We start from the raw sequence: 60,948 nt of genomic DNA, 5'->3' as shown, positions 1-60,948 counted from the left end.
GCTAAATAGAGCTGATACGAGCCCTAGTGAAGTGTTAATGAAGTGTCCTAGCCAAGCTTTGGGGTCCTGAGAGTGAATGCAGGGCTATGCATACCTTCCTCTGTCCATGGGGAGGAAAAATTCAATTCAGAGATTAATCTGTTGTCCAGTTTAATCTGGTGTTGGGCCAGGTGCACTCATCTATAATGCACGACCAGCACATACAGAGTGTGGAAAGGTTCTGGTTTAGGCTGCTTTAAGGGCTCCTTGTCAGCTGTCAAGGTTTACACTGCTCGCACACCTCGGCTGGATCTCCCTTGCAGTCACTCCGATCTGCTGGAGAAGAAATTGCACCAACCTCGTCGTGACGGTAGATTTATTTAAAAACCAAGAGGATTCGGGGGTATTTCAGGTTACCGACAGCCAGTGGAGGGGAACGCCCCCTGCCCGCCACCGCGCGGTTCTGCCGGCTCTCGCGGGGGAGCAGGGCCGGGGGTGCCCGCGGCTCGGGGCCCCTGGCCGCTCTGCACCTCGGGGCCGCTCCGGCGGTTGCGCCGGGCCCCGCTCCCTTCTCCAGCGTCCGCTGAACCGGCGCTGCCCGCCTAGGCCTTCTGCCGGGGCCGCGCCCCACGCGGCGCCACCAGGGCCACCGTCATCGTCAGCACAGCGGCGGTCCCGCGGCGAGTCGGGCCGGGCCGGGCGGCGGAGGCGGAGCCACGCCCGGGGCGGGGCGGGGCGGTGGCGGTGGCTGCCCCAGCGCGGGGTGGGCGGACGGCGCGGTGCGGGGTGATGGAGTCGCGGGCTCTCGCCGCCCGCGCCCTGCTTCGCGGGGCCCGCTGAGGCCCGGCCGCAGCCGCCGCCGCCGCCGCCGGAGCGCGGCCGCCCCCCGCCCGCCGCCGGCAGCCCCCCACCGCCGGGACATGGCCACGGAGCCCCCGCGGCCGGCGGGGCGCCCCGAGGGCGGGCGCGGGTGCTGCGCGGGCGGCGGGCGCGGCGAGACGGAGGAGGCCGAGGCCGCGGCCCAGCCGGTGCTCGGCGCCTCCCCGGGCCCCGCGGCGGCGGGGGGCGGCCGGCGGCGGGCGCTGAACGGATGCGTGCCGCTGTCGCACCAAGTGGCCGGGCACATGTACGGCAAGGATAAAGGCGGTGAGCGGCGACGGGCGCGGGGAGGGGGCGGCGGGCCTGGCCGGGACACCCGCGGGGGAGAACTTCCCACCCCCACCCTACCCTCCGCTTATCCCAATTCTCCCAGACCGGCTGTGGCGGGCGGGTTCGGCTTCGAGTCTCCTCGCGCCCCGGTGGCGAAGGGGCAGCTCTGTGGCCGGCGGGGCAAGGGTCGGCTCCGGCGGGAGCGGCGCCGGGGGGCGAGCGCGGCACTCGCCGCCGCCCTTGCCGAGCTCCCGCCGCCGGGCTCCGGCCGCACCTGTCCGCCGGAGGTGCCGCAGCAGCGCTGGGGCCTGGGGCAGTGCCGAGCCGGCCGAGCCTCCCCGGGAAGGCCGGAGGGGGGCCGGTCGAGCTCCCCGCTACGCGCAGGCCGTGGGTGGAATCGGTGTAACCGCTGCTGAATTTCATTCTTCTGGTGCTTTTCCTAAATGGCATCAGTCTGTCAGGACGTGATAGTTATCGGGCACCCTTAAACCGAAGGACTTCTGCCGTTCGGCTTCGTCTTATCAGGCACCTTTATAAAGTGGGGATTCAGGTAACAGCATGCTGGTTCTCTCAGAACAGATGTCAGAAACGTGGTTTATCTAACGGGACCACCTGAACCTGTGGCCACCAGAAACTTCAGCAAATTATTTCTAAGCCATAATTATTTGCTTGTTTATTTGACGATAAATCTGAGCCAATGGCTAGGAAATGATCTAATAATACAAAGACATGAGGATACAGTATGCCTCCACCAGCCCTGAATTTCTATTTTAGCTCCCTGTTGAGGAGTAAGGTGTTGGCCCTTCTGATGAAGGGGCCTCTTAGCATAGGCAGTGGCCAGGTTAATGCTGCCAAATGGCATTTCTCGCCTTTCCAGGGCATTGCATTTGGGGTAACTCCTGCCTCTCAGCCAGATGGAAGGTGTGAATCCATTCAGCTTGCAGTGTGCTCTCTGAGAGTAGCTATAATGGGCACCTCCTGGCGTATTGCCTTTGAACCCTGGCTGTAGGAACTGCCCAGGCTGAATAGGCCAGGGGCTGAATTACAGATCCCTGTTCGCTATCAGTGAATGAAATTACAGCACTAATGGCACTGTGAGTTTGTCTTATCTACGGCCTGCATCCATGGTGTGCCTCGCTGCAGATAATCTCAGCAAAAAACATTCTTCTCTTTGCCCCTGCCAAGGGCTGAACTTCAGAACCTTTTAGATCATCAGTGACTGGAATTACAGCACTAAGGGCACTGTGGGTTTGTCTTATCTGCAGGCTGTTTCCATGGCATGTCTTGCTGCTGATAATCTCCACAGAAAAGTAATTCTGGTCCCTTGCCCCAGTTGCAGACACTGTAATAAAATGTAGATGGAGGTGCACTGGGTCCTTGAAGGTGTATGTGTTCATGTTCATACATCATAGCAGGAGGTGGGATCGGGCAAAAAAAGGCTCAGTCAGGGAGAGCTTCACCTTTGGCACATCAGTCTGACTGCAGTTAGATCAAACAGCACAGGTGATCGTCTGTATTTTGGGTGCCACTGCAGTGGGTTAGGTAAAGCTAGCTCCACTACATCTCATGGGCAAGACCAAGACTTTTCTGCAGAGGTACCGCCATGGTTGATGATCTCGTTTTGGAAACTGTTTTATGTTGAAGTGAAGACCAAAGCTGTTCTGGTACTCACAGCTCTCATTTTTGTAACTCGATTTTCCCTTCTATTCCCACATACAAACAGACAGAGGACTTGAAGGTATCCAAAGAATTTTTAACTTTTACTTTTTTTTTAGTAAAAGCACACTGTAAAAATTCTCCTGAATAACTTTCCTTTTCCCCTTTGCTCCCTGTGACTGTTACTGCCTGGCAAAGAAAGGCCTCTCACAGCCTCTCTGCCTGCATGTGTAGACATCAGGCTGCTGTGCATTGTGGCTGCCCTTTTGTTGAATGCTGTGTGCAGTAGTGCTTCCCCAGATAAATGGTGTGTAGTGAGTAAAGTAACGACCTTGGGTTGTGGCTTAATTCCCTAGGTGGGTAGAGAGAGACAGCGCCTGCTGGGATGTGTCACCTCACAGAGCTTCCTGCACCTGCCTGTGGTTTGGTGCCTGGACCTGCAAAAAGCTGGGGTCCCCCAGCCAGTAGTGGGGTTCTGTAGCTAAAGGGGCTGGTCACCTTCAGAGTGACTTGCTTGCTCATTTCAAAATGGGAGCAAGCTTTGCATCCACCGCCAGGGAAAAATGTTTGTGAGATAGTTCAGGTTTTATTTTCAACATAGTTCTGTTTATTCCTCAGAAAGGTTAATTTGCTTTTTCATGTGTTAAAACAGTCCTATTCCCAGTCTGTGCTGAAAAAATCCCAGGAAGCCTACAACAAAGCCGTGGCCAACATCCATGTGTTGGTATGATCTGCAGGTGGTGGTGATCTCTGCTTCTTGTAGACCAGAGGGAAGGTTGTGGAGTTTGCATCTTTGTGGTGAATGTTGAAACGTGGTTCTGGTTTTCAGGCCTGCCCCAGGCACAGTGACAGAGCAGTGCAGTAAGTGTTCTAGTCTGTCAAGAATGCAGAGAATGAGGGAACTTTAGATGTCAGTTTATATTCAACTCTTCGAGTAATGTGTATCAACCCAATAGTGTATGGATTCTGCTTCCAGGAGTCTTTGCCTGGTCTTTGTCCCTTCTAGACTGTCTGCTTATCAAAGGCAAAATGCAGCTTTTTGAGGAGCATGTGTTATAAAACCCATTTTAATGTTTAATCTATTTTATTTTAATGTGATTGATAACAATTCACATATGGAACACGTGCTGTTGAAGTACTTGGTGCACTTTGCAGAGTGGTTTCCAGCACGTGCAAAAGGGTACAGGGAAGGGGAAACACAAGCTGCTGTGTCTTGAAGATGTTGTGGTAGCCTGCATGTGTGTGGCAATATTTTTCTAGTTTTGAAAAGTGTATAAAATCCAACTTTAGGCAAGAAACGTGACTTGAGAGCTGTTTTACACAAATTTTAAAGGCAAATCTTTGGCATAGCAAACTACTGAAGCAGCTATTCTAAGTCTGGTGGTCGCTTTTAAAGTAAATGTCTTGGTCTCTAAAAATTTTGTTTAGTTTCCAAGACTGCACAACGGAGCCATTCATAGATAGTGGTTTTCGGGGGGGTGAAAAACACAATTGCTGTTATAACTGCAAACTCTCTTTGGGATGCAAAGCTCCAGGCTCATTTTTATGTTTTCTCACATGGCAGTTGAAAATAGAACCTATTTTGGATACAGTTGGCATTTTTGCTACCCTTCTAAGCCAAATCAATTGCTGTCTGAAAAGCTAGAAATAAATCCTGTGAGAAATTCTTTTCCAGAAGTGGGTTTTTGGTTTTCTGTTGAAGCTAATGATGCAATACAGGACACATTTCAGAGGGATGCAGTTACTTTTCTCCATTCTTGCCTACATCTATGTCTTGAGCATCCTTGGATACTCAGTTGCATTTCCTCTGCAGTTATTCAGAAATACTGGCGACTCGAGAGTCATGAGGGTGTTTTGGAGGGTGTTTTGTGCAGGTTTGATGGAGGTGTTGCCTGCCTGAGATGAAATTCTGTACTGTAATTATGGGAGATACAAATAGTAGCATCTGATAGCTTGGAGTGCTGTAGGGGTGCTACTTGTTGCAGTAAAGACATACTCTATCTGTGCCACTAGTACAGATGTGCATCCACAGGACATGAATTTCTGTTCCACTAGTGAGAAATGCATTAATTGTGGTACTCCTTTAAAGTCTTGGCATGGTTGGAAAACAATTTCTGAATTATTTAAAAAGGGAGCGTCTGTGTAATCTCTTCTAGTTAATGATGGGGTTTTTGGGGGTGGAAGTTTTAATGTCAAATCCCAGTACTGTGTTGGCCTTGGGCAGAGCTACAGCCAGGACATTATTCAGTGGGTAGAAATAAGAGGAATGCAAGCAAACCTCTCCTAAGGGTTATATGTAGGAGCTGACAGTTTTGTCTCTGCTGTGTGTGCAGCAGAAACAGTACAGCTTTTCAACAGGCTGTCCTTGATGGTGAAGTCACTATTTCTGGGGGAAAAAAAGGCAAAAAGAAAGCTGTACCTCTTAAAACTAAGCCCTGAAGGAAATGCTTCTCTTCTAGGCATACTGCAGCATCCAGATGGAACTGTCCTGAAGCAGTTGCAGCCACCACCTCGTGGTCCCAGGGAGCAGGAGTTCTACAACAAGGTGAGGGTCCCACAGTGTGGAGGAGGCTGGCTTGCTCCAGCTGAAATGAAGGATGTGCTTCCTGTAGAGGTACATCCTTATCATTGCAGTTGGGAAAGTGCATCCTAAATCCCCTGCCATGGTATCTGTGCGCTCTCTAGAACTTTCTGCTCCTTGCATGTCAATCCTCCTGCCAGACCTACTTCACTCATGGGGTTTGAGCTTGCTCATTTGTTCGTAGGACAGCAGACTTTGACAGCATCTAAGATTTTATTGAAAAGCCTTATCTCCTGTCTTTGTTTAAAGGGTTGTATGTTTGATCCCAACTTTCTCACATACCTAAGTCTCTCAAAAGTGCTTACATCTAAATTTAGCGTATTTTATGCTTCTTCCTAGCCTGGTTTACTGCTAGAAGTATTGCTCTGTTCACTGTATTAAAACTCAGCTCCTTTAAAAAGTCAATAAATATCAAATCTCTCAAGTTGTTTTGACTTAAATTGTTGTATTTTTCCTATTGCTTATCTTCAGTTTGCTTTATCAGTAACAAGTGCAGACCAGGAAAGCTGTTGCTTTCCTATGAACAGTTTGTAGAGCCTGCTTTGTCCTGCCTGCCTGTAACAATCTGTCATGTGGTTTTTGTGTGTCAGATCGATATGCCAGGCCTCTCCATGGCTTACTAGGTATAAAGAGCTATTAAAATCTTCATGCTTGGTGTAAGAGGAGTCTTGAGACCCTCTGCTTGCTGTGGTGTTTGACTTGGAGTTTGGTTGGTAGGTTTCTTTTTCCCTAAAAGGGCATTTACTGAAATTACCAAAAGACCTTGCAGATTTTGTGAAAATGTCTCACATAAACAAAGCAAGGTGCTCTAAGTGAGCAGTGTGTTTGCATGCTAGCATTATTTGATAATTCTTGTGATGGGACAGAACAGCAGCGCTTGAGTCACTAGGAGCCAGTTAAATGTAAATATTTTTCTGAGTTTCTCTGTGGCTCTCATTGAGATGAGGTTAAGAAATATGCCATCCAGCCTGACTGGTAACTTGAGTAGAAGGAGGAAGCTTAAACAGACTCCTTTGGGCACCAGGCTGCCTACTGTGCTGTGAAATCCTCAGGCAAAGACAGTAACATGCTGTCCCTGCCTAAAGCCTGCAGGTAAGAGGGGTAGGTTCAGGCGTTGCTTGCACATGAACTCTTCACATGATAATTTTGCCTGCTTTAAGCTTAGACTCATGTGACAAGCTGTGAGCAAGACCCTGGGCCAAGTCTTTAAGAAGAGGGTGTCTGTGGCAGTGTGCTTGTTACTGTGCTGTGGAGAAGCCCGGTCTCAATGCTGGGAACTTGCAAAGTGACCTTCTGTTCTGTCTCCTAAGGACTTGCTGGGTTGCTTGAAACACTGAATTTTTTTGGTTACAAGCCATCTTGGAAAGGGGTTGGGCAACTATTGAAAAATAACAGAGAAAAGGAAAGATGTAGACATGATTGTGTGTGGACTAGAAGGCCTTTTAGTGGGAGAAGGGAAGGAGAGCACGTATATGTGTGTTGTGGTGGTGAAAGTACAGGAGAAAGGTCTTGGAGATTTGTTGTTCTTCAGTGATAACTGCTATCATGTTTACTCTCAGGCAAGAGCTGTGTGATGTGGGCTATAGAAATCTAAGCACTACATATTATCATGTAGGATGATGATTGCTCTGGGTTGGGAGGTTCAACAGTACAGTAGGGTACAGTTTCACCTGCAGCTTGAGCTGATCCAATAGCTCATTGTTGCCAAAAGGGAAATAAATGCCTTTCTTCCCATTCCTGCCATTTACCTTGCACCATGATGGTGCTTTTTGGACATTTATGAACTAATTTGACCTATTGAAAAGGTGGCAAAACTTCCTTGTCTTGGTAGTGTTCTGGCAGTTTAGGGGACTAAGCTGACGAGCAATGGGAACAACAGCAAGGCTGCCCTGCTTTGGTGACTGAGTTCAGCCTGTCTTGTGGGCTGTAATCAAAGAGATATTACCACCTTGGAGAAAGCTGATGAGCCTCCAGAGATGGAGGGAAGGATAATTTTACTGGTCCTTGAGACAGGGAGTGTTTGATAGGTGGCCGTGTACAGGAGATGGTGAGAAACAGTGCAGAAATGAAACAAGTGAAATAAGCTCGATGAGGCCCAAGCTCTCCCTTTGTCAGGGCAAAACAGCAGGTTGGTTGGTAAGATCAAAGCAGGTGGTTGTCCAATAGCATATGTGGATTAATTGTGAGTATTTTTTTTTTAAATTTCTGCTCCTGTTTTTTTCACATGTGCTTAGAACTGTTTTGTCCGTAGGTGTGTGAGTTATTGCTCCCTTTGCATCCCACCTTACACTAGCATGAATGAAAATTAGTGCCTGGGTCAGAAACAAGGGGGGCTTCTTTCCTTCTGGAACAGCACACCTCCTCGTGTGAAGTAAGTGAGAAGCTCTGTAGTTTATGGTAGCAAGATGGGGAGCATGAGTTTCAGCTGCGTGAGTCAGCTGGGAGCAGCTATGGCAGGGCTGAAGCAGAAGTGTCTTCCAAGAAGCAGGAAGTGGTATTGCAGCGTGCAGTCCTTGCACTTGTCAGCTGAAGGCTGCAGGGAATGTGTCGTGATGGATGAACATGAGGCGTTAAGGGACAAGTTTGACTAGAACTCTGATACATTTAATGAGATATCAGGTAGATATTATCTTCTGTTTTGACCCAGGAAGTCTTCTCTTCTGGAACTGTTGGATTTGCTTGCAGCCTGATGCGTGAACATAACAGAGGTAGAAGTCTGTCAGTGAATCAGATGTTTTCTCTCTTGTTATTGATGGCTTATTTTCTGTTGAGCATGATGCTAAGTACTTACCAGTAGAGCCCAAACAAAACGGGCTTCTGTTTTGGAATGGAAATTGAGCAAGACATGTACTGCAAAATACTAGTGAGTGATCCAAAACTTGCTCAGAAGCAGGTGGCAGCTGAAGTTTGGAAGAATTTCACAGGTCTCTGTCAAATCTGGAAAATTGCTGAAGTAATTCCTACTTGGGCTGCTGTCAGGTTGCCCTTCTGTTTTCCTCATACAGTGTTTTACCTTTAGCAGTCAAAAAAAAAAATAGAGGTCTTTTTTTGTAAGAGATGATTTTACCAATTAAACTTTTATCTACTAGAGCACTATGCCTCATTCTCTACTGCTAGGGAAGGGGCTTGCCATGTGTTATGAGGAAGGGGAAAACCAGCATGATAAGATTATCATGAATACCTTCTATGATAAAACATAGTAAAACAATGAGCTGATTGTTAATAGCTTAACTGGTTTGTTAATAGCTTACTGTGCACTGCTTAACTTCTCATTGGAGTGTGGCTTTCTAGCTGTAATGTCCAGTTGCTATTGAGTTCTGTAAATCTGAGTAATTATCTAATCAAAATAATAGCATTTAAATTTTGTTTCTGCCAACTCCCTTGCTGTACCTGAGGGCATGAACTCCTTAAAAACATCGCGTGCACAACCATGGAGTGTTTTACTGGGTATTCTGGTACCCTTATCTGTGTGAGAAAAATACCAGGTATTTTAACCTTGAATAGGTACAAAATACTTTGTTTTCAGTAGGTATGAGCAACAAGGGAATGAAATTAATTGTGGCATAAGGGTTGTGTTTATTTAAGGGCTATCTGCACTGCTGATCAGTTGTTTCTGTGTAATGGCAATGGCTGTGTAGGTGGAGGTACTCCAAAGGACTACTTTTAAAGGGGTTTCAGGAGGGAGCAATATGCAGGAATGTGGGAACAGGGAAACAGTGCTGTTTGAAAATGTAGTCTTTTCAATGATGAGAGAGACTAAATTGGTAAAAGGCAGTGTGAGCTTGTGGTAGGCTGCCTATGCAAGCATGCTAAGAAATGCACAGAAGTGGCCTGCCCCTCAGTGTGTTTTGGGATTTGACTTCAGCCTGATTTATGCCAGGGCTCATTTATCCATGCCGAAATGCTCTGATTTAGTTCAGCAGTGTTGATAGAAGGAGGAAACCTATCAGCACTCTTACAGCGATCTGTCGCGCCAGGTGAGTTGGAAAATGGGAGAATGGTGTCCTTTGAAAAAGTTGGTGCAGCCCCTGTGAGGTAACCCACTGCTCAGCTGGGTGTGGAGCTCCTGCCTCAGCCACCCCAGGCTGAGCTGCAGAGCACTCTGTGCTAGGGTAGCTCTGCCTTTGCATTTCAGCTCTCCAGCACGGGGCTTTCCTTAGTTTCTCATGTCAGGAATGCAGCATTGCACAAACTGTTGTCCTGTAGGAGAGGGAGGATGCTGGAATGTCAAGCCTTAAATAGGGCAGCTGCTTTTGTGGGCACTGAAAGAGGGAGATTGGGCTGCAAGGAGGGGATGCTTTCCAGCTCAGGTGAGACCCCATCTGCAGAGCTGCCTCCTGCTCTGGGGTCCCCAGCACAGGAAGGACATGGAGCTCTTTGAGTCCAGAGGAAGCCTCCAAGGTGATGGGAGGGCTGCAGCACCTCTGCTATGAGAAAAGGCTGGGGAATTGGGGTTGTTCAGCCTGAAGAAGAAAAGGCTCTGGGGAGAGCTTAGAGCCTCTTCTAATACCTAAAAGGGCTCCAGGAGAGCCTGGAGAGGGAATTTGGATGAGGGCCTTGAGGAACAGGACAAGGGGGAATGGCTTCCCACTGCCAGAGGGCAGGGTTAGATGAGATACTGGGAGGAAATTCTTTCCTGTGAGGGTGGTGAGGCACTGGCACAGGTTGTCCAGGGAAGCTGTGGCTGCCTCTGGATGCATGGAAGTATTCAAGGCCAGGTTGGACAGGGCTTGGAGCAACCTGGGATAGTGGAAGGTGTCCCTGCCCATACCAGGGGGATGGAACAAGATGGTCCTTAAGAAGCCTTCCAACCCAAACCATTCTGTGATTCCATGAAAACTGAGGAAGAGAGAATTTACAGTTGTTATCTTTGTGACTGTGGTTTCCTACAGGCTGTGTGTTAAGCATGAAGGGATTGAGTGTTTCTTAATGTTCTGTAGAACCAGAGAAGGTTGCTGAACTGTTTGGAAATGGTACTGATGACTTCTGATCTTGGCTTTTACTCGGTGCTGTTGTAAACCTGTTACTGTGTGTAACTTTTCTCAGCATGGCCTACTGAAGTTTAAAGTTTGCTAGTGGAGCAGCTAATAAACTGGGATTTTATGCTTAACAGATCAATAAATGTTCCTGTAAACTTTTATTAGAATTGCCCTTCAGTTTGCCTGTGGTGACTGTATGATACTTGGGGGATGTGTAGTACACTTTCCCTCCTCCTGCTACCTGCTGAGAACTTCTGGGAAAGCTCCTGCAGCTTGGGCAGCTTCCAGTGGATACCTTTTTCTTTTTCCCTGTTGGCTGTACATCAGAATTGTCATAGCTGGTTCTAGTGGTGTTGCCATGTCATGGCTCCAAATAACATTGCTGCATGGTATAAGGTTTCCAAGGCTATTGTAATGCAAGTCATACCCAAATTCTCAGGTGGTTCTGTCCCAGGTGCAAGGTGATTTTGGGAAGTTGGATTGAAAACGTGGACAGGGTTCTCCCAGTCCCAGCTCAGCTCTGGTAACCTCCTACCTCTGGCCAGTGCTTGTGGACCTAGGGAGATGTTTAACTGCGCAGCATTGTGAAAAGATAATTCAGCTAATCACCTGGCTCTTCTGGTTAACAAATCTTCCACCCAGCCCAGTTAGTGATGACTCTGTTAACTGCTGTAGCAGTTCAGGGTTTGAGTCCTGCTGACATTGAATCTGAATGCAAGGAAGTTGTTACCAGTGGAGATAGCAGAAAATGTTTTTCACTCTTGTTATGTGTCCTAAAAACAAAGCCAGGATATAAGAGACACAAATAGCTCTGAGATGTAAAAGAGATTTACAATGGTTAGGTGAGAGTTAGGCACTTGAAAGCTAGGAAGGAATGGTTTTGTGGTTGCCTGCACAATTGTTCTGAAGTTTCCTTTGGATGTATTGAAATGCAGTTTCCATAGGGCAATGACCTGTATTTGTTTTGCTTTCCCTCAAGAGCTCACTGGCTCACTTTACAGCCTGATACAAGGCAGGATGGATATTGTTTGTGCAACTTTTGCTGTCTTTTTTTAACAGTCAGTCTTTGAGTTTGTAAGCAGGGGGTAATGTGTTAGTGAAACCCAGTTACATTAATATTTCTGAAGCAACAGTTCCTTGTGCTTCTGGGGTTACAGAGAAGAAGTGTTCAGGAATTGTGCCCATTTGGACCATCAGCAGTAGTCTTTTCCTTACCGTTTTATTTATTTTGTTCTCAATAACCTGCTGCAGCTCCTGGGCTATGTTTTTTTCATTCCTGCTCAATGCTTGCTTCTTTTCTTACTAATTTTAATTAGCAGCAGCTTTAGGCAGTGCAGAAGACTTGTGGTGATTTCCCCCCCAACCCAATGGCATAAAATGAAGCCAGCAGTCTGAAAGATGGGTTTTGGCCTGAATTTGCATGGAATTGCAAGAACTGAGTCATAAGGCTCAGCTCCCTTTAAGCCTATATAGCATAAATCATGATAAGGCAGCCTGTGTTCCATAAACTGTTCTCTGCTACTGACAGGAAAGGAAAGGGCTTGGGAGGCAAAGTACGTCTTGTTTCAGGATAAGTTATCCTATTTTGTAAGCTCAGTGAAGTGCTTTTGTACTCTTGATTTAGATGATAATCCTTGGCTGCAAAAGGAGTGGATGATGGCCATCGTGCTGCTGTTGTGTACTAAAATATCCTTATCCTGTGATCACGTCTCTGGCTAAGGTTTTGATTTTCAGGCTTGTATGGACAAAAATACAGGATGGCTGTTTTTTTTAACATCTTATTTTGGAGAAGCACTGCCTTGCCCACGCCTTTCATTACTGCTGCATTTGGAGCTGTAGCTCGAAAGGATCTTTGGCTGTGCCTCATTCTGGTACATCTGGATCTGCCACATTGAGATACTGGTACTGAAGCATCCAAATTACCTGCTGGCAAACATGGTGAGCATGTTTTGATGCAGTTCATTCCTACCCTCAGCATCGCTCCTCTGCTCAGGAATTGTCCAGAAGGGATCCTCTTTTGCTGGGGAAATGAGCAAACCAGCACGTGAAGTTGCCTCTTAACCATGAGCCTGGGCATTGGTAATGAAAGGAAGGACACGTAGTAATTCTTAACTAATGAGAAGAAAATGGTTATTTGATCAAGTTGTGAAATACTGGCAGCTGGTATTCAGATCTTTTTTCACATGAGGCGTTGTCTAAGAGAGATGAAGGATGAAGTGTAGCTGTAAGAATCTTCTGAGTTCCTACTACTGCTCTATAAATAATTGTTTTGTACTTTACTATTAAAGGACTGGACAGTAGGACTTGGAAAATATGGCAGATTTTTTGTGGTTCTTGCACTCTGCAGCAAAAACCATTTTGGAAGAAGCACACCACACAGTAGAAAGTTAACCTAGAAGGATCTGGTGAGTGTCTGTTCCCCATACTCTTTGAGGATTGTGTATCACAGAATAAACTACAACCCACTTTAATAAATCTAGGAAACCCTTTAAAAAGGGAGACAGTAAAAGGCCATTATTGCAATTTGATGCAATTATGGAACTACTGGGTGGAGTTGGGAACAGACTGAGTAGTCTGTAGTCTATGCAAATAAGCAGGAAAAAGAAATCCAGTTCTCTTAGCAACCTGATTTTGAGGAATATTCCTTACCAAGAGTAGATCTGGTTGGAAATAAAGTTAAAATGCATAGTTACAAAGTGCACAGTATGTAAAATTGAATTAAGACCCAGCAAAGTGCTTCTCCACTGCTGGAGGGTCATGCAAGTACTTTTTCAGCCTGGATCAAATACTGTTTAGACTTCAGTTATGAATGTTTTAGAATATGGATCAACTTACTAGTACATGTTAGTGTTATGCAGAAAATACTTTCTCATTATAAGTTCATTTAAAAGTAAGATGTGGTTGGTGAGCTGACAGAATGAGATTGAGGAAAGTGTAGGTTGCCTACTTGAAAGAAAAACAAAATAAATTCAGTCTCCAAAAAGAATTCTGGTTTCCAGATTTAAAAAAAAAAAAACCCAGACAGGCTTGTAATGTTGTCGCTGATGATGTGCTTGAGGGAAGGGATGCTGTCCTGGGGAACCTCAACAGGCTTGAGAAGTGGGCCAATGGAGCCTCAGGAGCTCAGCAAAGAAGTGCAGGGTCCTGCCCTGCAATTCCAGACACACCAACAGCTTGGAAGGAGAAGGGATTGAGAGCAGCCCTGGGAGAAGGACTTGGGGATGATGGTTGTTGAAAAACTCACCATGAGCCGGCAGGGAGTGCTCCCTGTGGATTTCCAGTGAAAATTATTGCAATCTCATTAATATGGCTGCATATTAGATAGTAAATTAAGCAATTTGCTATAATAGCATTTCATGTAACAACATTCACAAATACTTAACTTCTGAAGTTATTGTGGTATGAGATTTTGAATATAAGCAGAGCTGGCTCAATTCCAGTCATTTTTGTGGAAACAGGTTCTGTGGACACAGCTCAAACCATGATGGTACCACTTCAGGAAAAACCCAGGGCTGTCTGAGTTGTAGAACCAAGCAGATATGAATTGCTAAAATCACAGCTGCTGTTTCAACCTCAATTTTTGACCCTTGTACTTGCCTGGTGTAACTGGCTGATGCAGGAGTCTGGAGGGAAATGCAGTGTGTGCTCAGGTAATTAAAGTCTGTCATATAATACATACCCAATGGAAGAGGGAATTAAGGTTGCCCTAGCATCTGTAAATCTTGCATTTGCTAATTTAAGTGCCTGACATAGCTGCATTAGCTGCTCAAAAAAATCTCAGATCCCACGGTGGACAGTGAATTCTCTGCCTGATGTTGGCAGCTGGCTGTGTAATCTGAGACTCTGTCGGCTGTAGTGCTGCTGCCTTTAGGGACAGTTTATGATAGCTGGCAACAAAGAGGTGATGCTTCAGACTGATATGCCTACTCTGACACTTAAAGTTTCCTACTCAAATAGCTTTAAAATACATGTTCTTTTAAATTAACTCTTGAATGTACTTTAGAAGGATCTCTATAGATTATTTTTCTGTCAAATTGGTATTTTTTTCATCAGGACATTTGAAGACACGTCTGTACTGCTAGAACTAGTTTCCTGATGAAATTTAAACAGTTCTTTTATCCTCCCTCTATCATTTAGGTCATTAGCTACTCTTTAGGAAAAAAAACCCTCTGAATGTTGTGTTTTAAATAAGGAAAAGAACATTCCCATTGTCCTGAGCAGTCCCTCTTTGCATTAGAAGCAGATGAATCTGTTACAGGAAACCCCAGAGCATACTTCGGATTAAAAACTTAGGGATGGTAAATAGGCCTCAGAATTAAAAAGTCCTGCATGACTGGAAATGATGACTTCATGGTGTCTGTTAGACTGTCTGAAGCTGCCACAGAACATATCTGGAGCATGTTCCTCCTATGAGTTAGTGGCTGTAATTTGTAATGGTCGTGCTGTGAGCCCTTCAAATGTCAGCATCTTATGTACTTGCTTTTCTGGAGACATTTTATGTCTCCAGTCTGTGCTATTGGAAGAATGTAGCCTGTGATATGTAGAAGGGATAACTCCCCAGGCTGAGCTGGCATAGAGTTGTTTTGCATTTCTTGATTTACTGGATAATGATGTTATATATGCTAACACAGAAATTGCTTGTATTTGTCAGTGTTTGCTGGAGAGATGGACCCCTGCTGTTACATTTTAAAAAAGCACTGTATCTTGAAGTAAAATTGGAATATTGCTGATGTAAGTAAAAATCTAATGGTTTATTTATTAAGGTTTTCCTGAGGTGAGTGATAACCTGCATTTTTCAGGAATCTTCCAGCAGTATTGGTAGCAATACCTTTTGGGGCAGGAAGGGCATGGTATATTCCCTATGTAGTTTTAGGGATGGTTTTGTCATGTTTCCATTTATATTTGGTATTCTGTTGCTTGCTGCCAGGTTGTATGAAATGAGAAGAAGTGCCCGTGACATGTGCACTGCTGATGAGGCCCAGTTCTAATGAACAGAAGTGGTTCTGTCCTGCATAGGAATGAGCAGAATTCCCGAAATGTCTGCTTTTGTTGCTTTGCCCCACACCAAGTGACTGCCTCTGATCTTTATTAATTGAGTGCTTATTCTAGTTTGACATGTGAATACGTTACAGGCTAAGATTGAGGTCTGCATTAAGGTCAAATAAGTGCTTTGTAAATGTTATGTCAGAATTATGAGGGGAGTTTCTTATTGGTTCTGGGAGCAAGATAAGTTCTTGAGGGACTGAAGTAATGCAGTTAGTTCTGCTTTGTCAAAGTAGTGATACTGAAAAATGCATTATTGGGAGTTCTGTCTCCATTTAAAATGTTTTATATCAGATTATTGAGGAATAGACTACTTGGAAGTTACTACTTCTGGAGCTCTTTTCCCCATTTGGTCTCAACTTTGGACTGTTACATCCCAATATAAATTATCCGAGTATCTTTGTTGTATCCTGCTATTTGAAGTACACAGGAGCATACTCCTAATTACTTCCTAAGTTGCAAAGTTTAATGGCCTGGTGTTGACTTACTTTAAAAAGTAAAAAGTCTCTCTTAAAAAAAAAAAGGAAGTGGTCTCCTGACATTACACTTTCTCAAAATCTTTTGCTAATAAATTCAGTAAATGAGTGATTGTGTTTGCCTAATTTTTTCAGTTGCATTCAGTGTTTCTTCTTGTTGTCTGTTGCACTTTTGGTTTCCTTTACTCTCTTCTTGGTCCTGACCTATTTATATGCACTTGCTCCCATGTAAAGGTATGGTAATTTCTGCCTCTCAGATCTCAAACTCATCTGGGAAAAGATCATTAGTGCTCTTTTAGTGCAGTGGAGTGCCCTGCCTTGGATGTAAGGTGCTGTGATCATCAGCTACCACAGTAAACAAAAATTGGGTTTGTACTGCTTGTATACAGCATGAAGTAATGGCACCAGTCAGTGCTTGGAGTGCTGGCCCAGAAACTGCTGTCTGAGCAGCTGTCTGAGCTGTTAGCAAAGAGAGCAGTGATCAAGTCTGTGCCTGATCAAGTCTGTGCCTCAGCATCTGCCTGCTGCAAATCTTCCCCTTTCTTCCCCCCTTAGCTTCTTCTTTTCTTCCTTAAATGAGTAAGATCAAGCTACATTGCAGTCTTCTGGAGAAAGCACTGTCCTCTGCTGGCAACCCTTGAGGCTCAGTGAGGAAATGTTGCATAAATACACTGATCACAGGGGCGAGCAAGGTTTTTTATCGTAGAGCACAATGTACCAGCATAGCAGCTTATGCTAAAATGGTGGGAAACTGGACTTAGACATACAATTATGTGTCATCCTCAGTGGTCATGCCAGCTTGTCAGACCTTGACATGTGAAGAGAGATCAGTGCCCTGGATGTGACACTGTGACTTAAAAGGTACACACCCAGCAACTTCTCTATACTTAAGATAGCAACAGTAGTGGCAGAGGGTGTGGCGTTGGGCGTACCCCAGAGTTTTGCAATACACTGTGCACATATTTGTCCAGTTTGAGCTTTCAGGATTCAGCCCTTTGCCCTTAGTATCTTTTAAATGGGGCCTGTACCATGAGTTGGTTAAAGGAATGGGTCAAATTCAATACCTTAGCGTACAGTCAGCATGGGTGTATCATGCTCTTGATCACTGCCCACTAACAGTGAGGGTGTCAGAACTGTGCCTGGTGCAAGCCCAGGAGAGCCCTGCATTAGCTGTGGAGAAGTCCCTCTGTTAGAAGCACACTGGTGAATTGATTTCACCTAGTTTGAGATTTTTGCAGTGAAGCCTACATTTAGGACAAACTCCCCCATTAACTAATTTTAACGCTGCTGCTGCATGAGGTGTCGAGTTACTGGCACTGGTGAGCATAGCCAAGGCTTGCCTCCGTGCTCTAAAATAGCCTGTGGACTTCAGGTCCATTTTTTTCTCCCTAGCTGTATTAACATAACACTACAGGTTTTTATTTTGCATTATTTCTCCTTCGTAGCTGCTATTGCCAGGTATCCCCCAGTGTGGTTAAATGTGGCCTGACACAGTGAGCTGAGCCAAATCTGCAGAGCTGTTAACACCTGACATTTTTTTTTGCGTGGCTGCCAACTTTGTGGTGGGCTCTGGCTGCAGTGCAGGGGCAGCAGAACCCTGAGCGTGCCAGGTCACCGTGCAGCATCCGTGGCTATTGCTGTGTGGCCACGGTAGGGCTGTGGGGAAGGACATCACTCTGATGGCAGCACAACTGGGACGTCTCTATGGGGAGTGGGATGGGATGGCTTCTAAATGCAATGACAATCATTGTAACCTGGTGTGGATATAGATCTTTCAGTCTGCAAAGCTTGTGGAAGCATGATGCAGGTAATCCCCTATGTCTGCAGCCACATCACTGGGTGGGATGGGGGGAATCTGGGCAAGGGAATGGTTTTGAAACCCTCGTAGCAGTGCTGCACACTGGTAACAGTCATGCAATTCCATAACAAATAGTATCCAAAGCTTCATTTTAACTGCAGAGTTGTTCCTTCAGGAATATAAGCCAGCTGCTGTTTCCAGAGTGTTACTGTTTTTCCGACAGAAGTTGAAAAAAATGTTGAAAGTGTTAAAAACAAATGAAAAGAAATATATTTGAAGTTTGCGTAGTCTGTGTGATGTAGCTACAGCATGAATTGTCTTGAGGAAGATGAGAAAATGCTATCTAGTCTGAGCTTCTATACTTTACCTGATAAAAATTAAAAAGATTTGGATATATAATACAATGCAATAATCCTATACAGTCTTGAGTGTAAATGTGAGAACACCTTTTTCAATAGCTAGACTTTGAAGTTAACAATTGCAGTTTGGATTTTTATTCAAGTTAAGCCATAAATTGTGCCTAGGGTTGATGCATCGTTGCCACTTTAAAATCTGAAAGGATGCCACTCATTTATGTTGGACTGTGATAATTATTATCTTCGTCTTGTATGTGTTTTTAAGTGTAAGGTAAATATCTTAGGCTTATGAAAACAAATACTGTAAGAAAGTATAATTATGGGACAATTGGAAATTGCCATGGTCTGGTCCCAGCCAGCTGCCGAGTACCATGCAGCTACTTGTTCACTCCCCCACCAGCAAAAATGAATGTTTAAAATGATGATCTCTCCAAGCCTCCCTATTTTATTTCAGGTTTATGACTCCGACTGTCGCGACAGCATTCTTCTGGAGCTGCGGGAATATCTGCCAAAATACTTCGGTGTCTGGTCACCACCTACTGCACCAAATGGTACTGTTCTAATTTTAGCTCTTAATCCAAACCTCCTGGAAAAATTTTCTGGAGACTATTTTTTGGCAGTTGTGAGCTCTGTAGGGTTTTTTTGGACTTGTTCTGGAAGCCACTGACATTCCCTCTAACAACTGGTTCCAGTTTGCAGTCTTGTGGCTGGATTAGATCTTTGGAGTCTTCCTTCCAGGGAAGATGGGGTGTGGCTGTTTGTACAGCAGAGGTTTCCTGAGTAGCTGGGCCTGATGAACATTGCCCCAGAGCTCCTGCTCTGGGTGAGGTCGTGGTGGTGGAGGAGTGGGCTGGTTCCATGGTCATGTGCAGCCAGGCGATCAAAGGAAGGAGCACTTTGTGGGTGTGGAAGAAAGGAAAGATGGATACTCTGGGGCTGAGGACTGGAATGTGCTGCTGTTTCTGCAGAGATTGGATCCCATCACTGTGCCTTAACCACCCGAAGTACTTACTTTAGCCGGTGTCATGGTGGGGGATTCTGCTTGTCATCCTCTGTTACTGGTTTGGATGAAACAAAGATCTAGTTCTCGAAATTTGTGTTTGTATAACGTTAGGAGTCAGGAAGAGAAGGGTGTTTTTGGTAGAACGATTGGAAGATTGTCTCTTCAAGAGAAAATAGATACTGGTGTATTAGAAACTAGATTTTCTTCTGGGAGCTTTTCTAATTCACACTGGGGAAATGGAGCTTCTGGAACACACAGAAACAAAGGGATGCCATGGAATCTATTTGCATACGAGGGCACCAAACTAGATGTCGTGCTCCTTTAAAATAACTCTCTCTTCTTCTGCTTATGCTATCACTTGATAGAGTTGTTTTTCAAAGAAGTAGTAAGACAGTATCCAAAGACATGGTGTAATATCTACAGGAAAAAATGAAAGGAAGATTGTGGTAGTACAGTAGCAGTTTCTTAGCTCAGATTCAGCTTCATGCTTTCCTGTTTGGCACTAACTCAAATAGCTCTACAAGAGCTATCTTTTTCCTTCCCTCACAATTTAATGTGTCATGGAGTTCACTTAATATTCCCTCTCAATTGCAAATAATTTTTTTTCTATTTGCGATATGATCGTAAGATGTGAAACTATGTGGTCTAACCAAGAGACAATAATTCAACACGTTGCTCATTTGCTTTGGGGATTCAAAAGCACTGTGCACCATGGGGCTGGATTTTGGAAGGTCCTCCGCAGTCATTCAGACATAGGCAGTAGGAATAACTGTTTAAAGGAGGAGAAACTTTTTGGTTTTGTTTGTTTTGCTTCTTGGAAAGGCTGTGCAGTATCATGAGTCCTCTTCATAGAAAGCTGTGGCAACAGTTCAACCAAAACACTGCACTTCCAACTGTTATCTGTAGTATTAATGAGCTTTGTGTAGTCCTGATAGAAATCAGCGTTGCTGCAGATGATGGAGCTTAGCAGAGTGTATGTGTACCTTGTTCTTAAATGCAGATTGAAGATATGTTTGTAGGTTTGCTGCAGTCATGATATTGGAAGCTTGACCTTTGCCTTGGCAGTCACTGCTCTGCAGGCTCGGGGATCACAGCTCTGTACAATCCAGTAGTAGTGAACCCAGTAATTTCCTAATGTTACTAAATTGGTCATAGGTGACTTCTGAAAAAACAAAACTTAGTCTACTCTCAGCTTGATTTGTGACCCTCTCTGAGTTTCCATGTGACAGGTAAGCAGGAGCTGCAGTTTGTAAGGTGAAGAATGTAATTTATTTTCTTAGAGAAATATTTAGGGAGAAGCATCAGCATTCTATATTGAAAAAATAGGTGAGTGGATGAAATTGCTAGCTAAAAGGGGTGAAATGTATGAAGTGTAAATGAGAATGTAGGAAGTGTGACAGAAAAAATGGACTCCCAGTACAAATTTTACAATTTGTAAAATAACTCCCATTCTGCTGAAATCACATACCCAGTGCTACTGCAAAGGAAATGGAGGTAGAGGTGGCATGCAGTTTCCCTAAGCTCATCTAAAATGGATTTGATTTGAAATTCAGCTTCCCTGGCATTGTGGGTATTTGGAGTTTATTCACAAAGCAGTGGAAAAGTTGTTGCAAAGATGTAAGAGCCATCTGCTGCTGAGTTTTCTGAGTGTGGCTGCCTAGTTGTTGCCCCTCCTTTTTTTTTTCTTTTTTTTTTTTTTTAAGTAACTTCCCTGCTGCTCATTTTATACTGTTACCTAGTTTTGTTGCCTAACCTGTGAACAGGATAGATATATATAACCCAGCTTCAAACCTTTCTTTTCTTCCTTTGTTGCTGTGGGCAATTGAGGCTTTTCCCTGCTTATTCCTGTGTTTTGAGAAGTGTCTCCTGAGTTATGAAAAGGAATCAGATGCCTCAAGTGATTTTGTCTCTTCAGTCCCCAGTGAGGATGGAATGCACTAGCATGTCTGTGCTGAAGTCTGCAGTGGTTCATGCCATGGATACTTGCTGAATTTTAGTGGTCTTTTGTTTTGTTTCCTTTGGGACTGTAAAAATGTGTAAATAATATGTCAAGCCACACCTTCCTGCCATTGGTAAATAGAAAAAGGGCAGGGCAAGCCTCTGATGAATGATTTATTTAAATCCTTGAAATGTATGGTCAAGACTATCTAGCAATGCAAGTTTTAATGTAAAAATCTTTATGAATTTCTCTCTCCATGGGGGTTTTTAATTTAATCTAGTTTGAGATAGCAAACACATCATTTCCCGAAGCACACTGGGTTAGCAGGGCACTATATAATTTAGAAAGTCTGAATTGCTTAAAAAATCTGCAGGTTTTTGTTTAACCAAGCAAGGGGAAGGGAGGAGAGCCCTCTAATAACCTGGGCTGAGGTGCAGACTCATTGATGCCCTTGAGAAGGACACTCGTGGTCAGAGCTTCAGAGGTTTACAGTAACTGACTTGAAAATGAAGAGCAGTTGATCCATATCTGAGGCTTAACTTTGTTTGCCTTAGTGCTTGGAGGTATCATAGGGGTACCTGCTGGAAGTGGAAGTCGTGTGTGTACCACTGTTGTGGGTTTGGGAGCTGTTTCACTGGACTGTTGAATGCTGTGCAAATAAGCACCAAACAGTGCCAAGAAAGGTGGAGTGTCAACAATCGATCCACTTGTTTGAAGCAATCATGAGAGAAAGTAACTTGCTTTATCTGGGTGGCATTGCTCTGCCAGCAAGGCCAGACAGCTTTGTGAGAGCTGAGGGGTGTGTTAACAGATACAACAGGCCCAATTCTGAACTAGCAGTTAGCTATCAAGAAAGATTTCATTCCAGAAAGAGTGAGAGAGAGATGGGAAATTTCTGGATAATTTACAAGCTTTGCCAAATAATTAGTGCTTCCCAGGGTTGGTGTTATCTACAAAGGTAATTTAATGCTTAATTAAAAAAAAAAAAAAGTTCTGTTTTTGGGAGGTCGGTAAAATAGTTTAAAAAATCTAGTTTAAGAAATCTGGAAAGGATGGGGAGCAACGAAGTGACAGATATTTAGGACTTTAAAGTGTTTGGAAGGTGCTGAATGGTGGTGCTGTATGGTTAAAAAGCAGGAATTAGACTGGTGCAGTAGAGGACAGCAGATGCCCATGAGTACCTATAGAAATACATGTTTTATACTCCTTTTTGTATGGTTTTATTTTAGGGTTGATGAAAACATTGCAGCTAAACAATTTGTATTTTTTATTTCTAACAGTTTGATTCTGGAGCGCTTGCCGCTTGCTCCAAAGCATTTTGGAATTGCTGGTGAAGGACTGCAACTCTTTTCTGAGATTTTTTGCATTTACTGTCTTTCCTCACCTCCCACGTAAACCTGTGGCTCTTTGCTTTTGAGAGCTATATACTGAAAACGTTGACTTTTATTAGTTATTTTCTGCATTGTTTTAGAGTGATGACACAAATGTGTTGATTGCAGTGATTTCTGTAATACGCAAAAAGAGTCAGAAGGATGACACTTACATTTTTAACAAATTTTGGTTTAATGAAAGATAGCTACAAGATTTTATGGACTCTCCAGGTACTGGTAGTGGTTTCTTGAAGTCCTGCAAAAGCTATGCTAATATCTGACTGAATTAGACATCTGTATAACAACCTTGAAGAGTAGAAGTAGCACCTGCAGTTCAGGTGATACAGAATACACTGCCTGGTAGGGAGGGTACTTGTCCTGCCTCTCCTTTGGGGATATGCAGTGAGCAAATATCTAGTATATATATCAAATAAATATAAATATATATCAATATATTTGATATAAATGTCAAATATCAGTATGTTGGCTGCCTGGGGCTCCTCAACGTTAACCACAAGTTATTTCAGCTTGGATGTATTCCTGCAGTTGTAGTTAGTGGGTGAGCTAGCCTATAACAAAACTTTTTGCTGGGGCTAGATAAATCCTGTAGCCCAAAGGACACTGAAAGCTGGGCAGGCGAGTTAGTGGAAGACTAGGTGTGTTTTTTGTTTTGTTTTGTTTTGTTTTTTTTTAAATTAGTGTATTGGTTTGACATGTTTTCCTGAAAATGACTACAAGATGCCTAGCTCCATTGATACAGAAAGCAGGCATCTGAGGATTAAATAGTTTGTGAGAAATTAGGACAAATTAGGATCATGATGGTGTAAAACTGAAGCTCTAGTAGGACTTAAAGTAGTAGAAGTCCCTTTCATTTCTTTTTCTTAAGAAAGTGTTTCTACTTGCTAAGTGTAAATGAAATGTTGCTTGTTCCCTGTATCTTGACTGGGTTTGTTACCTGTCTGTACAGCTTTCAAACAAGGCACTTTGTGCCTCTTTTTTAACTTGAACTAGTTTTGCTTTCTCTCACAATCCCATTTTAGATCATACTGCAGGAATGGGGGTATAATACAGTGGTGGTTTTTTTGTGTTCATACTGCATTAAAGCCAAAGAAATACATTTATGGAGTAGGCTGTACTGGAAAGAAAACCAGACGTGCTGTTTGTGCCTGGTGACAGGTGGATTTACAAAGCACATGTGGAGAATGAGACCAGTGTTGAGGCTGTGTTGGTTATGCCCTGTCCTAGCAAGGGCTGGAGGTGCGTGCAGCTCTCTCCCAGGCAGAGTTGTCTGAGAGCTGGCTGGGTACTGACTCCATTTCCTTGCTGTGTTCCGATAGGGAGTGTGGGGGTCATGCTGGTAATGATCATTTTCATCAGGGTTTAGATACTCCTTTATATTTTCAGACACTCCAAGTACTTTTGGCATTTCTTAGTCCAGCCACTCTCCCAAAGAACTGTTAGAAATGGATGAAAGGCAGCCTAGGATTCCAAGAGCATTTTCTCCAAAAGGTGTGCCATGAGAAACAAGTGTAGATGGGAGTGGGATAAAAGGAATCAAAATAAACTGCACTTCAGCCCCTGAAGGCTAGGACTGAAATGTTCTCTTCATTTTTAAAATGACACAGGAGATGAACTGAATTGCAAAACTAGCCACACAGCTGCAAAACCTGCATTTGTATGTGGTTAGTAATGCTCTCTGTGATATGTTAATGACTTAATAAAAGCTACTCAGGGAATTTATCTGGGCAATAATTTGAATTTGAATGCTAGGTTAATGCATGTTAATTGTATACAATTTTCTAAACAAGAAAGCGTTTAGATTTTCATAGCAATAGAATTTGTGGGTGTCAGTGACCATGATTTAGCCTGCATTCAGAGACAAATTTGACTTTTGAATTCATGTGATACTAAGCCTTAAACTCTTCACATTCCTCCACAGGTGCTCAGCAGAAGCTGTGTAATTATTTTGCTATGACCCGCTGTTAACAAAAGTTTTGGTTTTTTGACAGATACATATCTAAAACTGGAAGATGTGACCCGTAAGTTTAATAAGCCCTGCATAATGGATGTAAAAATAGGTCAGAAAAGTTATGATCCCTATGCTTCAGCAGAGAAGATACAGCAGCAGGTCAGCAAGTACCCGCTGATGGAAGAGATTGGCTTTTTGGTTCTTGGAATGAGGGTAAGAACTTCTTTTGTCTCCACTTTCAGTATATGCTCAGGCCTCTTGTCCCACACCAGGTACAGCAGCTGGTTTTCCTAGCAAACAGCAGTGCTCTTGAGTTGTACATAAATACAGTGTTACCTGAGTGTCTTGGGAGAGCTGGTACCAGCTGTCATGTGAAATCAGTGCCACAGCACTGCCCTGGTTCAAAACAATGATTTAACTTGGCTGTGTCCATTAGGGCAAGCTATTTCCAACCTGGGCACTGAGTATGTGTACCAGAGATGGGCTGGGTATTTAAAACTGAATATAGTTGCAATTAATTCTTCACCACCACAACAAATACTTAAAATTATTAAATGGATTTTTGTGTTTTCTTTCAGGCTTATATCAGAGATTTACATACTGAACCAGTCTTTCTAATAATTCAATAATGAGTTCTATCCTCTACATTTTTTGTCTTTATACTCTGCTTTTAAATAAAAATAATTTTAGATTTTTTTTCTATTTAGGGAAGAGTAAGTAAGCTCTCAGAGGTGATGCATATAGGCATGAACAGCTGCTGATGTTTTACATTTTAAAAGGTTTTCCATCAGAAGGAAACTTCTTTTGATGTTTACACACTCAAGGAACAGCTGTCAGGGGAAGGTTAGTTGGGCATGCAGACGTCCCTATTAACTCTTAATATTCTTAGAAATACTAAGAGTCAATAGGTGTGCATTGGCTACTTTAAAACCTCAATGGAAAAAAAAGCTGTACAGAACATTTGTGGCTCAGTAAGAAAAATGTGTTGATGTCACTGAGCTCCTGATGGAATTCAAAAGTAGTTTTCTCTGCAATGATAGGTGCAGGAATAGTTTTCTTTTTGATGTGGGATTTTTTTTCTTCTTATACACAAAGCCAGGGCTTTTCAAGCTTTGCAGCATAAATGGCTGGAGACTTCAATAAGCTTCTCCTTTGCTGTTCAATAGCAACAGCAGCCAGATTGCACCATTGTTCAAGACAATTCTGATATCTCTGTAATGTTTTGTGCAGAGCTGCCCAGCCTCCCAGCCCTTAGCTCTGCCTTCAGATAAGCTGCTATATAAATTATAGTGCTCATGAGTAGTAATTACGTAAGCCTATGAGCAAGAATGTGGGAGTTGAGTCAAAAAACAGCCAAACGGTTTGGATGGAGAAGGAAGGTTAGAGATTATAGCTTTGGATATGGTTGATGTCTTTATGTAACCTTTCTTATCTCGTTTGTAAAACAATGTGCTTCATGTCCTGTGTTTCATGACAGTGCAAAAGGAGTGATTGACTGCTTCTGTGGTATGCTTGTGACTATTGTTTCTAACATTGTCACTCATTTGTGCCTTTGTCCTGCTGCAGAATTATTTTCAATCCCCTAATTCAGACTGGATGTACAATGATGATTCTCCCAAGTAGTGCAGTTTTCTATCCAGTGTTTAACTGCATGAGATTTGGATTTTTGCCTTTGGCACCCAGTTACATGTTGGCAGTTATTTTCCAAAGAGAATTGCGAGGGTTCCTCCTGCCCTCACGCAGCACTTGGCAAAGTGAATTCACAAGGCATGCTTTCTGCCTCTTGGTTATGGGGTGTTCTCTGTGCTTACTTTATTTTTGCAACATTCTGGCCACAGTATAAAACACTCCTGCATGGATATGGACTGCCCAGAACAGCTCATATGCTAAATGAAGGTTGTTCCTGTTCACTGGACAAAACATGATGTAACAAAGAAGTACAGGAGTTTGGTTTTAATCTCTCCATTCAGTGGTTTTTTACCAGGGAGGTGGGCTTGTGTGGTAAATTTTTACAAGGCCAAGAAGGAGAGGGCCAGGAAAAACAGAGAATGTAGCTCTGCTTTTTCTAAAGCAGCCATTGTATAAGTTGTCATGAAGACATGCAAGCAAAAAAGTGTTATAGGTGGGAGTTTTAGCCCAAAATCTATTTACAGTGTATTTTTACCCAAAAAGCTGTTGAAACAGCTTTTTCTTATGCATTGGTAAACAAGCAGTCATCTGTTCATATATAAAATGTGTGGTGTGTCCTTAAAAATAGGAGTCTCTTGTCTAGCCCAGCATTAATTTATGTACACAGTTCTGGCATTTGATCTGTATTTAGGTTAACACACTGAATAGACAGAATAAAAGCATGGAAATACATTTAGGAAGCACAGTTATTTTCATAACATTGATTGAAACCACAATTCTGTACTTAGTGAAGAAGTTCCTTTCTTTAACAGATGCTCCTGGATCTCTGGAGTGTCTAAGGCCAGGTTGGACAGGACATGGAGCAGCCTGGTTTAGTGAAACATGTCCCTGCCCATGGCAGGGCATTGCAACTGGCTCCCTTTGAAACCAGATCATTCTGGCATTCTGTCAGAGGGGACGGGATTTGTTATGAAATTAGAGTTTGCATAGAAGTTGGAAGTCTCAGGTACTGTTGCAATAGCAAAAATACCAATTTTAATACAGTTTCAGTAGCAGACATGCAAGCAGGTGAGAAATCTCTTCACAGCACAGGCGATGTTAAATGCAGAGCATTCTGCATGCTGCTGAGTGAAAGCACAATGTGTGGGCTGTGCTCTCATTTCAGATTCACAATCCTTTTGGAATCCACAGTTCCCAGATTCTGCAGATTTTCTTTTGTTTCCAGAGCATTGATTGCAATCTCACTTACTCCAAGAGTATTTCTGAAATGCTTTTTTAAAGCACAAACTGGTGATTATGTGATTTTAACATTATAATCCATCATTGACTTCTATTGTTTGTGCCTATGAACATGCAGGCAGTAATGTATAATAATCAAAGCTGGTTTTACAAGTGAATTTTCTAATCTGTAGCAAATGATTCTGCAGGAGATTTTCAAATTGACTGTAACTGACTCTATTTTATGAGGTTTTTATGAACTCTTTCTAGTATTGTGGTGTAATTTTCACAAGCTCTGATCTGCTAGTAACAAGATTTAGGAGGGAAGTCATAAAAGTATTAAATTTTGCATCTACTCTTCAGATTCTACTAGACTGAAAAATTACCAGAACTGGGGTTTTTACATTTACAAGTCTAATTCAGGCTTTGATATTTAAGGAAACAGGAAGACAAAGCAAAACAAAACCTAAAAAAAACCAAACAAAAAATCCATGAAACAATAAATAAATAAATAAAACCCTAAGCCAAAAAAAACCAACCCAAAGCCCTGAAAAAAAAATCTTCTAAGCTGGAGCAGGTGGTCTTTTATTACATAAAAGAAATTTATTCTAATGAGATGCTTCATGGAAGTTCTGGGAGTCTAAAATTACTGTATTAAGCTATTTTAAAGATGGTTCATTATTTAATTGCAGTGTTGTAGTTTCTTTCATTTAGCAGATTAGTCGTCTGCTTTTTCACTGGATAAATTTCAGCATAATTTCATTCTACAACTTATTTGTGTAAGGACTTGACTGAAACTGTATATTGACTGTCAGAGCTTTGGGGCTGCAATTAGTCATATGAAGCACTCAGTCAAAGTAGTCCAGAGGAACAAAGAAGCAAAATGGGCAGAGTAATATCAAAGTATAGTCTCAGAAATGAGGGAGCAGGGATGTATCCTTCTTGTGCTGGATTTTAAAGGCAGCAGGAAGCAGAGATGTGTGTACTTTCATCACCTATGGTCTAGGTCTAGCTACATATAGAATACTAGGTCTAGCTAAAATAAGTTAAAAAAATTTAAAATTAGGGAATGAGATGTTTAGATAGATGGATTTGGATAACTGGGCATGCTGTCAGCAGCAGTGGTAATGTGAGAGCATTACTATAAAGCAGAGATACCAAATAAGAGAATGTTTTTAAACAAAATTTCTCCCTTTGTTATTTTTTCTTCAAATCCTTGGGCTTGTTGAAACTCTTTAAGTCTTGCACCATGGCAGGATGAAGGGCCTGCAGAGAAACCTGGGTCACTTGAGCATGAAGCAAACATGTATTTATACTGGGACAGTGGTGGGGTGCAGGCAGAAGGTGCCCAGGCATGGGTGTGAGTCTTGACCTGGCACCAGCAGGGGCCCTGCAGAGCTGGGGGGGATAGATGGTGCTGTTGGACGTGCCTAGATGAGTTGGGGTGCCACCTGCTTACCCCCAGTTTCAGCTTGTGGCTCCAGCTTTGGTAGCAGCTGGGTACTGACAACAGTAAGATTATAGAAAAATGACTGATGAAGCAGGAGGTTTCTTGAAGGCAGGGTTTTGCAGCTTATAGAAAGAGTTTTCTTTGTCTTGCACTCTGCAGGAGACCTGCCAGTGGATACAGAGCAGGCACATAACAAGCTGTGGCAGGTGGACAAGAAATGAGATTTTCCTGTGTAATAATTCCTTGGCTGCCGTTAAGGTTACAGATCTGGCTTGACTTGTTGTTCTGACAGAAATGGGCTAGTACAGACAGCTGCAACAACAGGGATGCAGAAAAAGCTTGGCTCAGAGGCAGAATGTCATTTTGGGAAGGGTTAATAGCAGATGATTGGTGGTGGCCCTGTGAACAAAAGCATGGTAGAGCAAGAGGTCTGTCAAATAGGAAGTTGATTTTAGCCTCCTGCTCCTCCAGCACAGCCTCCCCTGTGTTTGGCTGGGTGAGGATGGAGCAGGGGCTGGTGAGAGATTGTTTCTGTTTGAGCTTGGCTCTCAGCTCCCTTGCTTTGGGAATGGGCTGTAATGTATATGTATTTGAGTGAGGTTTTCCAGGAATGTTCAGCTAGTCTCTTTCTGCAGTTGTGCAAAGTCTCAAGGTGGTGGTCAGAGACGGTTTTTGTGATTATGCAGATCTGCTGTCCTTTAATGCCACTGGCTGCAGACAAGCCTCTTGGTGACCCAGGGCCTTCTGAGTGCACAAGGCAGTTAAACACATACATGACACTCATCCTGTGGCTCTGGGACTTGGTGCTTTGTCACTGACTGTTTTGTATAGTTAAAAATGTGCTGTTAATGCAGCATGCACATCTGCCTCGGTGTCTGTAAGCTATACAGAAAGACATTTGGGGAATGGTTTTGTTCAAATGATGAGAAGAGGTGGGGTGGCTTCTTGGGAAGCCCAGCTCAGAAGCGCAGGGTCTGATGTGCTGCTCCAGCATTTCTTTGGAAAACAAAATGAGCTTGCAGATCTTAATCAGCATGTTTGAGCTAGTGCCCATGTCAGAAAAACTGCAGCTCCTACGGGAAGAGATAAGGAAGGTTCTGGTAAACAAGATTTGGTCAGGTACTGCTGCAGTGCTGATGTCTGCAGAAAGCTGCCCCTTGTCCAACTACATGAGAACACTAAATATCATTAAAATGAAGGCACAGTTAGTGAAAACTTAGATGTAGTCCTCAGACTCTCGATTCTCTTTCTAAGCAATATTATTGTTTAACTGCCTTTGACTTGTAGCTCTTTAAAGTTTTGAAACTTCTGGTATGTTTTTGAAGGTTACTTTGGTACCTGAAGTGTTTACATAAGTAATCTTTGAGTTTCTGTGTCGAATGCTGGTAGTTCTTTCATGTGCTTTGGAAAAAAAACCCAGCAAAAACTAAGTGGAGAAAAAATTATTGTTCTTGTGAACCCAAAATCACAGTTGTCAGATGCAGTTTTAGAATAACTCTTCTCTGCTATGGCCTTCTTCATTTCATAGGCATGGAGGCCTCGGTTTCTCCAAGTATCATAGCAGTGTGAAGTGTCTCTGCTACTGAGCAAGTTCAAACATTTAGACTTGCAGCTCTTTATTTTTTTAGAATAATGAGAACTATTTACTTCAGTAAATGGTTGGAGACTTAAAAATCAGTCTTTTTGTCAAAATAAAAGCTATTTGAGACTGTTCTTCCCAGCTGCTTTGCAAAACAGGAGGTGGGGATCTGTGTAATCATACTGCATTTTTTGTTGTTTGTATGGGGGAAGGACATTTCGGGGTGGTGGGCTGAAATGAAAACAGGGATTTCCCTTTTTTTATTTAATGCTCCTGTAATATTTCTTTTTATTGCTGCTGTTTTGCTGTTGTGGACTTTATTGGTTGGCTTCAGCAAGAATAAGGCCCCAGAGGAGGGATGAGGAGCAGGCACCTCAACAGTGTGCCCTGACTCATTCAGTGGGATCCTCTGTGTTTACAGCAGTGAAGGGAGGGCAGGGCTGTGCATGGGGTGGATGCCACAGGGATGGGTGGTCTGAACAAGTGCCAAGCACCGAGTTCCTGCCAGCGACAAACTGCCTGCTTGGTAACACCATTATTTCTGCAAATAAAAATTGTCTACACTCTCATAAACAAATTATACTTGGGCCTTGCTGCCTCGCACGTTTCTGCTATGGAAATATTTCAGTGTGAGAGAAAATATGTCTATATGTGAAGCAGTTTTGAATTAAGTTCTTAAGCTTGTACAATTCCTGATATGGACAAAACTGTACCCATGTGAGTTGCCTCCCTTTCAGATGAGAGCTGCAGTACTGCTGTTGATGCTGGAACCAGCTTTTGCCTGGCTGCTGCCATGTATTTAGTGCAGCCTCATTTGTGCTGGCAGTTGCAGATGTGTCTTAGGGAGCTGGGCCTTGGTGGTCACATACAGTAAATCTTACTGGTTTGCTTTTGTGCTAAATACTTTTATAATTTTAACAACTCAGAATAATTGCATTGAAATTTTTGCTTTGTTGTCTTACTGATTTAACATCCACAGTAACATAGGTAGGAGTGTGAAAGTTTCAGGTCTCAGTTGTGCTTTGCAAGGCCTTATAAAAGAGTTTATTGTACAGGATACATTGCTTTTTGCCACCACCAGGATGTCTCTAGCACAGGAGAGCTGTAGCTTGAAACCCAAGGGCTGAAGGGAGTGTTTTGGACAGCACTTTTTTTTGCTGGGCATTGCAAGAAACTTAAAAACTGAGGGCTAAATGTTTTGTGGCCTGTCTGTGAGGTGTCTCTGGCTCTGCAGAAATACTGGTGCTTCAAAATACATAGGGAGCCCCCTTCTTGCCTCTTTCAGGTGTACCATGTGTCTTCAGACAGCTATGAGACACAAAACCAGCACTATGGAAGGAGCTTGACCAAGGAAACAGTAAAGGATGGTAAGTAAGGGAATTGGGGTGTGCTTGCATCTTTTCATTTAAATACTGATTTATAGAATTGTGTGGAAAAACTGTTCTGGGTGTTCCTGTTTTAAAAGTCCTTTTTTGTCCTCATAGATCCTCAAATGGGCTGTTCCTTGTAGTATTTGAACTGCCTGTCAACCTGAAATTGTGTGCAGTTGGCTGTAACAGCAGTGCAGAACATAGGGATTTCCTCCTCACGTCTCTTTTACTACTAATTAGGGAGAGAATTCTAGAATTCAACTTCTTTGCAGCTTTGAAACTAGAATGAAACAGAAATCTTGTAAAAGTATTAAATGTTTTTATTATAAACACTTTTTTTTTTCCTCTAGTTGTCTTCTGTGAATATTTAAGTGTATTTTCTATTAGAAAGCTACTACAAAAGCATCTTTCAATTCAAAGGACTTTATCAGTTGAAGTCAATCCACATGTTGCTCTGCATTAACAATTAATAAAAATGCTGCCATTGTGGGGCTGTTTGGTGATAAGGATTGCAGATTTGTTATTAGCTGACACCTGCTCATCTGTCCCCCAGCATGGGACAGAAGGTACACACACAAACACACTCATAATAACAAACTGCTTGAGCCTCTTTATGCATGGACAATTTAATGGTCCCTGCCCAAAACTGTCCAGACACTTGTTCAGCTGACCTGGGAGCAGGAACCACATTCTTTCACTGTGTGCTCGATACATTTACTTGTACTTACAACCCAAGCCCAAGCTGTAGTATTATACAGCAGTGATGTGACTGAAGGTCTCCGAGTTCTTAGGTTCACTTTGGGTTTTGAAGGGAAACTACCTGAATGGTGTCTGTTCCTTCAAATAAGAACTATTCTCATCCCAAAAGAAAAAAAAACAACTTTGTTTTCCATTCAGAAGTGAAAATAATCCCAATATGTGTGTATTTCTTGCAGGCATCTCAAAGTTTTTCCACAGTGGGTACTGCTTGAGAAAAGACGTGGTAGCTGCCAGCATTCAGAAGGTTGAAAAGATTTTGGAGTGGTTTGAGGGCCAGACACAACTCAACTTCTACGCAAGCTCACTGCTGTTTGTCTATGAAGGTTCGTGCCAAGCGACAACCGTGCGGCTGAGTGATGTCAGCTTGGCAGAGAAGAGAAGAGTACCCAAAGGCCTGTTGTCAGGTGGAGACGTATTGGAGTATAATAATAATATTCATGTAATAAATTCTACAGAGAATGGAAAAATCGAAGCCTCTGTAGGTAAAGGCTTGTCTAAATTTTATGCACTTCACAAAAAGGCGTGCTCGAAGAGGCACCACAGTCAGCTCTCGCTAAAAGTTGAGGACTCAGAGCAAGACAACGTGTGGAAAACCAGCACATGCATTACGCAGGAGCACCTGAATGGAAATGTTCTACCCCAACTGGAAAAAGTTTTCTACCACATGCCAGCAGAGCCCAAGGAAAGTGCAAAGGTCGAAGTCAGAATGATCGATTTTGCTCATGTGTTTCCCAGCAACACAAAGGATGAGGGCTATATTTATGGTCTGAAGAATCTCATCACAGTACTGCAAAATATTTTGGATAACTAAATTCTTTGCTATGTTTTTTATTGGGGGCCAATGATAAAGAGCAACAACGTGAAGAATTTCTGCACTTGTAATGCTGTATAACTGGGTTTGTATTGTTCTATATTTTATTTGTCTTTGTACTTTTGGTAGAAGGGTTTAACTTTTTATAATTTCACTCAGGAAAAATATTGATAGTTAATTAGGAAGCGTGAAAGGATGAAGATACTTGAGATAAAGAGGGATAGGTAAATTAACAGAATGAAACGTAGGTGGTTGGCTTAAGTCCAAGAACTACCAGAAGCAAGGGTTATGTTAGTTCCTCTAATGACTTTAGCATAGATGACATTTTTGCCCATTTAGCCTTGACACTGAGCCACATCTCCATTAAGAGGTGTTTAGAAAATAGACTGAAAGTTGTAAGGTGCAGGATTGATGTCCTCAGTACTGCCCTTGTGTTTACTGTATTTGAATAACTGGAGTAACTCTGCTTGGAGAGAAATCCCATTCTGAGTCAGCAGTCTCACCTGAAGCCAGTGCATCCCAAAGTGCTTTTCCATGTCATGGGACAATATTGTTGTTCTTTTGGCCCTTCCCCCTTTGTGGATGTCTGTAGCTGATGCTCACCCCAGATGAGCTGCCATGTAATTTGTGTTGAGGTGCTAAGGAAGTGCTGGAGTACAATACCATAACAGGCTTAAACTGCACAACTTGTAGAGAAGCTGTTTGTTCCTAAGAATGAGTGAAAGGAGGCAAATGCAAGATGTTCCAGGAAATAATTTGGTTTAGGAGATTGTCAGTCTGTTAATGGAGTGTCTGATGCTGTGATTAAGGAAAACGTCTCCCTCTGTTGTTCTCATGGCCCTTTTCCAACAACATTGCTTTAAAAAGCAAACTAGTGGAATAGGGAAACAAGTGTTTTGGGTAAGAGTGCAGAGCTCTGCTGGCTGTAAGCCACTTGCATTTTTGCAGTGAGTGTTTGATGCTTCAGCTGCTGGGGAGCACTGACTGGAACCTCAAGCAATAGAGGCAGAGGAGCCTCCTGCGAGATCGTTCAGCCTTGGAGCCACCAGCTGTGCCACCACTTGTGCCACAGGAGCTGTGGCTCTCCGTCCTGGGCTCCAGACTCTGCAGGTTTCTTTAATGACACACAGGCAAGCTGTGTAATATGAAAGCTGTCCCGTTTCCTTCCTTTTCACAAGAAAAATTGAGCGTTTTTATGGAATATTTGAGGTCAGGATGATGTATCCGAAGCAGTTGAGGCGTGTCTCTTCTGTATGCTGTTCGGTGGCTGTGCTGCCATGCATTTTACAGTCAGCTGTATGAAAAGTGGGAATGGAGGAGTCCTGCCATCCCTAGAGCAAGATTTTAATGCTTAAAGCATTTCCAGGACGAAAATGTTTTAGAATAGATTTGGTCATTGGAAACATACATCTTTTTCATGTGGACTTAGTGACCCTGTGGCCTTGCTGCTCTCTCTGTATGATGTTCTGCACTATGCACTCAGCTGTGTTCACATCTTGACAAGTTCTTCACTGGACATCTGTTTTCTACGTGACAAAGAGATTCATACTTTTTGAAGCAATTACACTCTTTTAAGTAAAGCTGAATTTTTAGCTCTATTTGAGCACTTGGGTTAATTGGGAGAAACAGGGTATTACTATGTGTAGAATTACATGGTTTCAACTTTAGAACTCATGTTGGCCTATACATTCAAGAATGAAACCAACCTTTTAGTAACATGATGTTTTAGAAGTATGGAAAAAGGGGCTTGCAGGAAGGGTGAGACCAGTGTGTTAAAGTTTTTATGTGAGATACAGTGAAGTCTGAGGGGGAAGGTACCAGGAAGAGAGGAACTTTTTTTCCTACCTGGTATTTCTCTTGCACCTTATAGTTAATATATTCCCAACTCCCTGTGAATTAATTTAAGCCATATTCTAGAAAGATTTTGTGGTTTTGTTTGCTTTGTCACTGGTTTCTCTGTTATGATTTTGTTGTTCTATCCCTTAAATAGTCAACACTAGAGTAGTCCAGACTGGTAGTGGCCTTGTATGATAAAGGTACAAGGTTTTATAGGAAAGTATGGGCAAAAACATTTTTAACATCATCATTTTTGCTCTCTCCAATTCATCTCTTCTGGGTTTTAATCCATTTTGTACCAGAGAAATGAGGCATTTTCCTCAAGTCAGTTATTGGAAAATGATTAGTATGCACTTAGTACCATGCACTCTCCTGTCTCTGCTTTAAGATACATGTCCTCAGTGTTTGAATGCTCTTTAAGTATTGATTGTTTTGTTGGCTATGGCAGTATTTGTAACATGCCTGGAACATTGTCAACCTATCAGAATATTTTGAATAAAAAAATTTTATCATGGTTTTTGTACCAGTAGTCATTATGAATGTGTTTCTGATGATTAAAAATGTAGCTTGAGAAGCAACAGTATTTTTTTATTGGAAATTGTGTGAATAAAGCTTGCTGTGGAGATGTTTGGCCATACTACCAGCTGTGAGTTTGAGCCTGCAGAGGCCTCATATTCACACTTCTGTTCTTGCAGATTTTAGGCTTGGTGTGTCTAGTGTCTTGTGTCTGAGCCAATTGTTTTCAGTTGCAGGTGGAAATGTATTCACAGAAATAATTAAACAGAATATGTGATTAATCAGAAGATGAAGAGGGAGACAATGGGTCACTGAACTGATGCACTCTCAAGGACTGATCTCCCTCCCTCTCAGCAATGCCCCTTTTGCTCTCTGGACAAAGAATACAGGACAGGCAACCATGACATGGAAATCTTTACAGGAGTGGTTTCAAGGCTTCTAGGTGTTTATGTCCCATAAAACAGTGGGTTGCTGCCCCAGACTGGTGTGGTGTAGCTGGGTGCTAGGCCTGCTGAGGAAACTGATATTTTAAGCAATAAGAGTTGGGTTTAGCAGAGCCAACTCTCAAAGAGGAAGAGCTCACACAGCATTGTCACTCATGGACTCTGGGAATGAATACAGGCTTCTGCCTAGGTGGTGTGAGGACTGTGGGTAGGATTACCTAAGGGGAACTTGAGTTGTATAAAGTTTTATGAGAAGCATTTACAAATGTATTTTTGAATATGGGTGAAATTCGTTGCATAAATTGCATTGGAAGTTACTATACCACTATGAAATACTTAAAATAATTTAATCTATTTGTTTTATGAACTGAACTGGAGACTTTACTGGTAGTTGTGATTCTGATGAAACTTGCACGGTTTTGTTTTTTTCTACTGTAATGTATAACCAGGGCTTTCTTTTCCATAATCTCACAGTTTCATGGAGAACTTTTAAAAGTACTGAGTAGATTAGAAAACCACTATTTTCCATTAATTTGATTAACAAAGTGCATTTGTTCTTAAAATATTTCAGTGCATGTGATATTGTAAGTCATGTTAACATGCTACAAATCTAGACCCCCAGTAAAACTTCCTCACCTGCTGAGAGCTCTTGATGTGATCTGGATGGTGCAGAGTTTAAAATGGGCCTTCTCAGGTGTGAGAGCAGCAGAGGTGAAGGAACGGCGTCGCCTGTGCTGGCCACGTCAGCTGTGCAGGAGTGTTCACATTATGAACCTAAAATCATTGGAGTGACTTGCTCCCTTCATGATGTGAAGCACAGTCAAATGTAGGCAGATGCTGGAAGAGTGGAGACTCACATCCACACTTGCTGTTTAAAGTTAGGATTAGTTGTTCATCCTCCTAATTTCTTCAAAGTTTTTTTCCCCCTACATGCAGTTTCCCCCCGAGTGCCCTTGCCACAGGTGACATCATGATGGAAATTTGTATTTCCTAAAAAGCTTATGCCCCATAACTCCTCTTGAAGTGCCACTAACTGAAAAACACCGTGAGATTCCTCAAATGCTGTGGGAATACACTGAACCCTGGAAGAGCTGGAGTGGTGCTGGTGGACAGCATGATCTGATGGGAGACTGGATCGTAGGCTTTGAGCGAGTTCTTTCCTCATGAGTTGCAGAGGATGTTCTGGGACCAAGGTGAGTGACAGCTGAACTGTGTGGAGTTTCCCTTCCCTCACTGCAGTTCAGGTGAGGTTTGGGTTTAAGGGGGTGATACAGCAGAACAGTGAGACCTCCTAAGGAGCCCTGAGCAGGATACTGGGTCCGTGCTGTAGCACAGGGAATGGCTATGGGTAAGACCCAAAGGCTGCAGATCCCGAGGTGTCCCACAGAGAATGTGCTGGGTTTATTCAGTGGGTTAAAACAGGATCTTATCTGGGAAATGCATTCATCACCATAGCCACGGGCCGAATTGTGGCTGTTTTTCATGTTCACAGCAATCTGTAAATGGAAGCTGCAGTAGAAAACTGTCATCCAAAGGGCAAAATAAGCAAACTAAGGGTTGTACCGCAGAAAACGTGTTTCAATAAATCTCTTTTACTCTGGTCTCGTTTAGTGGAGATAGGCCTTGTGGATTTGGGGTTTAATTTGTTACATGACATTTAGTAGCAGTCAGACTTCAAAACACCTTAGTTTGAATTATGGACATTGGTTCAAATAGTTATTTTATTTCACAGGTCACTTTTTAAAAAAGAAAGTAACTTCCAAACACAATGTGTGTTGCACCTGACTAAATGAAACTTCAGTGCACAAAGGCACTTTAATCCTCTGGGAACTGTACTGGAACATAGCTGAAACCATGTGAAATTGCACCTGATGCTGTGTTGTTAATTGTTTTTGAGATTTAAAGTTCTACATTCATTATGTTGATGAATGAATGTGTCTAGTCTAGTCTCAGTTTCTTTGATCCAAGTGTCTAAAGCTGCCCCTCAATCTCCTCTGATCTGTATGTGTTTGTAATTTCATTCTATTTTCTGACATTCCTGGACCACAGGGAGTATTGTTAATATTACCCATGTTTATTTTATAGAACATTGTACTGTGCTATCTACCAACTTTTGTAACTTAATTCTTAGTGATATTTAGGGTCATTCTAATAGCTGTATATTTGGCAAATTATTAAAATTTTCTGCAAGTGACTTGCAAGTATAATTGGTTTATTTTAAATACGAGAAGATTGTTGAGAAAAAGTTTACTTGACTATTACCTGCCCTGATGATGAACCCTTCTTTCTTTCTTTCTTTCTTTCCATCTTTATTTCTTCTTTTTCCTGTGCACTCTGTAATGGGTTTCCCTTGGATTTACCAGGTTTGCTTTACCACCATATTTTTGTCATGGCATCCATTGCTATTGTTTGTTGGGAATACCTGCTGGGATATACAAGAATCATCTCTATAATAAAAAAAAGAAATTCCACAATCCTTTAAACTCATCCTGGAAAATCCTTAACAGCACCACAAGAGGCTGTATATGTTGTTGATCACAAGTCCTTTTGCATCCAACATCAGGTCCCAAATTCCAAAAGCATGCAGGAACAGCCTTAGTGCTTCACTTTTAAGTTGGTTTTGTTGGGAGGGGGGATTATGTTGGATTTTTTTTTTTAATGTGTTGTCTTGCTTGTCTACAAAAAGCTTTCTAAATGTGTTCAGGAGCCTTAAGTGCTGTCCCATGGCTCTGTGCAGCCTTTCTTCCCATGCTCCAGAACTGGAAGAAGTGATGAGTGAGGTTGTAACTGGCAAAAACCACATTATGGCGAGGATCTAAGGTTTTTTGTGTTTTGAATTTAAAAAATGAATAGTGGTTATGCACTGAAGACTCTTGTAAAGAAATCCCCATTTCCTTGTTGGTTTAAAGTGAAGAAGGAATCACACTCCTTGGCTGTCTGCTCACATCACTTGTCAGGGCTGGGGTTATTGTCTCTCTGTTCTCTCCTTCCTTTCACACACGTGTGTTGGAACAGCTGCACAGTGAAATAGCTCAGGGAGCTGATGCAGTTGAGAACTGCCTTAGACTAAGAAAGTGCCATGTGGGGAGATGTGGAGAGGAGCTGGGGAGCTGCACAGAGCCCCCACACAGGGCCATCTCATCCAGGATGTGTAGGCACACAGTTTGTGGTGATTGGGAGTGGGGCTGGGGCTGAGCCTCATCCCCAATGGCTGCAGCTGTGCAGGGCAGTGACTGATACTGAAGGCAATGAGCCATGGAGTGCCCAGGGGCACTGACCAATCCCACCGGGAACAGAGGGCTCACAGCTGCAGTGCATCAAGGTGAGGGGATAAAAGGCTGGGCTGAAGAACAAGACGAGCAGATGTTTGCAGCCTTCTGAAGTGGAATGGTGTTACTTGGTGTGGACAGACACCTGAAGCCTTCTGATCAGGTATGGTGTTGCTCTGCATGGGGGAATGCTTAAAGCCTTCTGAAATTGTACGGTGATGCTCTGTATAGTGGCTGTCCCAGCTGTGACGTGTGCTGTGACAAGGGTGGCCACGGAGTTGAGGCTGACAGGATATTGCCCCGTGTGACAACCAAACCTTAGTGCAGAGAGCTACTGTGAGTTTCTGCTAGCACAGCCCTTGGGTTTGTGTTCCACTGCCTCTGTGTGCAGCGCGACTGATGCCTGGCAGATGGTAAATGCCACAGTCCCACCTATCTGGCACATAAATTAGTAATTTTCTGCCTTCCTGGCTTCCTCAGTTTGGCTCGTTTTTAGGGAGAGAAGTGCCTCTTCTGTGTGGAGGAAAGCCTGGGGCTATGGCAGGGGAATGGGTGTTAAAGAATCCTTTCAGTGCGGGTGGGTTGAGGGGAGCTGCAGGCTGAGCTCCGGGGGAGCCCAGGGCCAGAGGCTGTGACCTGCTGACCCTCTGTGTAATGAGTGGCCCAGGGACCTGTGGCCCTGCCAGGGGACCGGACACTCAGAGACACAGCAGGAGCAGAGGACCTCAGACTTTTGTGCTCATACTGTGAGTGGATAAAAACCAAGAGTTCCTTTTTTTGGGGTGCCTCCTCGAAGGAACCATCTGGAGTTGCTATTTGGTAATTGCATCAAGATTAAAGTATTTTAAGTATTTGAATGTCTGAGTCTCTGCCATGGAAAAGCTGGGTCTGAGCCCATAGGGGAACCCAGTGTGAGTGTGGGGTGCAGCTGTGAATGGGCTTCGGTCCAGCTCAGGTGGTGCAAGTGTCAGAGTGGTCCTGGATGCTCAGACAGGGAAGTTTGCTTAACAATGGAGGGCCTGGACAGCCATTTAAAAGTCTCACCTTTAATATCAGACATTTCCCTTATCTCCTGTTGCTGCTCTGCTGTTTTTGCTTTTACTTTTCATCCTTCTTGCCAAATGTAGACTTCCTCTAAATGTAACTGTGGTTTGTGGTTTAGGCCAGCACAGAATCCGAGGGTAAAAGAAATCTATAATAAGAACTGTAAAAGACTGCCATATACACACTTTCCTCTGGCCATCTCTACACTTTATTTGACCTTGAACAGAGCAAATAAATCCACCTGTGTGTTGTGCACTGTATCTGAAGGGCAGCCAATTGCCTGTTGCCCTGGATGGCAGTAAAGGATTGGTGTCAGTGCACACTTTTTGGTTGATAAAGCATAAGGAGGAATTGAGTTCAGCCCATTTTTCCACAGCTATATAAACTGCAATGTGGCTGGCAATAAAAACTTGATTTTCTAGCACTTTCTGTGGCTATAAATTGGGCCAGCAGATGGGAAGCTGTCAAACAGGTACCATGCCCAAGCACTAATTTTGCAGAATTACTCTTCAAAAGAAAGAAACAAACCAGGAATAGCTACAAAGAAAATGCTCCAATGCAGCTCTTCCCCTGCATTTCCCCTCAGTCAGGATTCCTGCAGAATTTGGCCCACTGACTGGAACCACACATTGACATTTAATCAGCTGGAACTCACATCTTCTTACCCTGCCTGGAAGCTTTTTGTGTCCATTTCAAACATTGGTAGCCCAACATTTGGAGCAAGGAGGCTACAAGTCTCTCCCCTGGAATGGTGATGTCTTGCTAGAGGCCGATAACCAGTCAGGCTTTGCTTCAGCTCAGCTTCCACATCCACTTGCTTGGGGCATGACCAGAAGCACCAGTGTATTAACACTGTTAAAACTCTGCCAGGAGAAGTAAAATGATGAATTCTTTCATTTTTAAAGGCTGGTGTGCCTCTAGGAAAATAGCCAAGATACAGAAGTCCTGAGTACGCCCTTGATTTGCACTTCTTTATTGAGTCTTTTTTCACTTTACAGGCTTCCACCTCACCTGGTACCTGTGCAAAAGCAGCTGTGCTATATGTTAGAGCAGTCAGCAGGACAGCCAGGGAAGCCTGAGAAGTGAACCAGGAGGTATTCATAATGAAAACTTTATTGCCACCAGGAAAGGAAGGTTCCTCTTTCAGTCCTCAATTATGTTAGCTTTGCTCAAGTGAAAAGATCTACATAGAACCCAAGGCAGAATGGACAGTCAGCTGAAGAAAGGGCAGGGAGAGAGCACCAGGCTGAAGAGGAGGAATTAATTTACAGGAAACTGGGCATTCTCCCTTAAAGAAAAGTGCATTGAAATAAAAGAAGTTTAACAAAAAAATAATTTAAAAAAAGAGTTTCTACATACACCAGCTTAACAGTGTAGTAACAGAAATTCTGGTCCTATTTTGGCTCAATGCCTCTCAGCTTGTCTGGTTCCAGCATTTCCAGTGAACATCTTGAGATTATTTTCTTGTGTCAGGTGTTTTTTTTTTCTCTTTCTCTGTATTTCTTTCAGCAGGAGCTAAATTCACCACCAACAGACACTTTTGAATTCTACCACTGGCACATTCTTTCAAAAGATGTTAACAGCTTTTCAGGCTTGTGCAACCCTAAACATGGGAAATGCATCATGCAGCTTTCTTACACACAGAGAATAATTGGGGCTTTTGGGCAGACAGTATCTTCTGCATTTTTCCTGCCTGCCAGGGTGGTTGGGAGGCCTTGGAGCCTCCCAGGTTCTCTTGCACTTTCTGGCACTGCTGCTAGTGATGATTTATCTTTTTTTCTTTTTTTCTTTTTTATGATTTTTTTTCTCCCCCCCCACTCAGATGCATAAGTTGGGCTCTGCATTCTTCAGGAGCCTTTTGAAAATGCTGTGTATTTGTGTTTCAGCTGTGGGATGTCTTCAGGTCAGACATCTTAAAATCAGTGTTCCAATTACTTGGGGAGAAAAAGACAACACTTGTCAGTCCTTTCTACAGCATTTAGGTTAAAGTGGAGATTTGGTTAAATAAGGCTAAAATTTTGGCTTGTCATAGAGTATTTGGTGGAGCTCCCATGGTGCTAGACATATTCCATGTGTTGTGTACAATCAGGTGAGGACAAAGGGGATTTCCCGAGTGGGCTGCTGAAAACCTCCCTGAATAGACAGCAGTATTATAGACAACAACTGCTGAAAACCTCCCTGAATTTCTCTCCCCCGATGGGAGATCTACAACTATTTTCTTTGGAGGCAGCAGCTGAGATACTGCCAACAATAAGGAGAGCTGCTCTGCCTCAATAAATGCTGGAGACAGTGCATTAAACCTGACCAAGACAGGTTTGCTGCTGCTTATCTGTTGGCTTTATAAATGTCTATTAGAGAAACCAATCTATACATAATGGGATTATCTCACCAGATGTGGCAAAGTAATAGAGCTCTTCTGTCAGTGGATTTGTGGTAAATACTCTTTGGACTAAATATTAATTACTACTAATACTCAGGAGCACTTTCCTAGGGGTGCATGTTTAGTGCAATGTGTGACTGACATATATTAGTAGGAGCTTTGGTCCCAGCAGAGGGAGTCTTATTGTCACAGGACTGGGAATGGCTGGGACAATTTCTTCTTCCTGGTGAAAATTTGAGGGAGTTACTCACAGCTCCACCAGCACTTACAGCAGCGTTTCCAAACTGGCTCCAGCAGCGGAAACTCTGGAGGGAGCTGTAAGCTCAGAGTTTCAGCACAGCTGTTTCTTTTTATTATTTTTTTTTCCTCTCAGCCAAAATGAAATTTTTAAGAGGTGGCATGTTGGCCATTTCAAGGTAGATTTATTTTTGAGTGATTAAAAATGAAACAGTTTTACTTAGCCCTGCACCTGTAAGCTTCAAATGTAGTTACTGAGGCCTCTGAACGCAGTATTCCCCTGTGCCTTTGCTGGTCAAGCTTTAGTCGTTTTCATCAGTGTGTGAGACCACCTCTGTTTTCCGTGCTGAGTATCAGTTTCCTCTGGAACAGGGCAAAAAGGGGATTGATAAAACTACAAAATAAGTGCAGTGGGTGTGGATTTTTTTTTTTTTTTTTTTGGTAATAGATTGTCATGGCTTTTAAGCACTACTGCTGTTTCAGAGATGGTGATTAGGGGAGGGGCTGGTTAAATTTAAAACCTGAGGCGTTAAAAACCAAAACTGACCGAAGTTAGCACTTAGCTACCTGTGCAAATGCTTCTTAACTATGTATTGAGAGGTGCTTTTTTTTCTTTTTTAATTTTTTTTTTTTTTTTTTTTTTGGGGGCTAAAAAGCACTGATAAAAGTCTTGTCAGAGGCTGACCTGGAAGTTGCAGAGCTCTCCTTTTGCATGAGGGCTGTTCCAGCCCTGGGGGCCGCTGGCTCTGTGTGCTGATGATAGGAAAGGTGTGTGGTTATACACCTTTACAAATACTTCCATGGGTGAGGGGATGAGTGTTAATGTCTTTGACATTAAGAATGTCAGTTTCAATGTCTCTACCGACTTCAAGCACAGGTTTGTTAGAGAACCCAGACAGTTTAATCCTGAACACACAAACGGGCCCACACAAGCCTGAGTTTCTGAACTTTGGGGGAAATGACAGGTTCAAGAGGGAATATGAGGTGGGTGGTTTGGGAAGGCTGTACCTTCCTAGAACCTCAGCCGATGGGGAAAGGAAGAGGACAAGGTGCAGCCGGGATTTCAGGGTAAAACGGGCTGCGTCCTCCCAAACCTCCAGGACTCCTCTGTCTCCTAAATGGACACTGGCTTTTCATAGCGTGATTTTCCATACACCTGCAGCTTTATTCGAATAGCAGGGTTTTCTCTCTGGAGGTTTCTGTCATTTTCCCCGGAGTTCAGAAACTCAGGCTTGTGCCGACCATTTGTCAGTTTCACAGCCAGACTGGCTTCTGTAACAAACCCGAGGCTTGAAGTCGGTATACCGAGACCTTAAGACGCCTTTCCAAGGCGTTGGCACCCATGCCCTCACCCCTGGGCTTGTTTGTGAAGCCATTAGCACTCATTAGCGCACCCCTCGGCTCCCAGGCCGCGCTTTGGGCCCGGTCGCTGCGTGCGTGTGGGAAGCGGCCGGGGCTGCCCTCAGGGCTGTGCTGAGCCGGCCTCAGCTCCCGCAGCCCTCCGTTCCGCGGGCACTACCTGCGCATCGCCAGGTGAATTTCACGTTTGCCAATGCTCAGGTCTCTGCCTGCACCACAGCCTTGGAGCCCGGCTCACGGGGCGTTTGTTCCAGCCCTTGGAGCCCGGCTCACGGGGCGTTTGTTCCAGCCCTTGGAGCCCGGCTCACGGAGAGGTGTTCCAGCCCTTGGAGCCCGGCTCACGGAGAGGTGTTCCAGCCCTTGGAGCCCGGCTCACGGAGAGGTGTTCCAGCCCTTGGAGCCCGGCTCACGGAGAGGTGTTCCAGCCCTTGGAGCCTGGCTCACGGAGAGATGTTCCAGCCCTTGGAGCCTGGCTCACGGGGTTTTTGTTTCAGCCCTTGGAGCCCGGCTCACGGGGTGGATGTTCCAGCCCTTGGAGCCTGGCTCACGGAGAGTTTGTTCCAGCCCTTGGAGCCCGGCTCACCGAGAGTTTGTTCCAGCCCTTGGAGCCCGGCTCACGGGGCGTTTATTGTCCCCGAGGCTGAGGGGAGCTGCAGGCTGGGCTGTGCAATGGCAGGAGGGGCTGTCTCTGGGGACACACATGGGGTTTGGGGGCAGAACTCCCTTGTGTTGCTTATTTTGCTGTTTTGGGAGTGCAAAAAAGGTAGAGCCTGGAGCTTATCGCATCAGTGTGCTGCTGGACGCTGCCCTCATCTAAACTGGGATCGGTTTTGAAGTCCTGGAGTGAATCCTGTCCCAGCGATGCGGTTCAGTCGGGTAGGTTGATGGCTCAGCTCCTGCAGACACACAGTTCGTGGTGATTGGGAGTGGGGCTGCGGCCGAGCCTCATCCCCAACAGCTGTGAGAAGCAGGTGAACAGCATTGAAAGTGTGAAAAACAAGGTTCATTTTCCAGGTAAAATTTTAAAAGTTTCATTAAAAGAGAGTAGGAGACAGAAATAAAGCAAAGGGTTAAAAACGGCCAGATGTGTCTTGGCACTCAGCCCCTTAAATACCTTTTCCTTTATGCCTGTTGCATATTCATAGACCCTTATGCATAGTAAACTTTTCCCCAAGCTACTTTACGTTTTCCAAGAATAGTTTAGCCTATCTCCTCCCTTGGATCTGCGTTTTCCGAGCATGCTTAATCCTTGGTTGCGGTTTTATTCCATTCTTATCACCTGCAGTGTTTGGGCCTTAGTCCACACTGGCTTCAGACGGTGAGTGCTGATAGTTGGCACATCTTTACAGGTGTTCTCATCCTGTGTTCACTGCATGTTATCCCATCCGAGCAGGCATTTGAACACAAGCATGCTTATATCAGCAATTTCACTACTATGTCGAAGCTTAATTAACAATAGGAATAAAAACTGTATTTTTATAACAAAGTTACTTTACCACTACACATATAATATCCATTTTAATATTTGTGAAATACCGATATTATAATACGTATCTATAACAAAAGCAATGAGACACGGAGTGCAGAGGTGCACTGATCAATCATGGAAAGGTAGAGAGGGCCCACAGGTGCAATGCAGGAACAATGAGGGGTTTAAAAGGTTGGGCTAAAGAACAAGAAGGGCAGGCATTTGCAGCCTTCTGAAGTGATATGTGGCTTATGCTGCTACAAAATCCTGGCTTTGATCTGGCAGGGTTTCCCTGCACTTTGTCACCTCCTTCCTGGCTATTTCTGTAGGAACCTGTAGAGGAAGGTCAAGCACAGGCCAAATTAGGGTTCAGGACCGTGAGCAAGCTGCTGCCTGCTTTTATGCTGAAACAATGTCAGGTGAGTCAACATCTTGCTGAAGCAAGCATTCCATAAACTGGTGGTACTGCAGCTCCTTTGTAGTGCATGGCTGTGAAACGATGCTTCCAGTCTTTGCCAAAATTGGAAGAGTCCTGACTAGTAAAATGTTATTTTAGTGTTGTCTCAAGTGTAGCTTTGAGTTCTCCTTTTGGATTAGAAAGAAATAGGTGCTTCTGCAGTGCATGTTCAATGCGGACAAGCTGTGGTGTAGCACTAGGTGTCAGTAATGCTTTACCACTGTCTGTGCCAGCCCTTGCAGGGTTTATTTGGCACATGATGCCCTTTCCTTATTCCATGTTTTCAGGAATAAATACACACAAATATACTGTCCTTCAAAATTGTATTTTCTCTTACTTTGCTGTCCTTGGTGAATAACTATCTCAGGTCACCAACTTTCAAACATAACCTGTGTTCTGACATTTCACTAGACCATGACTTGGCTGTTTAGTTCTCATGGTATAAAAGTTGCATCTGGGCTTGTAACTTGGCAAATAGCACTCTTGTCACAATTGCTCCTTAAAATGCAGAAAGTTTCCAAAGTGATCCAAACATTAACAAGGAACTTTCTATTTGTAAAAAGGTACCCTACTGTTGATTTGGTAATGGAATAGTTATTAGTGGTTTTGATTGAGTTTTTATTAGAGTATAGTAAGTAAGAGTTGAAACTATTAGCTTTTTGTTGTAATAGATTGAAGTAATAGTTGGAAGAACTGAAAATTTAAAAATTTTATTTTTTTCTGTTCATAATATAAAAGTTTTGTTTTCATTGTGAAGTATTAGTTACTCTTGTGGGTATAAATTAATGATAAGCATTTTTTAAAAGGTATGTTAATTTAGGAGTTGTTAGTTTATATTGTGTTTTTGGGGTTAAAAAATTGGGGTTGTTTGGGAGAGGATTGGTGATTTTGTAAACAGTATTTGGTTTGGGTTGTTTGAGTTTTTTGGGATTGAGTTGTTATTATTTGTTTTGTTATGTAACGGTGTGTGGGGTTTTTTTTGAAATTTCTTGATAGAGGTTTCTTGTTGATGTAAAATTTTGAGGGATAGTGATTAGTAAAATGTCCCTTTTTTGTATTGAGGGTAAGTATTAGGTAGTTTTGTATTTTTTTGGTTTGTAATTTTTTTTAATGACTAAGTTTTTAAAAGTTAAAAGACGTTTTTTAATGGGTTTTACTTGTAAAGTAGTGAGCCTTTTAAGGCTTTTATAAAGTACATTTTCATGGTGCTCCTAGACTGTTTCTGGTTCACAATTTTTAGTAAAAAATATACTATGGCTGATGTTGTGAGAGAAGCTGGATAAATACAGCCACTTCCCAATCCCTGCAAGTGTTCAAGGCCAGATTGGTCGAGGCTTGGAGCAACCTGGTCTAAAGGTGTTCCTGCCCCATTGGTAGGGGAGTTGGAACAGGATGATATATTCAAGGTCCCTCCCAACCCAAACCATTCTGGGATTCTGTGATTCATGCTTCTTTTTCCTAAGAAATATTTATTAGATTAACATAAAATTCCTGAGCCCAAATTTCTGTTATTGGAAGAGCTTCTGGAGATTGTGGTTATTTCTCAGGGATGCCCTGTTGTAAAAATTCAACGTGTATCAAAAAGTTATGCTGTTTGACTTCAGAATGCAATTTAAAATGGAAGTATGTTTAGTGTTTAATCTTGTATTCTTCCCTCAAAGCCACTGTAGCCTCTCGGGGCAGTTGCTTTCCTTGGGTATTTGGATGCTGGGTGGGGTTCTGACCCCAGCTGCACCTCTTAGGAGCAGCACTTTCACAGTGTGGGGAGGACAGGTGTAAACTTAGGGAAAGAAAAGAAGTTGTGTAGAGAGAGTTAGGTTAAGCTCATCAAATACACTATAGGATTCTCAGTCACAGACTGAAATTTTGAACATTTCTAATTTTCCCTATATACCAAGGGCACTAATCTTTACAGTAATCTGTGCATGCATTGATTTAATGGGATGGGCTTTATTAATTTCTCCTAATACAAAAGCTGGGAATGTAACATGAACTAGCTGGCAGGTTTGGGGCCAAGAATGTCTTTTACACCAAGTTCAGTGAAACTGGAGAATTTGTTCCTGTTGGGGGCTATAAAAGTTTGTGTGCTGTAAAAGGGAATACAAATTGATGTTAGATAAAGATAGATCAGGGACAAGAAATGCAGGTATTGCTGATCCATGGAGCAGGAGATGGTGTGCAAAAGCCTTAGCAGAGACTGTACATGGGGAGAAGCAGATGCTTGTCTGGTTTGTGGAGGGGTATCAAGCCTGGGACAGCAGGCAGCAGGTCCCTCAGTTCCTACCACCAGTCTCAGTCTTGCTTTCCATCCTTATGTAAAGAAACAATAAAGGTTTTGTGAGAATAAGCACCTGGGAAGAGATTTTTGTTGGGAAAAACGCTTCTAGGAAATAATCTTTAAAAGGCAGAGGGAAGGTGTAGAGGATGTGATGGAGGTGATACTCTTTGGTACCATTTTTGTTAAGCTGGCAGCAGTGTTCTGGATGTAAAGAATTGCTTTTTTGAGAAGCGTTCTCCTTTACCAGAGAGGGAATTCAGGGCAGCAGTAGATATTTGGAAGAGGCTCGATGCTGTGGTGTTTAACAGGAAAGGATTGTGTTCCTGCAGCCAGGAGAACCATGAGGCTGTACTAAGTTGAAGTTTCCAAATTAATTCCTGCATGTGAATGTAAGTATGGAAAGGCTCACTCAGAAATGATGCTGTTTTAAACATCTGCTAATTTTCTATCTGCTGATTACTGGATATGAGTGAAGAAGATTGGAGTCTTTGTTACATTGTAGCCTTCCTCTCTGTAGTGATATACTGACATAACTAAACTTGAAGACTTTTGTGTTATAGACAAAAGAAAACTACTTACTGCATCAGAAGTGGCTTTTGAAAAGTTTTAAAGGCTGGTTTGTTGTAACTTAAAAAGCAGAAAATACCTGAGGATAAGGAACGAAGCAAGTGTATGAGCAGCTATGAAAAGAAAAATACAATCTGAGCTCCTTGAAGCAGAGATTTTTAACTTGAAAAGAATGTTTTATTTGGAACAGAACAAAGGGAACAGAGCCAGCATGGTGTGGGCATCTCCTGCAGTCAGACATGTCCTGGTGGTGATGTGAGCCAGGTGGGGCTTCCTTATCTGGAACAAACACTTGTGGAGGCTGTTGCTTTAGCAAGGGCTGTGTGACTTGGGCACATCAGTGATCCCCCAGCCCCTGTGAAGTTCATATTTGACCAAGACATGTATTTACTCTCAACTTGGAGAAAATGGCCCCAGAAAAAGCTAACACGACTTCTTGTACTAAGACTAAAGATGCTCATCCAGCAGGTTGTGGTCATGTGTGACCAGCCCATACCCACTGTGGGAGCCTGAAATTCTAAAGCTGTTGTACAGCAGAACAGGCCTTCCGTAAAACACAGAGCAGGTTTTCTGACAGCCACTGCAGGAAATATCACTAGGAGATGTAGCCTGAGGGTCTGAGTACTCTGGGAGTTTCTCATACCAACGTTCTTTCTAGAATAAAACTACTGATTTTGGCTCTTGACTCTGCCCATGTTCATTAGGCAGATTTTGTGCCCTGAAATGTGTGCTATTGAATCAGAGAAGAGTGAGAAAGATCAGTGGGGAAAACCTGTGAAGACTACCAAAAAAGTAAAACTGGTAAAAGCAGAAAAATAGTGCTGAGGTGGGGGAGTTTTTGGCGAGTTTTTTGGCTGCTGTTTCTGAGCTGAGGTGGTCAGGCTGGACAGTGAGGAACAGCTGAGAAATGGGATCAGCAGTGAAGCAGCTGGAGATGCCAGCATGGAAATCCCTCTGTGGAGTCCCTGACAGAGGGTGTGCAGGGGTGACAGTGGTAGGAAACGTAACCCAGCCCAAGAGGGAGGATCAAAAGCAAGTGCTTGGAGCTGTGAGCAAGTGAGAAAAACAACCTTTTTTCCCCACCTCTTGGGCAATTTGTTTTCACTTCCAGCTTTCCGTGAATAGCCTGAGAGATTTGACTGTGCTGGAGCTGTCAGGGCATGTGGGGCTGATTAGCAGAAAAGTGCAGCTCTGTGTCTGCCCCTGTGGGCTGAACCTCCTTAGCTGGAGTCAGTTTGTGTGGCAGTGTCTAAGGAGAGGCTGTGCACAGCATCCTTTGGTGGGCTTGCTTTTTCTTGTTGTCCTGCCTTATTTCATCCACAGGGAAATGTGGGTAGCAGTCTGTATGATGAAACTGTTTCAAGATTTGTGACTTGAACTTCTCAGTAAGGTTATATCTTCACTGTCTGCATTAAGTTGCATTTCATGTTAGTGGTGGGCACTTGGTTTTTCATAGTGCAAGGATGAAAGTTACTGGAGTTGCTCTGCAGCCCCTCTGCAGCAGGAAGTTCTCTGAATGCTTTACAAGCATCACCACAAACATTGATGAATGTTAATTCACATGATATGAATGTTAATTATTCATATCATATTCATATAATTAATATGTTAATTATTTCTAAACAATGTGTGTTGTTCACTTCAATACATCGTGACCTGAGAACAAAATAAATTTTTTGTGAGAGCCCCTTTTAGAGAAGAGCAAATGTACAGTGTTTAACACCAGCTGTCCCTGCTGTTCTTGGAGCTGGGTCCAAAACCAACTTGCTGTGCCTGCAGCCTGCTCTGTGTGCTGGGCCATTGAACACTGTTTTTTCCTCACAGTATTGCTGCATGCCTCTACAGCTCTTCTTGAGTTGCTGGGTGAGCCACTGCCATCTTCTGATGGTCCAAATCCAGTGAAACGTTTTTGCAGCAGCAAGGGGATCTATGCTTTCCTTTGCTTGCTGTAGAAATGCTGCCCTTGAGCCTATTTTGGTGTGCTTTTGGGTCCTTCTGTCTGGAGAAAGCAGCGATTGGGATGAACTGTGGGCAATATGTGGGGTTTGGGGCTTCTTTTTTTGAGCACAGCTGTTTCCATATGTAAGTGCTCTTAAGCAAATGTAGTCACTGACAGCCTGTGCAAGGTTCAGCCGTGTCTCTCTCTGGCACGGGAGAGTGTGGCCTTGCAATGCCCCCAGAGCTCTACCTGGTGTAATAATACTAACTTTCTATCATTTTATTGATAGCAAGTAGGAATTCAGTCTTTGAAAAAAAAATATCTAGAAGTCTTGAGGGACTCCCTAAAAGATTTTTGGTTCAAAGAATATGAAACCTCAGACTGGCACACATTAGACACAGAATGCTGGAAAAGGTTAATAATATTTCAACTTTATAATTTGGGATTGCTTCATTGCTCAAGTGGCCTCAAGGCATACTTAGACCAAATGTTCACCAGACAGCTTTACAAGGTTAGCTAAGTAAGTGCAAACTGAAAGGTAATAAACAGACCAAGACAGTGAGGAATATATTTACCAGAAGCTCCTGCCTTATTTCATTAAAGCTTTTCCCAACCTGCCGTGCTGGTAGACTGGATACTGGTTTCCTCAACAAAGGCAGTTGAATTGGCATTCTGACTCTTTCCAAGCGAGCCACTGCACATATTCACTATTCCTCCTGTTAGTAATGTGGGATCCCATTTGTACATAAAGTGCAGAGAGATGATTCATTCCAAATTTATGGAGTGGCTCTTTAGTGAGAGAAGCAAAATCAGTGTTCCCTCTAACCAGTGTTTATTATAAATCTGAGTCTCTCAACAGCAGTAACAAAATTCTGGAAGCACTTCCTGGACAGCACTCTGTTAGCTGTATATTTTGAAAAAGACATGATATCACATGCCAGTCCCAATACTGGGGACAGTTCTTCAGTTTATGGCATTCCCTGAATGGATCTCTTTCTGCTTGCAAAGCCACAAGGGTAAAAGTCTTCCCTGTGACACAAGTCTGTGCCCTCTAGTGAAGTTGGGAGTGGTAAGTTAGAAAGGTTTTTTTGTTGACCTAAAGCTTTTGAAATATGTATATTTAGTTCACCAAGACTGTTTTCTACAAGGGTGCACAAATATTTCAGATGCTTTTGTGTTTGACCAAGGTTTGTATTGTCCTAGAAGCTGTTTAGGTGTGGAGAATCCCTAAATCCTGCGAGGAAATGCTAGTGGTTTTTAGTGATTTGTAGCTGCTGGATGGCAAAAGCCGTGGCAAAAATCACTGCTGGAATGCAGTAGAGGTGGGGAGTAAGTGTTTGAGAGCAATAGCACCTCAGGGCTGCCTCGTCTGCTACCATTAACCAAATAAAAAGGGTCATTAGGTGGCAGATTGACTCCATGCCCTTACATGTAAAGAGAGGATATTACAGTGCAAGGTCTTCCTTCTCTGGATACCACAGGCCAAATTAATTTCTTCTCAGCCACCTCTGTACTATGTATGAGCGTGTTCAAGAATCTGATTAATTCTTGGGGCATGGAACAAGTCTGGGTGTTTGAGGAGCAAGCTTATGGAGAGGAAAAAGCTGTGTCCACCACCTGGTGTGCTTAGTCTTTGCCTGCCTCTGGGGACCTGTTGGGTTTGAAATTGTGGGTGTTCCCATTGGTTTCCTCTGCTTTTTGAAGTGGGCAGTAGTGAATGTGAAGTAGCTGCTGTGGCTCTGGGTGTTCAGAGGAATAAAGAATTACAAAGAAAAAGAATGACAAGTCAGAACCTTGCAGACAAACCTGCATTGTTCTTTAAAACCTGGATGCATATTACAGCTGCTTCTCAGTATGTGCTGCTGCTGTCTGTGTCTCAGAGCACCTCATGTGAGCTGATGAAAAGAATGATGTTGCAGAAGCTGCATTTGCTGTTCTTGCAGACTTCTTGCTGAAAGACAAACAACTATAATGAAGTACTTAAAGGTAGGAGTAAGTCCAGTGTTTGGATAGATACATAAAGTTAGGTAACTTTCTAAGGAAAAATACTGCTGTAATACTGCTGTAATAGCTCAAACAAGTTAATATTGACTATGGCTTTTCCAACAGCCTTGTAGACAGCTCGCCCAAAACCCAAACTGCAAAACTAAGAGATTGTCAAAGGAATGGGAATCCCATTGTTCTGAAAGTTCGCCATTGGACAGGAGGATTTGTAAATGCAGTTCCATAAGCACATTTGTCTCCTCTGGTCTAGGGCTTGAGTGGGTTTTATTCCCAATATCTTATGGGGTATCTGAGCCCTTTTCTTTGCATTAGAGTTTCACTTTTTTCTACATATCCTGAAGTCTGACTGAGTTTGGGTGGAAGTTGGGGAGCCTCTGTCCAACATGCTGAAGCTGAGAGTAGGTGAAGAAGCTGTCACTGCATGCATCAGGAGCCATGCTTGTACCAGAAAATATCATTTCTATACTCATAGAAAGTTTGCATTTGTTGTGTGCAGATGTAGGCTGCAAGGGTTGTGGCTGTGTTTGGGTAAGGTTAATCAGCTGCAGAGAACTTGCTAGACACTTACAGCCCTTTATCCTTCAACTCCTGCCTACCTCCTCATCTTTTTCAATGTTATTTTTTTTCCCCTTTGGACTTCTTTGATTTCTTTCAAAAACCTTCAGGTGACTTCTTTTTAAACACTGCTATGAGCTCGTGTCCACAAAGCAGCTAAACAGTGTCCAGTTTTTGGAGGGGTTTAAGCCCAGGCATTGAACCTTCTAGCCTCAGGATAGGAGGCTGCATGTAAGAAAGCAGCTTGCCTCTAGCAGAAACTCTTTCCCTTTGCTGTTCGATTTTTCATTCTTTCAAGAAAGAGGCATGGACTATCATAACAGCAGATACATTCAATCTCAACTGCATTTTCGCCTTGTTTCAAAAAATAAGACAGCTGCTGCTGTCTTTTACTGTCTAAAAGATTACTGAGTAGGTCTGTTGCCTTCCCCATAAAAAAAGAGAGATATCTGCAAAACAACATCCTCTACTGCTAAAGTAAAAAGATTGTTTGCATGGGATGTTTTCCCACTTTCCCTGCTGCTTTTTTTTTTTTTCTTTTTTTTTTCTTCTTTTTTTTTTTTAATCTTTGTGGTTTTGTGTGGTTCTTCATTCCTCCCTGCACTTTCCAGGTTTCTGCCTACAGTAGAATATAGCAGTCATGAAATTTCTATCCTTGAAAACTCAAAACATTAGGTAACAACTTAAACCTTGATAATGGCAGGGTCCCTCTAAGATTTCTGACATCCAGATGCCATTTCTTTCATTAAAATTAAGGTGTCACTTCATGTATTTCAGTGCTCACACTTTTCCAAGTGATATTGTGGAACCATCCAGCCCCATGGGGGTGGTGTGGGTAACCACCAGGTTTCACTGTGTGTTGATCTTTGTGCTGCCAACTCTACTCATATTTGCCTGTGGTTTTGAGGCAATCAGCAGTATGACTTTTTGGAAGAGGAACTCTTCCTGTGCTGAGGTTCCTATACAGCAATTAGCACAGTGTGTCCCAGTCTTCATGGGAGGTTTGGGAAAGCAAGATGAGCTACCAACCTTATAGTGGAGAAAATAGCTCACGTTTTCTACACCTGGGGGCCAATCCATATGAGTTTTTAAGTCTGAGTGATACCCTCATCGATTTTGCAGTGAACACCTTGTTTCTTGTGGGGAATTTCAGCCGCTTTCTGCCAAGTCCCTGTTTCTGGGTTCATTTAAGCCTAGTGCTCTGTGCAGTAGTGCTGAAGCCCAGAGAAAACCAGTGGTCTGTAGCTCTCTCTAAGCATGTGCTCCCTCTTTCTGCTGCCAGAGATTGATCCCTGCTCAGCTCCTCACACTGAGATACCGTGCAAAAAAAGGCTGCAGCAAAGCAAATGTTCATCAGGGAAAATCCAACTGCTTGGTGCTGGGCAACTCTAACTAGTGTGGTATTCTTGATCACTTGCAGAAACTCATTTCATTTCCTCCAAGGCATCCCCAGTCACTCTCTAGACTCTTTGCAAAATGCTTCTTTCCCTTCCAGCTTTAGATCTCTTTCCTAGTTGAGAAAGGTGTTGAGAAGTAGGATGCATCACACAAGGGAGAAAATGAAACAAAGCTGCAAAAGTACTGAAACATTGTGAATAAAAAGTATACTTTAGGAGTATACTTTGTGGGAAGTGAATAGAACATTGAGTGATAATAAGAGTTCTCAGAGAAAATTGCTAAGTTAAGCCTTCATTTCACTGACAGGTAAGAGAGGTGAGTTAATAAGGCAAGGCAGGCACCGGAGGGAAAACTTAAGCTCTCAACTTTGTTTTTCATGAGGAAATGCTGAATTATGACAGAAGTGATTTTTTTTTTTTTTTTTTTTTTTTTTTTTTAGGGGGAGCCCAGTGGAAAAAATAAGATGGCCACTAATGTTTGGGGTTTCTTTAAGAGAAAAAATTATTATTGGTCAGTCTAGAATACTGATTCATGAAGCCAGTTCAGTTCATGTGTCCCCCCTTCATTTTGAGTTTTTCTCTAAATAATTTAAATAGAAAATTGTTAGGTTATGGGTCTTGCTTAGCATAATTAAATTCAGAGTAGTAAAAATGAGAAACAGTAATCTAAGCTAGCATCTTTCTGAATTGTATCAGGATGAACAGGGAAGTAGTGTTTCCTGGAGCCCTTACTGCTTAAAACCCTTTTTCATCAGCTCTTGTTTCATAATGTCAAACATTGCATTATAAAATATCTCTCTCTAATCAACATCAGACATTAACAACAGCTTGATGGTGGGAGTTTGCTCTTCTTCCTGGCTATTCACTAGGAAGAGCTGTCTCTCCTTGCAGCCTTATGGCTATCACAACTCAGGTTGGCCAGAAGCATGGGAGAAAATGTTGATTTCCTTTGCTTAGAGAAAAATTTTGAAATTATTTGTCCAGTGGTTCTGCAGAATGCTCGTCTGGGGCTGTGTGCAGCCTCTCATGAGGAGGTGGCAATCAGCCGGGTCAGGTTGGCATTTGGTGGTGTGGCATCAGGGACTGTGTCCTCTGTGTTGTGGTGCAGTGACATGCGTGGCATTGGGCTGCAGTGGTGCAGCACTGCACAGCCAGCCTGCCTTTTCATTTGGTGTCACATCAAGGATCCCTGCACAGCTGGAGTCTCCGTGCTGTATTACTGGCAGGTTTTTCTGTTGTTTTCTCTTCCAAAATGATGTTCTGGCCGCTCTTATTTGTCTAGGTAAAACATCTCTTTCCTCTGCAGAATTTGCTGGCTCTGTGGAGATCCATTATCCTTCAGCGTTGTGTTCATGTACAAAAATGTTTCCTGTAAAGCCTCTGTTGGCTGTGATTTAGTGGTTTTTCAGTGCTGCTGTTTTCAAAGAGCCTTCACAATGTGGGAAATTATTTCTTCTCAGTTTGATACATAAGGTAAAAAGAACATTTTTGTGCTGCATGACTTGGACTTTGCCATGTTAATGAATAGCTAATCAAGGTCTGAAAAGCAAAGCCTTGGAGCTGCTGCCTAACAGAAGAGGCTTACTAAGTTCTTAAAGAAGGGCTTGGCTCAGAAGCTGCATATAATTGGACAAGTTTGTACCCCTGTTCACTTCAGACTAACTTTTATGACACCTAGTGATAACCTATTGTGGCATTAAAAATGGGAATTAAAAATTCGCTGTATGACACCCCGTGCAAGGTGAATCAGACACATGGCCTGCTGTCAGACTCAAACAGGCAAAGAAACTCATGCACTGGAAGTATTTCAACAAGCCAGAGCCCAGAATAAGGACTGTCTGCGTGTGCTCCAAATGAGGTGATGGGTTGCAGATGTATGAAACCCAGATAATGCAGGAATGGAGTCAACATGAGTGAGTGTCCCCTTGGCAAAGCAACCTACACAGAATGCACTAAGTTGGCAATTTCGCTGCTAATGATCTTGAAAAGGCAAATTAGGGATTGATGTGATTTAAAAGAGAACAGAAAGGTGGCATTGATGTGAGGTGCCAGAGTAGAAAAAGGGCCTCGGTGACATCCCCAAATGTAAATTCGGGCTGGGAGAAGGTTGGCTGTGGTATTGGAGGAGAGGAGGAGGCTGTGGGGCAAGAGGATGGCTGCAGGCTCTGCCACTGCTGGTAACAATCCAGCAGCTCTGGGTTACTTGTACAGGGGGAAACGAGGACAGCAGCATGTCTGTTCCTTCAGACTGTGCAGGCTTGATAAAAGAAGATTTGCTATTATCCAAACCTGACATTCAAAACTGCAGGAGGTGACATTTGATTTTTTTCCCCCCCAGTATTAATTCAGTGCAGAGCAGACACTTTGTCAATGTTTTCTTTTCAATCCTGAGCCACAGGCACTTTTTCCAGAGGAGTACTGAGGGAGCATTAGCAAAGAGGATGCCATATGGTCTCCTTGGGGATGGAATTCTGTTACAGCATGCTTTACGTTAAGTCTCAAAGTGTGCTCTGTATGCTGTTGGTGTACAGATTATCTTCTGCACCAGAGGGGGCATGGTGGGACCCTCCTGGTTCTTACTTGCAAGGTGTTCAAGAAACTGGTGGGAATTCAAGAGGCCAAAGAAGGAACTGTGGGCATGGATGCTGCTGCTGCAGATTGTGTTGGAGGCCCTGGCTTGGAGCTGGCATGGCTTTGCTTCCGTCCCTGCAGGGATGAGGTGTTTTCCCCTGTAACTGTGATGCCACAAGCCCTCAGTGTGAACAGTCCTGTGGTCAGTCAGTGCACCCTCTGAGCTCCTCTGTCTCTCTCCTCAGAGGTCTGTAGTATTTGGTTGACTTCTTACAATATTTCTGTTATAATGGCGAATGTGGTAGGAAAGCACGCGGGCTTTGGTGGACTTGTATCTGACAAGTATACTACTACACCCTACAGTTATTATCTACGAAGAAAACTATTTCTGCTTTGTTTTTCAGGAAAATAATACTTTGAGATGTTAAACAAGTGTGACTGGACATAATAATAATAATCTACACTTTTTAAAAAAAAAGTAAGATGAAAAGAAAAAAACACCTATGACTGATTACTTCTGTGACAAGGGAGGTTTTATCATCCTGCTGATCCACATGAGAGATTGTTTGCTAAAGACTGAATGTTGTAAAATCTTTTTTTGCATGTGTGTAGGCACACAAAAACTACACAGAACCGTGCTTCTACGTGTTCCTGCAAAATTTCCCTGAAGGAGAATCTATTTGTGAGATCATAGTTTTGCCTATGTTCTAAGTTCAAACTTCTTTGAAAGGAGAAGGTAACAATATTTTCCAGTTTTCTTTAATTATTTTGTTAATTTGTTTGGGTTTTGTCGTTGTGGGACTTTCTTTTTTTGGTGTGGTTTGTTTGTTTTCATTAATTTGGGTGGTTGATTGCCAGAGTTGAACTGTTTTGGCAGAAGTTTATTTACTTCCCCAAGACTTTAAAGTTTTACTAAACACTGTTGTTTCTCATGTGGGGTAATGGAAATGTTTTATTTTAGTTTTTATTTTTTTTCTTTTACAATCTCATTTTATTAAAAATTTGGCTTAGGCTCCAAGGAATAACTCAGACAAGGAAAAGCTCTCTGTAATATCAGAAGCATTTTCCTCCTTGGGCTGTGCTAGGAAATAACATACCTGGAGCCTTTTCCTGGGTTGCACAAGGTGGAAAAGCTCTTTCCTCTGCTGAAAGGGAACACAGTGGTGGTAGAAAGTTGGACATTGCCTGATCTACCACTGACCCCTCCTCAGTAAGCTGGTTTTGAATCTCAGCTGGTTTCAAGTTTGTATTCCAGAAAGTGAGTTATGCTGCGCTTGTAATCAGCAGGGTGCTGTGAATAAACTGGTGTATTGAAGGAAGAAAATCATAGGCAAAGGTAAGAATTAAATGGAGTAAAAAACATTTCCACTTTCCAAGTGCTGGAATTTTCAATTTTGAGGTAAGATGTGACTTGAAATGAAAAGGTTTAATTTAGGCAAATATAGTTACTCATAATTTTTAGAAATGAAAGGACATTTTATTTTTAATTCTCACATTTAAAAAACCCACAATGGGATTTCTTCTCAATTCAGTGAAATACAGAAGAATACAGTTGTTCTGCGAATCATTTCAGTTGACCTGATTTCTTTAGTAAGGATTTGATCAAAACCTTTTGCTTATCTGTGTCAGTGAATCAGATCAAGTCAAATATCTTACTGTGCCTAAACACGGACTTAGGATGGTGTTTTCCACACAGTTTTTGATGAAATCCTTTAAATGTTTGTCCTGTTGATACGGTGTGTGACCCAGCTTCTCCCTACCCCAATGAAGGAGTTCTCCTGGGTGTTTTGAGTGGATTAATTAGTGCACCAGTGATGATTAGTTCTACCACCTCTGGACAGTACAAAGCACTTGCTATTTTTCACATAGGGGAAAAAAAGAGAAGAAATTGCTGGAAAATAATTTCTGAAATGACTATAATAGTGAATCATTAACAGCTTAAATAGCAGTGTCAGGGATACTTGTTCCAATTGGCTTGTAGTAAAATGAATTCTACATTTAAGAGACGAATTAATGGTGTAAACTACTGTTATAATGATGTTTTAATGACTGGAACAATCTTACTGGAACTATATTGCAAATGTAGTCTAAGCCCAACAGGTGACTGAATACAGCCTTTAGACTAAAATTGTTATGCAAAGCTGTTACATTTAGTTTTTGTCTTTGAATTAACATTTAAATTTGATCAATAAATATTAGATTCCAGCTCCCTTGATAAAAATACATTATCACTTCACGTGAGTTGCATTGCTAGTATAACCTCCAGTGAGATGATCCCTGCACTTCTTTCCCTGCACTTTGCTCTTCAAAATATAAAGTTCTTCTTGTTTTATTTTTTTTTTTTTTTCAGGATCAGTAAAATTTTGCAGAGTTCACTTTGTAGTTTTGTGTGTAAGTAGTAGTTCACTTTGGGTTTTGTATGCTGCTGCTCAGCTCTGCATGTTATAGAAGCGTGATTTGCTTGCTGAGAAGCAAGAAGCTGCTTAAATAAGGTGAATGATGCGATAGGTGTGCCCAGCTTTTTTAGGTGCTTGCTGTGGTCTTCCAAATAAATAGTGCAGATACACAGTTTAGAAAGAAACTGCTGAACAAGCACAGGAACTATTTACTGTAAAGCTTCTTGCTACTGCTATTGTTAATCTGTAATGTGCAGCCTAATCATTGTAGATCCATAACAGCAAATTCAGGGGTGAGCAGGATGTGAAATTGCATATACAACTCTTCATAAGGAAACAGACTGGATATTTATTTAAGCCTTGCTGTCACCAAAGCCTTTTATTTAACTGAGGAGGAAAAAGAATTAACTAAGTACTTAAATTCTCATTAATGAGCAAGTAAACTAGATCATCTGTAGGGTTTTAGTTCAATAAGCTACTTAACCTCTGCATCTCATTTACATGGTGAGCAGCTGATAAAGTGACTTGGTGTCTCCCCAGTTGTGGTTAGAAGGAGTAGGATACTATTTGGAAGCAGTTCTACATCTTGATCCAGTCATACAGATATATTGTGTGAGTATGTGAAACTGCAAAATCCTGTCTCAGAAGGGTATCAGTCTGTATAAGATACAAGTATCTAAATTGTGGTAACATTCCAGGCGCTGCTTCTTTGTGTTGCATGATGTATTGAAATAGAATAAAAATACAATCCTTATATTTTAAGGATAGTAATAGTGCCTGTAGGCAGCGCTATGAAATGTGGTTTAATATAATCATCACTGCACCTACTAAACTTGACCTGCTTTTTGAATACTATTGTATATTAAAGGAAGCAAAAAAGGCTTAAATTTGGAGCCTGATTCTTGTTTTTCTTCAAATGATAGGAGGTGTTCGTGTTATTCACAGCAACTTGAGATCATTTTAAGCACTCCAGTGGCTTACAGTTAGAATTTTATTACTCTGTATTTAGTTAGAATTTTATTACCCTGTATTTAGAAGTGAGAAAGAAAAGGAGTTCAACTGCCTCTAAAAGCATTGCCACCACAAAGTGGTTAAGTGCCATTGTGTCTGACCTTATG

The 60,948-nt window shown here is 42.7% G+C and overlaps 1 protein-coding gene across 1 annotated transcript; it reads left to right on the top strand.

Annotated features, from left to right (window-relative positions):
- Positions 1-870: 870 nt before the first annotated feature.
- IPMK (inositol polyphosphate multikinase) lies at positions 871-38,103 on the top strand. Its single transcript, XM_038140554.1, has 6 exons — positions 871-1,125; positions 5,244-5,329; positions 18,472-18,568; positions 24,339-24,511; positions 31,460-31,541; positions 32,480-38,103. Exons 1-6 carry the CDS (start codon positions 900-902, stop codon positions 33,112-33,114), a joined length of 1,299 nt encoding a protein of 432 aa, XP_037996482.1. The 5' UTR covers positions 871-899; the 3' UTR covers positions 33,115-38,103.
- Positions 38,104-60,948: the final 22,845 nt, after the last annotated feature.

Source organism: Motacilla alba, chromosome 6, assembly GCF_015832195.1.
Source record: "Motacilla alba alba isolate MOTALB_02 chromosome 6, Motacilla_alba_V1.0_pri, whole genome shotgun sequence".
Lineage (NCBI taxonomy): Eukaryota > Metazoa > Chordata > Aves > Passeriformes > Motacillidae > Motacilla > Motacilla alba.
The sequence above is the reverse complement of the archived record's forward strand: the minus strand, read 5'-3'. Positions and strand labels throughout refer to the sequence as shown.

Bases quoted from the DNA above. Each gene is read 5' to 3' on its own strand.
- IPMK (XM_038140554.1), top strand. From the start codon at position 900: ATGGCCACGGAGCCCCCGCGGCCGGCGGGGCGCCCCGAGGGCGGGCGC. The intron at 18,569-24,338 runs GTACTGTTCTAA...GTTTTTTGACAG, and splicing joins ACCACCTACTGCACCAAATG to ATACATATCTAAAACTGGAA. The intron at 24,512-31,459 runs GTAAGAACTTCT...TGCCTCTTTCAG, and splicing joins TTTTGGTTCTTGGAATGAGG to GTGTACCATGTGTCTTCAGA.